At 42.1% G+C, this 72,089-nt stretch overlaps 1 protein-coding gene across 3 annotated transcripts; it reads left to right on the forward strand.

The window, feature by feature from the left end:
- The first annotated feature begins 13,068 nt into the window (after window positions 1-13,068).
- ETS2 (ETS proto-oncogene 2, transcription factor) lies at window positions 13,069-28,135 on the forward strand. Of its 3 annotated transcripts, none has more exons than XM_083438883.1 (10): window positions 13,069-13,432; window positions 18,766-18,837; window positions 21,042-21,162; window positions 22,344-22,463; window positions 22,738-22,938; window positions 23,140-23,223; window positions 23,728-23,970; window positions 24,961-25,228; window positions 25,845-25,959; window positions 26,598-28,135. In XM_083438883.1, the coding sequence occupies exons 2-10, from the start codon at window positions 18,766-18,768 to the stop codon at window positions 26,811-26,813; spliced, it is 1,440 nt and encodes a 479-aa protein (XP_083295009.1). In that variant the 5' UTR covers window positions 13,069-13,432; the 3' UTR covers window positions 26,814-28,135. The 3 variants fall into 3 exon arrangements, with proteins under 3 accessions (XP_083295009.1, XP_083295010.1, XP_083295011.1); XM_083438884.1 differs by having other exon boundaries at window positions 24,961-25,224; window positions 25,841-25,959; XM_083438885.1 differs by lacking the exon at window positions 13,069-13,432 and adding an exon at window positions 13,709-14,854 and having other exon boundaries at window positions 18,735-18,837; window positions 24,961-25,224; window positions 25,841-25,959.
- The last annotated feature ends 43,954 nt before the right edge of the window (window positions 28,136-72,089 follow it).

A 72,089-nucleotide genomic window follows, 5' to 3' on the forward strand; every position in this document is an offset into this window, starting at 1 on the left:
TTAAACTGCAAAATTATTTCTCAGTTGGTTAAAAATAGTGGACAATGGGTGTAGTACGCAGTAGTTAGACTATGTCCAGTTTTTACTGAGCATTTGTTTCCATTCAATGACAATGAGCATTTATCTTCATCCGCTTGAGGGTGTTCATGCATCTTCCCGTTAATTGTTAATTAATCCCACACTTTTCAGTGCATCACTTTGTGAACCACAAAAAGTCTATCTATGTATATTTTAAATTAGATTTGTTGAACTTGGGCAACAGAGTGCTTTAATCCACTTTAATTGCAAACACCTAAATTCCCAATATGTGCTTGAATCTCTCCCATGAATAGCTGACAGCCTGGACATCTAGAAGCACCCCAACATGGCCTCTCCTCTAGAAAATATTGAGAAACAATTCATCTGTGGGTCTGAAGATGCACTAGCTAGATATCTTCACAACTCATGGCCTATTGGCAAAAGCTAAAAAAAATTGTGAGCCTTTACTTACCAAACACATCTTTATAAATTCTTGTAAAGAACTGTTGGGGATTGGTGCTTTATGGGTATTTATTATTATTTTATGCTATGATGATGATTTTGATGATGATGATAATAATAATAATAATGATAATAATAATACCGTATTGGCCTGAATATAAGACGCACCCACAAATAAGCCGCACCTTTAAAATTCAAGACTTCCCAATCAACTGTAACCTTGGAACTTAAATTTGCCAGTGTGTGATTGAAGCCCACTTGAAAACAGTGACCATCTGGCAGGAGGACAACTTGAATAAAATATTGTGGGGACCCAGGTAAGCCCTGCCCCACACGGCGCAGTGCACACACACCATTTGAATGTGAATGCCCATTAACTGGAGGGGGCAGTCCTCTCAAATATTTTAATGTTGGGAGGGCGAAGCCCCCATAGCTGCTAGGATTTTAGGATTTTCTCCCCAGAACAATAAAATAAACACCTACCCACCCACCTACCTACCTCTCTTTCTTTATATAGAAACTGAAATTCTTAACTGTTCCCTGAACCTGAGTGTTTAGAGCTTTCAGGTGAGTGGGGAATCAAAAGGATAAGATCTCAAACTCTAGTAACAATTGATGTTACTGTCAAAGATTATATGCTGAATATCCTGGTACAGTAAATTGCTCAGACCACATTCCTGCTCCCGATTACAACTCCATCTAATTGCTGTCAGTGTGGTTTCTATGCTTAGGATGACAGAACGGTGAGTTTCCAACGAGTAGGTGTCAAATTCCCTCACATCTCACTTGCAAGTTTTATTATCTGTAATAAATAGGGAGTGAGTAAAGCCTACAGGGAAGAATAAAAAACGTGAGTTGTCTTGCCACGTTGTATCATGTTCATAAGCTGATGATCTAAGGCCAACAGCTAACAGACAACACGATAGTGAAGAACAGTTACGTCCTCGGTTTTCAAGGAGCAAGATTAGCAGATTATTATTATTATTTTAAATGAGGTGAAATACATGGAGTATTCTGCTAAATTTGGGAAATCATTCCCATTGAGACATTAAGTGCTCTTTCATAATGAGCATTTCCCCTTATGAGCGAAAATTGCAACGGCTTCGCTTCTGTGAATATTTTTTACTGGCGCACTGGATTGATTGAGTTTTTAAAGACGCAGGATCTAGATCAAAGATGGTCGAACTTTCCTCACCCCCATCCTCTGCAGCTTCACATGACAACTGGAATGCTAATTGAGAGCGTCTCCTAGAAACACCTTTTAAAAACCCATTTTTTAAGTGTCTGGCTTAAAATTAATCTCATTTTTCCAGTATGTGCATTCTCACATTCCCATCTGAAAATGGGCGTTTGGTAGTACAGAGCACTGCACACAGTTTAGGCAATGCCGCTTTTCCTTTTGCATATGTTGAACTTCATGATCTCTTCCCCCAAGACAAACTGCTGGCATCCTGCGTTAGAATCCCCAGGTGGTGGAGGTGGCGGTGGTGGAGGCAATTCTGTTGCTGCAGGGCAGATCTTGCAGATCCCCACTCAGTCACACACACACCCCTAAAGGGTTGGGGGGGTGTCAGATGCAGCTAAGCAGGGTTTTGACAAGATAGGAGTTGAAGAGAGGGAGAGTCTGCAGACCAGCCAAGCACCAAATAGGCATATAAATTCCTGCATACTCTGAGCTTAATCTGCCATGGTAGACTGACAGGGGTTGGGGTCAGGCAGGCAGGACAGAAAGTGAATTGAGAACTACTGGTAGATCTCTGATATGCAATAGGATTCTGATTCTCACTTGTTTATCAACAACAAAAAGGACATGCACACACACCTATAATTTAGGCAACTGAGTCGAAGAAAGCTCGGGGCAAAATCAGTGTCAGTGTGTGTGTGTGTGTCTGTGTGTGTGGTGTCTGTGAATTCAGTGATGGTACTGAAAAAAATACAATTCATCCTAAGGACACTTCCAGCCTGCTACTACTTTTGGGTGTGATTCAATCACATGCTGGCAAATTGAGGGTCCACTGTTACAGTTAATTTGGAGGTCTTGCGCAACAAACACACTCTTGCAGCAGACTGAACTTTGGGTGGGTGATCAAGAAAGGGACAGGGAAATGCACAGGGGAGTCTGGGCTAACACATTCATTCATTCATTTTAATCTGCCCTTCATTCCAAAAGAGCCCAGAGCGGCACTTCGCGTGCTTTGACACAATGTGCTCTGACCTAAGGTTACCAGATTTTTTTCAATGAATCCGGGTCCTACATACATACATACATACTACACGTTCAGGATGTTGATGCTACAGTGATGGCGGGGGCAGAAGGAAGGGAGGTTTCACACTGCCTTTCGGAGCAGCCCCATCCCAACTCCTACTTGCGTGTAAGCAGGAGAGGGTGGGGATCCCTCAGCTGGGAAGGGAGGCTTCCTGTTGCCTATCTGAGAGATCCCTGCCCCCTCCTGCATGCACGCAAGCTCTGATACAGCGTGAAGCCTCCCTTCACAGCTGAGAAATCCCCACACCACTCCTGCTTGCACGCAAGTTCAATGCTTGCTCCCATAGGCAACATGAAGCCTCCCTTCACAGCTTAGTTGCTGGGGTCAGGGAAGCTGGAGGCAGCCCGGAAGCTGCATCTTAGAGCCCCTGCACCACCATCATATGGGGACTTCCAAGCAGCTTCTGAAGCAGGCCAGAGCCAACCTCTCTGGGCTGTTGAGACTGCTGCTGCTGCTGTGTTTCCCAGGGACATTAGATGAAATCTGCAGACATTCTGGGGATGGAATTTGTCTGGGGACTTATTCACAAATCCGGGACTGTCCCCGGGAAATGGGGACATCTGGTAATCCTACTCTAACCTCCCTGAAAGCAAATTGGAATGAATGCTCATTAAATAGCAAATGTTATCTAACCTCCCTGCAAACAGATCATGAGGAATACTCAATAAACAGGTCATATGGTAGTGTTCTAAGAGTATGTTGCCCCTGCCCTGTCGCTATTTTGCACTTGGCTCCATTTGATGGACTTCACGCATCATAGACCCCACAAGCCCATCCTGGCAGTAGACCCTTCTCAAGATCACCCTGACATATCACAAAGGTAGGTAAGTTCACAACGCAATCTGGATATTACTGACCATTGATGCTTTTTGGTTCATTCAACACCCCAGCTTGTTCCGTTCTACAAAATCCAAACAAAAACAATTGTACTCTGTCGATCAGTCGCTTTTATATTTCTTACATCAATGTTTTTCAAGAAGTTATTGCAACAACTAATTCTGGATAATTGGCTTAATTATTCAGCTCCTTTGTAACTGCCAGCCTTTCAGCATGCTGTAGGTGGCTTTAATGGATGTTAATGAGGCACACGTCACATTCAGAGGTGTATAATCTTTGTGAATGATAGCCAGGTGAGTAACAAGAGGAATTTAGAGCACTTCAGACAAATTCAGATTTAATTCTCAATTAAATGAAGTGTGCATCTCAATTTTAAGTAGAGCACAGCAATCATTTCTATAAATACTAGCAGTGTGTGAAGAGGAGGTAATGACTGGTAGTTATATCCCAGTAATTAGGGGTGACTGACATTGTTTACTATGTAGACTAGCTGTTGGTATTGACATCTTGCATGACCTATTCATCAAATCACTTGGTCTACATTGCCAAACACAATCTTTGAGGATAATCTTCTCTCCAGTACCCAATGGAAGGAGCATTGGAAGCCACTTTGATCGACATTGAGCAAGTTGCTTTAGTCTCACATTGCAAAACAACTGGAACACAATCTGAATTATCATTGGTTTTAATTATTATTTTAAATGTTTTAAATAGTGGTTTTTAATTTTTACTGATAATTTTGTTCTTTTATTCTTTCTGTAAACAGCTATGAGGGTTTTATTACAATCAAGTGGTATATAAATCTTCTGTAAAAAAATAAATAAGAAGCATTGGTAGGTGTGCACAAGAAAAAAAAATGTTTTAGTGGGTTGTTCCTTGATTTACTTTTTGAGTAACAGTTTTTAAAGGAGACATTTCTGACAGCAGTATTATTACAAAAAGCCAATGGCAAAATGGAAGCGATATAATCGGAATTCCTTTGGGAAATTAAAGGTGACTGGACTTGATCGACTGGATACTCAGCTTTGTCAGTGTTCAGGCATCAACATACACTACTCATCTCCAAGCTGATACCCTGCAGGTGTTTTGGACAATGACTGTCATTAACCCCAGCCAACATAGCTATGCTTGGCTGGGGCTATGGGAGTCATAGTCCAAAACATCTGGAAGGGACCTGGTTGGGGAAGGTTGGCATGCATTGTGAAATGTAACTTATGACAGAAATGGAATAAATCAAGCCAAGATCAAGGGTGGTTCTCTAAACTGTCTATGCACATATATTCGGAACATTCCCCATTGCATTTCTCTACTAGTTGCTACTTTAAATTATTTGCTGGCCACCAAAAACCCCACAAACGAGCTTTTTCCAACCTCTTTTAGTAGGGTTGTCTCATATATTTTCAGCAGTTCACCCAACTGCATAAGTCTTCCCAACCAACCCTGAGAGTGGGCTCATGCAGGTGATTTAATCATACCTGATGCAGCAAGGAAATCCAGAGTTCTTGGCTGTGGCAAGTTCTGCAACCTCAAAGGCCTTCTGTGTAGCAATTTTTCAAATTGCTGTGACCAAGGTTTGCAGATCTTAACTCACACAATCCCTGACATGGGATTAGTTACCCCTGGCTGAAAGCCAATGAGGGAGAAGACAAGTGCCTGATGAACATGGGCACTTTGATGCTCATTTACCTGTCTGCACATTCCTACCTCTTTTCTTCAACTAGTAAGTCAGCTTTATCTATGTGCACTGTTCCCCTTACAGTGAGTACTTCTTCTGGTGATGCATTTTATAAATAAATAATACATTTATAAAATCATTCAGTTATACACTGTGGGGAAATGTTGACGTGACCCATTTGAAAAACAATGATGTAGGGTGAGATCTACTGTGAATTCCCTATGGCAATGACCTGCAGCTGTTTTGTCCTATAGTTATACTGCTATTAAGTGCAATGAGCTTGGTCCAGATTACTGAGTTTACCTACCCATGTTTTTCTGTAAACAATTGCCAGGTGTACAGTTCTGGAGTGTGCCACTTCACCTAGGACATTACACACCCTAAGTGACAGCCAACTCCTCATATTCTCCATCACGACAATATTACAAACTGCAGACTTTTCTCCTATACCATGGAATATCTCCCAGCACACAGTTATTCTGGCTGAATGTCTTAACACAGTGGCTGGGGAACTTCAGGCCCTGGTGGGTGTGGGCTGCGGCTCTCCAGGCCTGCCTACTTGGCCCTTGGAACCCTTTTATAAGCTGTGCCTTCTGCCTAGCCTCACCCCCTTTTCTCAGGTGATTCTGCACACTGGCCCTGCTTCACACCTGCCACGAATATTTTCACAGGGCTGGGATGTTTGCTCTTGAACTCTGAGAATGTTTACTGCTTGCTTCTGCGCATGCAGAACCCATCTTATTGAACAATGGTAATCTGAATGACCCAGGCTCACAATTAATGTGTTAATTTAGGAATATTTGTTTTGTTATGTGTAAATTATTGTCCAAATGTATACAAAGGACATTAATTATATATTTTTCTTTTTTGTATTCTTTCTTCTTTCATGAATTAAATATTTTTTTTTAAAAAAGTCCACATTTTGCACTTTTGACCAAAGGAATATACTCTACACTGATCGAGCAACCTTAAGTAACAGCTGCAGTGGTAACATGACTAAGCACTGACTTACAAGAAGCAAAATTGTTCAGATTGCATGTCATGTAATAACAAAATTCAGTTTCCCACTTCTTTTCCCATGCAGCTACTATGCAAGGCAAATATGGGTCAATTGCAAAATCATAACCCATTCGAAATTCACAGCATTTTTTTTAAAAAAAATCCACTTTGCTATTTACGATCATATGTATTATGCAACACAGAGCACAGGGTACATCATGATCTTCTTTCAAACTTCCCTAAATAATTTCAGCATGTGTTCCGATCAAACAAATAGTGGTCTATGTGCAAATGTGGCCTCCGATTAAAAAAAACTCATCCATGGCTCTCAGAAGACAGTGGAGAGATCTCCTGCATCTACTGACTAGAGCTGTGTATACAATACGGTATACACGCCAATCTAGAGATGCACTACTAAACTTGTAGAGGTGCTCCCCTTCAGAACATGCTCCCTTCTATCTCATCCCTGTAATGGAAGCTTGTCAGTTTTTTGTTTTTAAGTTTACTACAAACCCCCACCAACTCATTTAACTTATCAGGAGGCAGTTTTGCCTGCCAGGTTTGATACTTAAAGTATTCAGTACAAATTCAGTGTAGCTCTGTAGGAAAACCATTATCAATACTGTATATATCAAGCAAGCATATTGTTCCACTTATTAGTTAAAAGTATCCTTCTATAAATCTCTGAGATGCCAGTGGTTTATATCCATGTTCCCTTAGTAGCCTATGTCCCAGTAAAATGTGGCTTTGTTTACAGTTAAAAAATGATAGGAAACAGTGGTACAAACCAGCACAAAGAGATAATTGGAAAATTTTCAGCTTATGCAATTTCATTTCAAAATTGGCTTGTACAAAAGCAACAATCCCTTGATAAGCAATAAATTTGTGAACCCCTCTTTACTTTATGCATGTATTTCTTAAAATCCAAACAGGTTCCCCAAGATCAGTTCATGATTCAAGCCTGGAGTGCCCCAGCGCATTTTTACACAAACATTAAAACAGACGGAGTCAAGGATACTGATATCCATGGAAGTACATGGTGCCCACTTCCAGTGACATCTATCAATTTTTATTTCATTTTTATAACATACCACATAAACCACACTGCAGAGAGAAGCCATAGAATAAGGGACTCCAAAATGCTTACAGAAAATTACAGGCTCAGGCATGTCAAACTTCATGCCAAGAATGAGTGGAGAATTCCATTCCACTGCCGTTTATAGTAAACTATAACGCAGCAACACTTCCATAGCTTCCTCTCAATTGGCGTTCACAGATTTAGGCATTTGGCAATAATGTGAAAACTATCGTGAAAAAGAGCTTACTTTAAAAATAAAATAAAAAATCCCAGCCACAGAGATTTCACAGTAGTACAGCTCTCAATGGGTTTCACAACAGTATTGATGGTGTTGCCATTGTTCAGTGACACGTGCAGCACTACACACACACACACACACACACACACACGGCTCTATTTTTGTCCGAAGAACAGTAAGTCATGCCCAGGCCATGGCAAAAAAACCTATAACACATCTAAAGCACATTTAAAGCACATTCTTCCTACCCACTCCCCCAAAAAGGAATCATGGGAACTGTAGTTTCCCCCTAACAGAGCTGCGATTCCCAACACCCTTAACAAACTACAGTTCCCAGGATTATTTGGTGAAAGGGGTCAGCTTTAAGTGTATAAAGCCTTCTTGTAAGTCCAGCTTTTCACTGTTTTGGTCCTTGGATCTGTAACGGAGGAAGCACTGAGGATTGCAGCTCTCGTGCACTTTAAGTTTGAAAATTGAAACCTTGACATAGATTTCATTGGCCCATCTTAAAATCACACACACATATATAATATACACATATCGTGAAAAGCTGCAGAACTGAAGCAAGCCTCTCATTTATCAGACAGTTATTTCAGAAGGGGGAGGAAAATGTTTAAACATTTTTTTCACGGCATCGCTTACAAGAGAGAGAGAGAAAAATAATTGACAAAGAACAAAGAACCCCTATTCTGCCATCTTATCCTTTTTGACAGCTGCTTCCTCAATATAAAGGGCAGTATAATTGTTCTCATCAGTCTTATAATTAAAATCACTATCCAGCTGACATACAATTTGCAGAGGCTTCCCTTATGAGTTTAACAGATGTTGCCTTATTAGATCATGCCTCTGCTGCATTAAGAAGTGCTATCATCATAATCAGTGCTTTTGTGCGCCTCCCTTAATGTTTGTTGTCATAATCTTCTTGATTGTACACATTTGAGAACAGAAATCAGATATCAGGTCTCAAGGGGGTTATCCACAGTTTAAAGTGCCTCTCCCATCTTTGTTTATCCTTTGTGAGGTGGCCTTGCAAGCTTTTATTCAAAAGCTATCCTGTATTATTCAACCCACAGCAGTGGCGTAGCGTAGGGGGTGCAGGGGGGCCCGGCCGCACCGGGCGCAACATCTGGGGGTTAGGGTTAGGGGGCGCAAATCCACGGGTTAGGGGGTGCAAATTACTTGCCTTGCCCCGGGTGCTGACAACCCATGCTACACCACTGACCCACAGGCACCAGCTCCATCCAGGGCCTCCATCTGCCCAAGGGATGGATGCAGGGAGAACAGCCTTGCAGATGTGGGGAAACCCACTCTTGTCCCTTCCTAACCCGCTATGTTTAAAACAGGGAAGGGCAATCTGGGGGGGGGGGGGGAGGTGGCAAAGAGAGGTTGAGAAAAGGGGTGTTGGGCCCACTTTCTGCTCCACCCACTACCATTTTCAACTCTTCCCACCACCAGCATGTTGGCCCTGACAGATCATGTTCAAAGGAATGTGGAGAAGGTTCCAGAAAGGAAAAAGGTTCTCCCTATCTGTTTTTTAAAGCTGGGTAAGGCAAACTGCAGCACCTAAGAAAGGGAGCACAGCCAGGGTGGGGCTTGCATAAGAGTGAAAACTGACCATGTTCAACAGAAAATCTGGAGAAGTCCATTTTCAGTTTCACTGTTGAAATTTAAATGAAACATCTAAATACTGAATACAGTGGTACTTTGGGTTACATACGCTTCAGGTTACATTTGCTTCAGGTTACAGACTCCGCTAACCCAGAAATGTTACCTCAGGTTAAGAACTTTGCTTCAGGAATGAGAACAGAAATTGTGCTCTGGCGGCGCGGCGGCAGCAGGAGACCCCATTAGCTAAAGTGGTGCTTCAGGTTAAGAACAGTTTCAGGTTAAGTATGGACCTCCGGAACGAATTAAGTACTTAACCTGAGGTACCACTGTACTGTCAGGAGTGTAAACAACAAAGGGTCTTCCAACTTTTGTCTGTTCGTTTCAGTCGAGCATGTGCAATTCCTCTCTTTGTGGGTTGAATACAGTACTGAGGTTAGGCTCATAATACGGGGGCAGCCTGTTTAGGGTTTATGTGGGTGTGCTCTCACTCATCATCATCAGTGATGTCTCAAACACAAGTCCAATAGGTCCTTGTATCACTCACACAACCACTCCCAAAACACTACTTCCAAATACAACTTTGCCTGCTGGTGGGAGATCATTACTTTACTACGCTTGCAACAGTACACTGCAATCCATGTGCTGAGAAGCTGCAATATCCCTGAAACCCAAGTGCTTCCTAGTTTGAAAGAAGTTATTTCCACACAACAAAAAAGCACAGCTACAACTGGACATTGATGTCACAATAGTTGGGCCCAAAGTAAAAGGCAGGGACCGCCCTGAGACCTCTGAGTATAGGGCTGTATATAGATTCAATTAATAATAATAATAATAATGTTCAATATTCAAGTATTAGGTTTTTTTAAAAAAATAAGAAGCATGAGCTTGCAATGGTATATCTCATCTAAAGTACAATGATTGCACATTCACACTTGATTTAAAATATAAGTGCTTTGTTAAGCTATGTTTAACTATGCACTGTCCTGAATCTTCCAACACAGCCCCAAATTCAAGATTGGGGGGGGGGGTGTCCCCTCCTATTTTCTTTCTCCACACCACACGCCATCTTATATTCCTCTGCTATGTCCCCCACCATTTCATTCTGAATTAAAAAGCTCCAAATGTTGTGAACATCCCTCATAGAACAGGGGCTCCTTGATCATTTTGGTTGCCCTTTCCTGTCCCACAATCTCCTTTTTGAGGTGAGGCAACCAGAACAATACATAGCTTATCAACTGTGGAATAGATTGGCATAATGGCATTGTGATATTGGTCGTTTTATTTTACATCGTTTATCAGGACAGCGCAGTTCTGCCTCACATCTTTCAATAATAGCCAACTAGGTCTACCCCAAATGTTGCAGTCCTGAAATATTTAACTGAAAAATCATGGGAATGTTTAAAGTTACTTTCTGCACTACTGGCCATGGGGGATACCCTACATTCGGTTTATCACCTCCTCTACTGTCATAAAGGGTAAAGCTTAATTTTTTAAAATGACCATGGAATGTTTTATGTTTCCAGCAGCTGTGTGGCATTAACATAACACCTATTAAAATAAGGCCTGAAATAGAATAATGAGAGCTGGTGTCCTCCTGGGGACTGTTTGGTATATTAAGGAGGAAGTTGAGTAGAAATAAACCCTTTGGCCCTTGAGAAAGAACTAGTGGTGTTTTATTGCAACAGGATGGCTGCAATACTCTTACCATATTAGCTGTATCACAATATGAATGACTGCTTAAGTACACATTTAATTTTAGCTTATTCTGCATCCTTCAAAAGAGCATAAAACCAAATAAAGCACACTTTAGGAAAGGGATATTAATTTATTACAAAAGATGTTTAGGAGTCATCTCACTGCCCATAGGCATTCAAGGTAATGTGGAAAATGACAGCCAGAAATGATTTCACATTACATTAAAATACAAAATAAAATGCTAGAAACATACCAAACAACAGCAAAAATATAAATTTAAACAGTACAAAAGCCCCTAATAAAATGTCTATTTTGGGCAGCAATCCTGTTACTACTAACCTCGGAGCAAGCATCAAAGAAATCTCCAAGACTTACGTCTTATTAGACATGTATAGGATAGCACCCCCAAACTGTTGAGCCCTAGTTTATTCAAATCTAACAGAGTAAAGACAATAATAAAATCAGCACTTAAAGGAAGACCAAATAAAAACAAATACCAGCATCCATTAAAGCATAACAGTAAACAGTACAATAATCTGATCAATGAAACAAAACAAAGAACACGAAAGGGTTAAAGGAAATATTTATTCATTCCTGCCACCATTCATCATGATAGCTTCCAGAGAATGCAACCTTAAAGAGACCAAAGCATTATCATATCATAAATACTTCTTCAAGAGATACTGTTCTTTCAAATACAGTGGTACCTCGCAAGACGAAAGAGTTTTTTGTTTTTTGAGTTGCTTCGCAAGACGAATTTCCCTATGGGCTTGCTTCGCAAGACGAAAACGTCTTGCGCCTTTTTCTTAAAACCATCAATGCATTCCTATGGGAAACCGTCAATGCACAGTGGTGCTTCGCAAGGCGAAAAAATTCACAAGACGAAAAAATTCGCAGAACGAATTAATTTCATCTTGCGAGGCACCACTGTAAAGAAGCTGAGCCTGCAATCCTATTCTTGCTTACTTAGGGGTAACTCCCACTGAATAATACAGTGGGATTTACTTCCAAGAAAACAAGCAAAATAATTAGAACTAGGAGGGATAGTCCACGCATACATACCTGGGACTAAGGCCCACTGGGCACACTGAGACGTAACATGTACAAGAGTGGACTGAAAAGCAACAAGTTTGAAATTATAACTGCCAACATTGAATGCCTGTATACATATCTATGGCGCAACCACACTAGCAGTATTGCATACACTTCTGGTCAGCACATCACTTGGATATTGTAGAGTTGGGCAATGTTCAGAAAAGGGTAGCCAAAATCATCATGGGGCTTTAGCAACTTCCCTATGAGGAGTAGCCACAACATTTGGGGCTTTTTAGTTTAAAAAAAAAAGGTAGAAGAGGTGATAGAGGTGTATTCATTTATACATTTTTTGTGTGGACCAATTTATATATTTTTTTTCTGTGGAGCACCTCCCAGGGTATTCTGGTGGTTCCCTCACTGCCAGAAGTGAAGTTACAGGGAACCAGGCAAAAGGCCTTCTTGGCGGTAGGGCTCTCCCATCAGACTCAGGGAGACAAAGAACTACACAATTTTTAGAAGACATCTGAAAGCAGCCCTGTATGAGGAAGTTTTTAACGCTTGACATTTTATTACGTTTTTATATTCAGATGGAAGCTGCGCAGAGTGGCTGGGGAAACCCAGGCAGATGGGCGGGGTATAAATAATAAAATCATTATTAATAATAAGAATTATAAGAATTATTATAATATTTATTTATACCCTGCTTTTTCCCCTGACAGTTTACAGATAAACTTAAGAATTATGGGTTTTCTTCCTGAGCATGACAACAATAAGCTCCGGGCAAGCTCATTTCCTATTTGGGGGCTTCCACGGGCATCTGGTTAGCCATTGCGAGAAACGGGATGCTGGACCAAGATAGGCCATTGGTCTGATCCAAAAAGGCTCTCGTCATTGCGCTCCCGAAGTGCTCGGAAAGCTTCAGTTTCTGAGAGCTAAGTGGATCAAGGGCTTTGGTCTTCCTTCGCCTTGTTCTGCCAAGTAGGTTTCTTCTGAGCCTCGCCATCTCCTCCCCCTCTAGGCTTCCCGGCGTCTCCGTCGAGGGGACAGAAGCAGCTGGGGCTGCTCTCCTGCTTACAGCGGGGCAGCACAGCAGCAGCAGCAGCAGAGCGGAGGGGCGGCTCTTCCTGCTCGCGCTCCGCCTCCCTCCCTCGGCGCCGCCCTCGCCCCGTCAAGAAGCCAGGCGTGCCCAACCCGCGCCAGCGCAACGCAGTCACTCCAGGGCCACCAGCAGCGCCGGCGGGAAGCCACCTCGAGCTCCCTCACACACACGCAAACACGTCCTTCGGCGGCCTGGGAGTTTGCTCGAGAGCCTCTTCGCCCCTTTCACTCGGCCGCGGCTGCTGGTGCTTTGCCGGGAGAGTCGTCTCTTCCTCCTCCTCCACCTCCGGAGCCGTGTTGGGATAACGTCGCCGTGTGCTTTGTGCGCGCTCCTTCGGCTGCCGCGCAAGGATATTTTTTGGGAGTGTCCACAAGCGGAGGCGCCTTTTGGACGGAGCGGAGTGCGGATCCTCTTCGGCCAGGTGAGGGACCTCGAGCGAGGCCGCCGGGCGCGGCGCGGGAAACACAAGCCGGGAGACGGAGGGAGGGAGAGCGAGGGAACCTGGGCTCGCGGAGGCTGGCGCGCGCGCGCGCGCTTCTCTGGGCTGGAGGGAGGTGCCTTCGGGCAGGCGGGCTCAGGTAACTGGCGACGGGGCGCAGGTGGGCGAGAGAGAATTGGCTGTGGGGGTGGAGAGAGAAGACGGAGAGCGCCGTGCCATTTCCCCCAGCCTTTCTGGCCAGGGATTTGTCGTGCTCTATGGGCCAGAGGCGCTAATCGGCGTTTGTGGTGGTAGAGCATCTCGCCAAGCCGGATACGGGTCGTCTTCTGCTCGGTGTGTTTCTCTCTCTCTCTCGGTGGTCGTTTTCCTTTTTGTGTGGCTTGCAGCGCGGGCTCTCGTCGTAGGGATGCCGGGCACATCCCGGCGGAGGGAGGGAGCAGGCGTTGCTTTGCTTAGCGAGTAACAGGTCTTTCCGCTTTTCCGGAAGCTGCTTTGGAGTTCTTTCTGAACTGGGCTCTTGGGATTTCGGCCATCAGTTCTGCCTTGAAAAGGCTTGTGCTGGTGGGAAATAACTGCTTCGGAATTAAAGGAGAAATTCTCCCCGGCCCGGCAAAGCAGTTGTTTTGGCCTTATCTCGGTTTTACTGGAGCAGCTCTTCTAAAAATGCGTTGGTGTAATTTATTTTTGTTTGGATTTGTGAATGGGGTCCGTGAACTAGAATAATTCAGATCTAACTTTGCAAGTCAGTTGATCTCCATGTGATTAGAAGAAAGAGGAGAGGCGTATATAAGATGAATGATAGGAGTTTGAAAAACAAACTTTTTAAAAACCCCACTTTTAGTGTGTTCTTGTTGCTCACTCTGGTAAATATTAACTCTGGTAAATATTTGGACTGTTAAGATCAAGTATTTGTAGTTTGGTCACTATTCCTTTTTTTCATAAAGTGTTGCATGCAGAAGGCTTTTACCGCATTAAGTCTTCATTTCCGATACAGTATAAATGAATCTTGTAATGCTATTGATCCACGTGCTAATGGCACTTAATGGATGTTTCTTTGGATATGAGTAGGATCAGAGAAGGGAATTGTTGCCCTTAAAAATTATGTCTGTATGTGTCGTCCCCCCACCCCAAACAGCTAAATGTCTTGCTTCATTTTTGTGGACCTTTTTTGAGAGTGAATAGGTTGTTTGTGTGGCATATTCACATTAATAATGGTTCACTGTTGATTAGGCTTTTAAACTTTCTTGTAAGAAATTAACTTGTTTATAATGTTGCATTGAAAAGGACAAGGGGATAAAATCATTAGTGATCTTTTATAGTTAGCATTTTTAGTATTTTAACGTTTTGGTTACTAAATGTTGATCATGAATGCATTAACTGCTTCTGGCAATCACCTACACATAAGTAAGTTTTTAGTTACCTGCTAGCTTGATCATGTGTTTATAAAGCAAATGGAAAAGTAAGGCCTAGTTTTATCCACAAAAAGCATATGCCTCAAGACTTGTTTTTTGGTATACTATGATTTGCTAGAGAGTAACAACAAGCAACAGGCTGTTTATCTCGTCACCTATTCCCCTTCCCCCTTTATAAATAATGTACCCAGAAGATATACCTATGCATACTTGTACAATTGAGCACCACGTGTTACATATGGCTTTTCTTAAACATGCTACAGTCATGGCAGTATGTATGTAACTGAAACTTCTCCAGAAAATGAATGAATGCAGGAAAATCTTGCTTAAACATCAGTAACATTTATTTATATTTTACTGAAAGAAATATCAGCTAATTAGTTGGGCAAGGGCTTTTTATATTCGTCGTTTATGTAGAAGATGCTTATTTACAGGAACCCATTTAGCTCAGGAGATTTTGGTCAATAATACCCAGTTTTAATATAAAATGCAGTTGTAGCCAGTGCTGAACCTCAGGAAACTAGCCTCTGCCTCCATAAACAAAGCTGTTTGAAAAGAAAGCTTCTCTTGAAGCTAAGAAAGCATTGCTTGTTGGAATTTGATTTTTGAAAGAACTGTGTCAGTGGAGCTATCAGAAAAAGATGTATTTTCGACTAGGATGAGAGAGAGCCCATGTATGTTTGAAAACACACAGAGACCAGAGGTTCACCCAGTATAATTAATATATAAAGTATTTCATACTTACCACATAAATTCTTTCAAGTTTAAATAGCTCATTATATAAACCTGAGGTTTTAAAATTCTGTATCAATACAGATTTCTATATGAGCAGACAACTACAACTGACACTAAATTAAAATGGATTTCCACTTTAATGGTCAGGGATTTTAAAGACTTGACATAAGGGAGAAGAAGCTGGGCCATGTTCTTACCTTTTCATGCCAGGTGTGGAATGATTAAGGGGGAAAAAACCCTACATTAAAATTAACAGCATTTTGATCTTTTGGCTGATAACCTCCTTACGCAAAGTACATGAGGTGGATACACAGATGCATTCCTGGAAACTGATAACCAGTCTGAAAGATAAGGGTTAAACCAACTCTGTGCCAAAGCATTACTATAAAACATTTGTGTTCAATTGTGACGAACTGAACAACGCCCCATAAGCTTGCTTTTATAGCCTTCTCTTTGATCCTCTCTTGTTGAGTTAATGTACTCAGGTCTTATCACAGTTCCATCAACAGTAGTTTTAAGAGTTTTAGTCAGAGACCTCACATTATACTGTTCCTGGCACTATTAAATATAAAGTACGTTATCATTTCCCCTCACTGTAGTGCAGTTTGCTCTTGGTCTCCTTAAATCCTTTATCCCAACAAAAATCAAATAGCGTGTGCATCAGTTATGTGTGGGAGCTGAATAAAGAAGCGAATTGGAGTGAAGTCTTGTTAAAACATGATGTAGGCAATTGCCGCCCCGCCCCCCAGTTTAGAACAGGGCTTGCACAGAGTGTCACTTTATTTTCTAGGTTTTTAAACACAGAATTACTATGTCATTGTATATCTAGTTATCCTAAGTCTGTGGGCTTTGCAATAAGTGGTGCTGTCCAGCATGTTGCCTGCAGAGCACGGAAGACTCTGGGTTGTTCTTTGTTAAGCCCAGCAATAGATGTATTTAAAAAAAATAATAATGAAAGCTAAGGTGTTAAAAAAAAAAAAAACTTCATCGTTCTGCTTTAACACAAACAAACCCAGAGCTCTTCAGAACACCACAGGAGTGTTCTATAAAAGCATCACGATTTAAAGTCTGTATTGGAGTGGCCTATCAGAGGACACAGGCAAGGTCTGAAAGATCTATTGAAGGGCACCAGAAACTAGGCCCTATGTGAAACTGCAGAGTTTTTAAAACTTTAGAATCAAGAATACACATGACCCAACCACTTCTTAACTGTTTTAAGGTAATAAAGAGCAAGAGAGAAACCCCTGCTCTGCTTTCATAAGAGATTATGGAAGAAAATGAATGCCTTTTACTTTCCTCACAAAAAGCCCCCCCGGATCTATTTGTCTGCAATTTGGCAAGCTTAATCCACTCTGGAGGAGCTCCTGTACCTGTAAATCTCATCCACGTTGGCTAAAATGAGAAAAGTTTAAAGCTATTTTTAGGTTCTCCATTATAGTGAATGGGGAAATAGAGGAGATATCTACAGTGGTGTGCACAGTTTGCCTGTGGAAACCCCTAGTAAAATATATTTATGGTGCGAAAAGTTGATCATTAGGTAGTGCTGGGGAAGAACAGCCCAAGGGCAAGGCTCACATTTTCTCTAGAGTCTAGAGCCAAAAGTGGGGGGGGGGGGGCACAGACAACACCACTGCCCAAGGCTGAGCTTGAAACATGGGTAGTTAGTCAGGGCGGCCTACATACATTTAGTAGGACTAAGAATTAATGGAGGCTAATAAGAATTGGCTCTGGTTTTATTTCACTTCAGGCCTGTAGGTTGTATAGGCCTGATTGGATAATTGGAGCAAGTGAGTACAAAATTGGTGTTTGAGTTGGTAGGAAACTAGAGTGTACCTTTTCTAAGGCTAACAAAAATATGGAACTAGGTCTGATAAAATATATCTGTTCTAAAGTAATTGTTTTAATGAAGAGTGATGACCCTAAAGACACTTACATGGAAGTAAATTCCACTAATAGCTGGGAGATTCTCTAACCAAATGGATGCGATTAGGATGAGGTGTTGCTTGCTGTGTCATTACTCTCTAACAATTCTTTAGTTTTCAAATGACTATCAGTATTAAGTTCCAACAATATTCTTTTTATATGATCTCATACTGTGAACAAAAAAAGGAGGGGAGATTTTAGAAAAAATTGAAAAAATTATTAAAACCTTTTTTCTTGTTTGATCTATGTGTACGCTTAATTTTATGGATTTTTGGGAAAGCTCACTTAAGGCCATGCATACTTAAGTATTCAGCTGTTCATGATGAGTGGATGATGAATAATACCATCTTTAGATATCAATAGCATTTTATAGTGTTTCAGTAATAATTTATAATTCAGACAGTCTATACTTTTGCCAGAAGCTGAAGCGAGTCATTCTGCATACAGAGAGATTTCATCAATAGAAATGAAGTAGAGCAAAAATGAAATACTGTGTTCACAACAATGTTGTGACATAGGTTTGGCTGAGATGCTGTTGACTTAACCAAGACCACCCATTGTGTTCATGGCTGTCTGGTGATTTGAACTTGTATTTCACAGTGCCATACCAAAGTCCAGCCACTGAGCCAAACTGCCTCCCTATTTCATAATCCTTATTATAAGTTAAATACTAGGTAGCATCAACGTAACCTTTATAGTGTACATGTCAAGATGCTGTTGTAGTGATTGGTATTTGAGTGTTTGATGCCTAGTCTTCTCCCATAGTGAGTACTTTGATGGTTGCACCCAATTGTGTATAATGATCTTTAAAAATAAAAAAAAAGTTCTGTGTTGGTAGAACATTATGTTGTAACTTGTAAGTTAAAATAGCCAAGTCTGACATACTGATTGTTGGAGTTTTGGATTGGTCAGTGGCACACCCTCCACCCACCAAGCCATATCACATACAGCTTGGCAAATTATCCTCTTTCAAAATATGTCTGTGAGGTGGGGTGATGTTTGAAAGCTAGGTATGTAACTCTTTGGAGTTGGGACATTAAAGTTTAATCTAGCGCGGCTAGAACGTTTTTAAATGATAACTCTTGATTTGCTTCTCCTATGCTCTCCTGAATGAAGGAAATTGGTGACATTCATGTATGACCTTTGTAAACTGCAGCAGATAGAATGTTCATGCATGAGCCAAAAGCATTCCCCCCCCCCCCGTCAACAAATAGCTCTCATATATATTTTATTTTCTCATTTTAGATGAGTGACTTTGGAATCAAGAACATGGATCAGGTAGCACCTGTGTGCAATGCATATAGAGGACTGCTCAAGGTGAGTTGTGAAAAACAAACATTTTCAGTAACACTTTAATTTTGCATGCATGAAACTATTTTTACATGCTATAAACAATATACTTCTATTCCAGCTAAAAACTAACATTTTCAGTAACAGTCCAGTGAAGACTATTAGTTTAATTCGATGTTGTGTCATTTGCATATAGGCTTTCTATATTTGAAAAGAGAATAACAGAAACTGTTTTCTTATTTGCTATGCAATTTGAAAGCCAAATCCTGCCTCGTGATCTCACCAAGACAGGTGTATAAAATAAATGCACTGCTGAGATAGCCAAAAGCTTAATGTGCTGGTGTCAAGTAGTGTTTTTATGTACAGTTGATTGAATTTTTAAACTACAGGACAATTAGGGTGTAAATACAAAGTCCCCTATGAGAAGTGCTTTGTCTGCTGTTTTTGGCTTACTGTGACATCAACAACTTATGTCTCTTTAAAAATTCCACTATTGATTTCTTTCAATACTGCCTGACATTCAAACCTTTGAGGGAATCAGAGACAGAATAATTTAGCAAAATGAAGCTATGTCTTAATTTAGCAATAAACTGTTCAAGGTTGTATTTTTACTTAGTTAAGACAAAAGAATATAAATGTAGGCCTTATGGAAGATGCTTGCTAACCTTTTCTTGGCTGTTAGGCCAGTCACAAACAATATTGAAGGCATATTGGTTGACTTACGTTGGCCTTCTGGGCACAGTTCCAACATTGTACAACTGTTCCTCATTTGTTCAGGATTTTTATGTGTCTATGCTTTTAACGTGCTCGTTGTGCTGTTTAGTTTCATATTCAAAACATTTTTTTCAGTACAGCATGCCTTTTACTCACTCTTAATTCTGCTGCATTTTTTCCAGTGACTCAGTACAAGGGTCACTTGTTTACACAAAACACAGGAGTTTCCAGATTATTTTGAAAGTGTTGACTCAGATCTTTTATCAGTTAACATTGAAAGAATTTATGTTGTTAGAAGGCTAGACAGCTGGCTTATTATTAATCATTTCATTTGTACAGCAACTTGCTCAAGTTAAGTTCTTAAAGCTGAATTTTCTTATTGGAGTAATGTCTATATGAACAGTTTCTTTGTTCTAGACTGAATCACATTGACTAAATAAGTGTTGGGCTAAAACCAGCCAATAGAGGCACACATCTGAGAGATGTACTTTGTGCTGGTTTTTCCACCCTGTGATATGCTTTTTTGAATTTAAAGGGGGAAATCAGTAGCAATGTATTAGAGAAGTTGCCCAAAACTGGCACCCAAACTTCATAGATATGCTGCTTCCCTGACCATTTGAATACAAATATATTAATAAAAGCAGTAGAAAGTCAAACACATTGTTCTTGGAAGTCTATCTTAACACCTCAACAAGCTAACCATTTTAATGATGTGAAAACATTTCAGTGAATGGCTATGTTTGTGAGTTAATAGGTGAAAAAAAATAGTGGAATGTATCAAAACTTTTATTTCAGACTTGCTTTACAATGGCAGCTACAAAGATGGTAGTGTTGTATTCTCGTGTGTGTGTGTGATTTTTATTTTATCAAATAGGTGCTTATACATATTATACACAATTATACAAGAAAGGTTAGTGTGCAGTTTCTGTATACTGTATATCAGTATGCAGTATGCAGTTAGTGTGCATTTCATAAAACTATTCCGGTGAATAGGAAGTTACTTAGGAAAGTAAATAATTATAAAACCTCAAACCTCAGATTACTGTTCAGATTTCATGTGTGTCTCCCATTGTTTTCTAGAGTCTAGACCATACCTATTCCCCCCTTAATAGAATTTATAGTGCTATGTAGTCATTCAAACGCGAACAGTGCTTCATAAAATAAAGCAAATCCTTTAAAATAATACCTAAATCTTTGTTAATTCAAATTTCAGATTGTGCTTTTAAAATGTTGCAAGGATATGCTCCATGACATTATGAATCTGAAGATGCTTTTGTAACTTCCTATTTGAACTACTGCTACAGCTTTTAGTAAATCGGGAAATCCAGCGTCAGTCCTTCGTATGTACTTAGTCAGTTTCAAGGGAAATGATACTGACTAAGAAATGGCTGCTTAACATAGAATGGAGCTGTTAAGATTCCTGGAACAATGAGTTACATAACCATATCACATTTGTTCTATAAACTTGTGCGTGTACTAAAATATCCAAACTGAACTTCTTGTATTTTCTTTTTCAGCGGCAGCCTGCATTTGATAGCTTTGAAGGTGCAAATTCTTTGTTTACTGGATACTTTCCCTCATTAAATGAAGATCAGACAGTCCAGGAAGTGCCAACAGGCCTTGATTCTATTTCTTATGGTAAATACCAGTTTAATAAATGTAACACCACTGTCATGCTAGTTAATAGAATGGAATACTCTAAACAGGATGTGGTCCAAAGTCACCTGTATGTAGATTTAGAGAAGGCACAATCTGTGGGCATCTCCTCTTATTCATAATAGGATAGCTTTGAAGCAAAGTCATTGCTCATGTGTAGCTCCTATTAATTTGAGTATAGTGGAACCTCGACTTACATACGCCTCGTCTCGCTGACTATCCAAGTTGCATCCATGGCAAACCCAGAAGTAAACACAAGGTTTGCCGCGATTTGCACATAAGCAGAAGCGCGCTACCGCCAAATGCGCACACACGGTGCCTCTTCTAGCACACTGTTTTGACCAGCGGACAGACCTCCAGAACGGATTATGTCTGTAAGTAGAGGTTCCACTGTAGTGCTTATGTAGGAAATGTCTTGGTAGAGTTGGGCAGAGGTATACCCCTCGTAATATAAATTTAAAATTCTCAGTCCAGATTGTGCATGTGGCTCCATTAGCTTGAGTAGCAAAGTACAAAGATGTGCATAGTTTTTGGAATTAATGGTGAAGCCATTACAAGTAAAGGAGCACTGTGACTGCTTTCTTGGTCCTAGGCTTGAAACTGATCAGGATGCAAAGTTCATTTAGTTCTTCTGGTAATGAAAGTAGTATTTTACTCTGAAAGTCACACTGGCAGGTAGCCTATCAGTAAATGAATTCAGATAGTTCGTCAGAGCCCCAGTTGCAGCAACACTGTTCTTGCCATAATAGTGCTGTACACCTGACGAAATAGTCAATAGAACATAGATAAGCGAAGTATTGTGGTTTTGAAATGATTATAACTCTGTATACCAAGGACAAACTCTTTCTTACAAAAAGCGAGTTAAAATCATTGATATCAATGCTGGTGATCCTGTCCTGAAGGAATGCAGAGCTAAATAACAAGTTCGGAATAATTACTATGTTTATGCAAACAATTCTAATCATGGTTACTTTATGTTCTTTTCTAGTGTTGAAATGTTGCTAGTCTCTTCTAATGCTATGTCACTGGCAACTTCTGTAAAGAATACAGTTGGGTCCAAAATCTATATTAATAACAAAGCATTGCTGCAGTTGAGAAAGAAGAAACTTAAACATATCCCCCCTTTCCCTTTTCTAAATTATTGCAACTCTTCTGCCTTTCAGAATCAAACAGCTGTGAATTGCCTCTCTTAACCCCATGCAGTAAGGCTGTGATGAGTCAGGCCTTAAAAGCAACTTTCAGTGGTTTCACAAAGGAACAGCGCAGACTGGGTATTCCAAATAGTAAGTGCTTTATTTCTAATGCAAAAGACTACACTGATTAGCCTTAGAAAGGTAGCTTTATTATAATACCAGTAAACAAAATGAGAGTTTCTGAGTGTTTGCAAATGATCTTTTGAGGATTGTAGCCTGAGCTTGGTGTAGGTTTAGTTTACTGGATGCTTCTCAAAAGAATATGTGGAGAGGCGTTAGTAAAAGAGGCAGCAGCCAGTAGGCATAAGTGTGTGTCCTGCAGAGAGTTTCCTTAATGTTAATTTGTTTGTCTTGCTCCTTGCAGATCCGTGGTTATGGTCACATCATCAGGTGTGCCAGTGGCTTATCTGGGCCACCAATGAATTTAGTTTGGTAAATGTGAACTTTGAGAGGTTTGCCATGGATGGGCAAGAGTTGTGCAGACTGGGAAAGGAGCGCTTCTTGGAATTGGCACCTGATTATGTGGGTGATATTCTCTGGGAACATCTGGATCAAATGATAAAAGGTAAATAAGTCTAACCAGAGTAGTGACATAAGCCAGGAAACATATGACAAGTTTTGTTTGGGGGCAGTGGATGGTAAACTTGCAAAAGTAAATGCTAATCCTTTTGTTAAGTGTTATACAAATGTCACATGTTGCCTTTTAACAGATGAAAGCAAATTCCCCTGTCCAAAATGTATAAACAAATACTTTTTCTATTTCCAGACAGTGAAGAAAAGCCACAAGATCAGTATATGGAAAACGCCCATCTCACTTCATCCATGCACTGGGTCAACAACAACACATTAGGTAAGTATCTTTAATTAGGCTAATTACAGTAGTTAAGGAAAGCTGGAAAGACTGAATTTCCTTTTGATGTCAGTAGATACCCAATTTCATATCTGTGCTGTACAGAGTATACACCCTGGATGAAATTGCATATGCATATTCAGCAATCTACAGAAAGTTGCTTTATATACCTTTTACTTTCAGAAGGGTGAGGGAGGTAGTCAGGTTATTGGGGGGGTATGTTTTTTTGCTAGGAACTGGTGATAAATGGAATGGATATGCTTCAAAATGCTGATCTGTTAGGACTAGAAACTTAAAGGAAAAACCCCAATATATTTGCCTGGGGAGAGGTGAGAAGGTTATAGGTGCAAGGGGAGATTGAGTTGACTAATTGTCATGTTTGGCATTTGACATTGTGTTAACAAGTGTTAGGGCCATACATGTATTGCTCTACTTGACCTCTGATACTGTTCTAGGGGAGTCTGCAATGAGTATTATAAAAACAAATGTGCATTTCCCCCCCAGGTATTAGCATAGAACAAGCACAGTATTGTGCTCAGGTACCCAGCTATCCAAAAGCCCTCAGCTATCCAAAATCCAGCCTTTTGGATGACCTATGTATGACATCTGTTGGACCAAATGTAGTTAACCTAAAACAAGAATATCAGATGTTTCCTAAAGCACAGTTAGAAACTGTCAATGTGAACTACTGCTCCATGAACCAGGACTTCGCAAGAAACAACTTGAACTTGATGTTGGATAACTCTGGTAAGATTGCACTTCCCTATGATCCCTTGTTGTTCATAATGCTTACAGTATAGAAGATTCCGAGAAATAAACATTAATATAATACAGTTCCTAACATGTGCTCTAGCAATTATGTATTTAAAAAACCCCAAGCTTATTGTTTCTGAGTTAGCAACCCAACTTACCTCTTTATTACTCAACCACAAATCATTATTTTGAGATGCTGAGAACTCATAGTGCCTTTTGATAGGTCAACGGAGTACAGTACAATTTGTCAAAGAAAAAAACCCTGTCTTGTTAAGCTGTTGGCAACTAAGCTATAAATTTCATAAGCTTGCTTACTTAATTATTTCTGTGCTGCCCTTCACCTGAAGATCACAGGGCGATTTACAATATATAAACAAAAATGCATGCCATAGTAACAAAGAAAAAGGGCCTCATATGATGATTGCAGGGGCCAGGTTGTTTCATATGAGGAGAAGCGTCCTTGAGGTGTTGCAGTTACTTTCAGGTGATGTGCTGATCTATTAAGTAAAACCCTTGGACTCAAAGTAGTATTTTTACTGACCACAACTGGGCAAAATTGACGGACCTAAACATAATCTGAATTACGATGAATTGCAACCTCTGTAATTTGAGTTCTTAACTGGTGGAGTGGGGGCAGACTAACTGTTAAAAAGAAAAGAGATGAAACTAAGCTGCATTCTCATTGGCTTGCTGCACTGAATTAAGGACTCAGCTAGACTGGCAAAGGAAAATGCAATTGATATGCGTTGTATATGTGATATAACATTGTGCCACCTGTTTTCCCTGTTTAAATTTACAACGCATTTAACTGAAACGCTTCTTTGATGTGTCTTGATCCAGCCTAAGATTGCAGTTTTGAGCCTGTACTCTCAGCCTCATCCATTCAAACCCGGGTGTTCCTATCATTTCCATTTTTTCAGCTGCGATACTAATACAAAGAAAAACTTGAGTGAACCCAAACTTGTGACTTTTCCACACTTTCAGGTAAACCTAAAGAGCATGACTCAAGTGACAGTGGCACAGAAAGTTATGAAGGCTCAGATTCATTGCTGCAGTCTTGGAACAGCCAGTCCTCGTTGGTGGATGTCCAGCGTGTGCCATCTTATGAGAGTTTTGATGATGACTGCAGCCAGTCCTTGTGTCTGAACAAACCCACAATGTCCTTTAAAGACTACATTCAAGAAAGGAGTGACCCTGTGGAGCAAGGGAAACCAGTTATACCAGCAGCAATTCTAGCTGGGTTTACAGGCAAGTACTACAATATTTTCCTTGACCTTTTTTGTTTTTTGCCTCTGGGGCTTTTCTGCCCCTTCACCGATTGCATAATGCCCCGTGAGGGTGCGTTTTTATTTAGGTGAAATGACAACAGAGGTAGCCATTACAAATGTAACTGGAGCAATATCGGACTACCGTCAAAGATTAATTAAAGCCACTATTTGTACACTTTTCTGTGTGTATGAAAGCTAAATGAAAGCAGAATTCAACAATTCTTTTGTGCCCAGCGCAAGTTCTTTTCTGAAATCCATGTTTCAGATGAAATTCAATTGTTGGGGTGGATTTCAGAGTGAAACATAAGGGATACTGCAAAGTATAGCCGACAGTTTGGAGAGCAGGAAGCTTCCTTCAAGTTGTTGCCATGAATTTTTTAAGATTGGGAATCCAGATGTACTGTAAGAAAATCCTGTTAACTACAGGTGTATATTTTATTTTTTCTGATTCAACTTCTGGTGTCATATTTACCTTTACCCAGGAAGACTTTAGTTATACTAAGCAATTATACTAAAATCCTGTGTGCTAGTCTCTTTAACACATTATTTTATGTATGACAGTATACAATAATTTTATCTTATCTTGGTATTAACAGGTAGTGGACCGATACAATTGTGGCAGTTCCTGTTAGAGCTTCTGACTGACAAATCGTGTCAGTCATTCATTAGCTGGACTGGAGATGGATGGGAGTTTAAATTAACAGATCCAGATGAGGTTAGTAGTTCAGTTGTCATGAATAGAAATTGTTTGGCGCCTACTCTTAGGTGGAGCTATGATGAAGGACAGCCTGTGCTCTGCACCTTAATATAAGCAGTATTAACTAGATGTATAAAACTTGTTTCCCATGTATAGTTTGTTGGCCAGCTTGCTTTTTTTAAAAAAAGACATACGGTAACTCTGAACCAGGATAGGAACATTATATGAGAATGAGAGAAGGAATGAATTCTATTAGGTATCAAGTGGTTGCTTCATGATTTAAATTCTTTCAGTTATAAAAATGCTGCAGCAAAGTTAATTTGTTGAAGCTTTTCACTTCAGATATACTCATAATTCTCATAATTCAAGCGTGACTTGGAAGTATTTCATTATTTAAAACCTCCTTTTTTTGCAACTCTCTAGATGCCCTAGATGTCTTTAGCTATTCATTAAGCTTTTAAGGATTAGGCATTTCATTCTACCTTTCCCTTTTGAACGTTGTTCCTAGTATGCTCCAGTTAACTAGGCCTTGTGGATGTGCTAGTGTTTAAAGAACATGGCATTTGGAATAATCTAAATGACTCCATTCCTAAAATCCAGATTTCCAGCGGTTGCCTTGAATATTAATAACTCTTACCACATTTTTCTCCTTTAAGGTCGCACGGCGATGGGGCAGAAGGAAAAACAAGCCCAAAATGAACTATGAGAAGCTGAGCCGCGGCCTCCGCTATTACTATGACAAGAACATCATACACAAGACTTCAGGGAAGCGCTACGTATACCGTTTTGTATGTGACCTACATAACCTGTTGGGCTATACAGCAGAGGAGCTGCATGCAATGCTAGGAGTGCAGCCAGACACAGAAGACTGAGCGTTGCAATTTTCTGTAGCATTGATGGAAGAATGCAACAACGCATGAACTGTGAACTGGGACCTCCTGCACCAGTCATTAGTTTTACCTTCTGGCTGTTTGGAGTGGGGCACTGTAAAAGACCTTAAAAAGAAGTGATTTTGTGAACCAGGTGAAGTCCAAGGAAAGAGAAATGGCCGTATTTGGGGACACCATGGCTTCAGATATTGATGTGTCCAACCTTTTGAGCAGCAGCGAGTGAGGTCAACACAGTTCCCAGCTGTAACTTGGAAGATACGAAAGTACTCCAGGGTTTAGAGTTCTGGTTATTTATACCACCATATAATTAAGGGTGTTACCCATACCAAAGGCTGATAGCCACCAGAATTTCTAGCTTGAACAAACCCTAAAATAACAACCTTGCAGATGTTATATGTCATGACGTGTGATTTAAGAGAGGGAAGGTTAGGCATCCTTTATTTAAGTCTGGGTACTGAGTTGAATTTGCATTGGGCGTTCTTGCCAAAGCAGCGCAAATAAACTGTAGTCTCAGAGCCAGGTGGAGCAGTGGCAGAGAGTCCTCACAAAGAGGGAGGAAATATGTACCATTTCAAAGTCTGTAATTTGTGTTTGTATATAAGCACGTTCATAATGATTCTCTGGCAATTTAATGCTCCTATTTAACATATTGAATATTGTAATTTAAGCTCATATAAGTATCTGAAAGAGGAGGAAAGTTAAGGTTTCATTTCAGAACAGCAGCACTTAAGCATCGTGGAACAAGTATTTAATCTACTGAAGGAGTTGATAAATCACATAGGCACATGCTGAGTGCCTTTTTTGTGCAAGGAGAATAATTCATGGCTGGCTGAAAAACACTTTGAGCATTTTTTTTGCAAGAGACTAATAATATAGCCTGGGGCATAAAAGGCCCAATTTGCCTTTTATTCTAACTGAAATTGAAAATGTTAATATTGTTTTCAAATATATTTATTAATGGCATATCTCTTTTATGCATGTCCTTTTGGAAACAATTTATATGTATAGTCCTTACTTTTTTTCTTCAGTTGGCCATTCCCCAACCTTTGCCCTCACCCTTCATGAACTATCCTGATTAAAATATGAATTCTATTTTTGGAAATAATTCTGACTCCTTTTAAGCAGTTAGGAGAAAGTTATATGTAGCAGCTATTTTTACTGCCAAAAACAAAAACACTTCACTGGAAAAAAATGGTTTGTAAATGAAAAATATTGTAAAAGAAAAGTATTTTTTATCTTGAGATTGATGTAAATTTAAATGTACAGTCTGATGTTTAAAATGTTATTAAAACCTCTTGAACGAATATTAGCAGTTGTGTTTATACGCTTATGAATTCTTAACAGTAATTTTGAAACTTACCAGCAATGCAATAAGTACATAAGTGTCTAATAAGTCCTGGGGGTTGACACAGGGGGCAATACTCTCCATCATATCAGTGTCCATCAAGATTTGAATGCAAACGTATTGCGGAGAAGCAGCTCCATCTCCTGCAAGGTTGACAGTCTTTCAGCAGAAGTAATAAATACCCATATGCATACATTACTTAGCTAGATCTCATGTCTCTATCAAATTGAATGGCGTGAATTGTGTATGCGCCAACAAGACATGCTCCTGAAGAACACGATCACAATAGCTGATAAAACTGCATATACTCTAGTGCTTGCCTTCAATGGTGGAACTTTTCAAGTTCTTGATTTGGACTCCAAAAACCACACACACCCTGGAGTGGTTTTCTAATTAGTATGGGGTTTTTAAAATACTGTGAAATTCTGCTGTGAGTCATGTAAAACAGGCCCAAATGGAGGCATTTGCTACAAATGTACATGCAAACACAGCTGGAAAATATTTGGGATCTTTTCTGTGTGTGTAAATACAATCCTGTTTACAGATGCATCCAATATCTCTACTTCCCACAAGAAGAGCTTTCCAACACTCCCTCTTAAAGGGTGACTTTAAGGGATAACTTAATACGGTGCTAATTTTGTTAGTGTTTACAACAGGCGGCTACAGAAAACAAGCATCCCCCCCCAAACCTGACCCAATCAGATGCCCTGGAGGTCGCATCTTTGTCTGGATTGATGCTTTCATCTTTCCATGGATATACAGGCCTACTGCTTAGTAGCTAGTTCTGCCCCCCATCGCCCCAACTCACATGCCGGGCATGTGACTGGCATAATACTGGAGGGGGAGATGTACATCCTCATAAATTGAAAGAATGCAGATTGTAATTCAGTGCATGTGTTACTTTTATGAAGGAGTCTTGTCTTTCATTGGTGAAATGAAAGCATGTGAAATGTGATGCAGAGTACACAACCTCAAAGCCTAAACAATTTGCCTCTTGCAAATTCAGCTTCTTTAAGTGCAGAGATCTTAAAGAGGCTTTCTGTTATGTGGGATGGTGGTCTTAAAGATATGCCTTAATTCACAACTTCAGTCCCTTAGACTTTTTCTTCTGTGAATCATTCCCATTTTATTGTTTTATAATTTAAATGGATTTCTTACTTCACCACAAGATCCTGGCCAGGTGTGTGGGTGCTTAAAACCATAGAAACATGCAATGTTACAATCCAATGAAACAATTTAAAACAAACTGAAGAATAGAGGGGGTCAGCTTCACTGTCAACTTTATGCAAGAGAGTCTTCCATCATAATAGTTTTGCCAAAAAGATTCCTTCTCACCCGCTTTGGATTCTTGGTACTACTAATCTTAGGCAAGATGGCTTGTTGGGAGGAAAGGACCTTGTCGATGAGCAAGTTGTTCCATGTCTGAGTCCATATCCTCACCAAGGCGGCTGATAGCAACACTGTTAACCAAGGAAGATGTGGGTTACCTAGACAGTCATTTATGGAGAGAAGGGGAGCATCTAAAACCTTATAACAACTCTGCAACTGTCCCTGATCCAACAAAGTCATACTGACAAACTTCAAATGTAACAGAAGGGGAACTTGCTGCAGAAGGGGAAAGCTTTTCATTAATTCACTTCCCCAAATCTGTCACAAAAATAGTGAAGCCAACTAGCTGAGATCTCAGCAGCTTCTACTGAAGTCAGTTTCTCTCTGAGGAAAGCTGGAAATGTCCTGAGAGGTAGAGTACAGAACTGCTTGGATTATTTTGAATTGGTGGCGGACTGTGGTGTGAAGCAGGTTGCCCTGTGTTTCCTTTTTTCCAGAAGGCTGCATGTGACTATGGACATACAACCTTTCCTGACAGTTACTCATCATCACCAGTGACATCACAGGCAGTGTCCACTAGGTTCCCATGACAGCAAACATGCACCCATGCATTGCAATGGCAGAAGTGGGGCAGCTGCCGTTCTCCGACACAGAGGAAACAAAACTTTCCACTTTGCCAAGCTGACTAAAAATAAATCTAGGAACTGGAAATCAAACCGCCAGTCAAGTCATGGGCGATTACTGTGTGAACATGTATGCCTACAAAGTTATGAAACATGTTCTGAATTACGTGGCAAATGTGCTAACCTTGTGGTAAATTTGGTGTCCTAAACATTGCTGTATTTCTATTGAAGGACAGACAAGGCAATGATTGCAAAGCCCCGTAATCATTTACAGGAAAGCAGAAAAGAGATGTTACATCATAGCACTAAAAAAAAAAAGTCCTGACTACTGTATTAGTCTTCTAAAGAGTGATGAGCTGGGTGTTTTGATTAACCATTTGTTAACTAATCAAAGTCTCGTGTGGTTAAGCTGCAGCCTTTAATTTACCCACCCAAACTATTCACAGATGCTCTGGAGAGCAAAAGATTTCAGGTAATCTCTTAGGCTCACATAATCGTGGTTATGACTCAAAATCAGAGATTGCTTTGAGCTCAGCTTTGGGAGTGGCTTTCCTAGCAGTGTTCAGCACACAAGAATAGGGGAGCCCATATGAGTAGGCGCAGAGAACCATCCCCTCACAAGTGGATAACCAGAACCAGCCCTCTCCTGCCTTGATTGAGGAAGAAAGGATTTCCAGATCAGGTAGTGCGAATTCAAAGCAGACTTAAGCCCCTCCACCTCTCTTTCCAGAAATACAGCACCGCATAGTTTGTTTTTCCAAAACAGTCACGTTCATTCCTGGCAATCCATGTGCACTGATGACTTTGGCCTGTATGGAGCCATCTTGTGCCCCCGGCACACATAATGTTGACAGTAAGACCTGTCTAACAGCATGCACAAGAGAAATCAGTCTTTGTTGCACCCTTCCGGTTCAGGACCTTCAAAGCACAGAGGCATGATGATATGCCATTACAACCAGATGCCAACAACAACAGCAGAGATGGTGAAACTTTGTGAGCCTGAGGGTCACATTCTCTACTGGGCAGCTTTCTGAAGGTACAGTGCTACCTCTGGTTACAAACTTAATTCATTCCGGAGATCCGTTCTTAACCCGAAACCGTTCTTAACCTGAAGTACCACTTTAGCTAATGGGGCCTCCCACTGCCACTGCACCGCTGCCACTCGACTTCCGCTCACATGCCGGGGCAAAGTTCACTACCAGGAGCACCTACTTCCGGGCTAGTGGAGCTCGTTACCTGAAGCGTTCATAAGGAGGGCGGTACATAACCCAAGGTTCCACTGTATTTTGCCAGTGGCAAAAGTGGGAGATGCAAGAAATGTAAATTTTACCTTCATATAAGCTAATTTCAACACACACTTGCACATCCCTCTCCATCCTCCAACCATGCAAGCAAGAGGTATTATTAGAGTACAAGGTCACATTGCAGCCAAAAAGAAAGACTCAGGATGCAAAAAATGGGTAGTGATGGCTGTGTCCTGGTGAGAGGATTTGTGGCCCAGTTCTGAGAGCTAGATGAAGACGCCTGTAGTGCAATATTCATATTTTCCCCAGGGCCTGAGGTTTCTTACTCCTGCATTACAAGGGGAAAGGGAGAAAGGCGTTGCTTTGTTTTACAAAATGGGATTTTTAAGTTTCCTGCATCCATAAGTGGTCAGATTTAGTCTTCATTATCTGAGCACTTCAGACAAGTTTTGTGTTTGTTTGTTTTTTGAAAGAAAAAAAAAGGTGGGTAATTTTGCTTGCAAATTTACAACTCTACACTAATTCATGCTGGAGGCATTTTCCAGAAAGTCAGCTGTTCTTTGGCTGCACAGGATCTAGCACATTTCCCATTTTGAGCCAGATAAAGTACAACTTTTTATCTGCCCGCTGGGGCCATTGCAATGTGCGTGCTGTCTGAGATGCCGTTCCGCAACAAGCACATGATGGCTCATGTCTTTGCACGATCGTAACACATAGCTTGCAAAAGGGGGACTTGGATCATCTCAAAGCAGAGCGTGGAAAATCCCCCATTCTGCCCGCTTGCTGCAGTGAGGTTTTGAAGTTTTTCATTTCTTTGAGATGATAGCTGTACTTCTGCTGAGGTGAAGAATGAAGCCTAAAGGAGTTGGCAATGGTGTCTCATTAATCATAGGACAAATCAGGAGGAGGCATTCTGAATTTCTGCCTGAGGTTAGGACTGTCCTTTAACTTTAGAATGTGCAGTTTTCAACTAGCTCATTCAAAGTTCAGCTAACCTAAGATACCGGTTAAGAATTTAACAGAAAGTGAGTTTTTGCAGACAAATAGTTCTTGGAGGGAATGGGAAAATGAATGTGTGTGTGTGTGTGTGTGTGTGTGTGTGTGTGTGTGTGTGTCTGCCAAATGAGGATACCACTCCATGCATTTGATGGAATGGATTCTAGAACATAAAAGCTCACCCTACAACAAACATGGCACCCTTAAGGTGCTACAAGACTCTTTCTTTTTCCATCTTAAAATAACATATTGCAGAACAGGCTTTCTCTTCTCTTCATTTTCTGCCTCCCTGCTTCCTCTACCCCTGAGGCTTACATGGAGGACTGGTGGTGCCATGGAGAAAGATAGACAAGAATTCCCTCACTTAGATTTTGATATGAACTAAAGAGAAAATTCAGGGTTTATAAAATTCATATATTTTATGACCCCTGAAAAAAAATTTCTGAACCTGACTCAGAAGAACATTGGCAGTATCACCAAGAAAGGACTTGAAACGATACAAGCAACAACAAAAATGTATTCAAACTTATGCAGCACATTGTTTGATCTTGAAATCATTTATCATATGCAAAGGCATCCTCTATCTTATAAACTCCATCTCTACTACTATTATTATTAGTTTTATTTCTATGCAGTTTTTTCTAATAATTTTCCATGTTTATTATTTGCTGATATTAACACAGTTTCTAATGAATCAGGTAAGATAATTATGAGTATAATCACATCTAATGAAATGTCTCATATTTCTCCCCATTTATTTTCAACTTTTCATTATGCAGACACCAACTCCGCCTGCAAAAAATATATATGATGAGGCAGTGACAATACGAAAGTGTTTCTGTGAGCTTCAGAATTAAAAACAATGTCCAACTTATACTGCACACATACATTATACAAGTGTGTGTGTGCATCAGCCTTAAGGCAATACATGACCTTCTAAATTCCCTATTAAGTAACAGTTTAAGTATTTATTGAGGTTCTATTTCTGTTTGTTCACTTGCAAGGCAAATATTTAGACCTAAGGTAATAATAATTGGATGTTTCCTTGTGTGCTAGCCACCAGTCTCTTAATGGTGTGTTTAGATAGAGAAGCAGACTGTTTATAAAGGAACCTCTGTTGCCCAGACAGTTTGGTGAAGACAATACACACACAAAAAAGTCCTATCAGTTACCTGAAGACTCTGACTAAACAGGGTTTGCACCGCCTCTGCTCTTCAAGAACCACAGCTCTTCACTAACAGGACCATATGTAATTCTCAAGCATCAGCTGGGATGGAAATTTCCAGAGCACCATTTAGGAGGTCTGTACGGAACAAAACCCTGTTTGCTTTCTAGTATTTCCTGCAAACTTCTGCATTCCCACGTCTCTTGCATGGGTGTAGCTCCCCGCCTCAAGTAGTAAATCAATTAAAAATACTTAACTAACTGAGGTTCTGCCCCCCCCCCCCCCGCAATATAAAGCCCTCCCCTAACATAAATCCTGGCTATGCCCATGTTCTCCTGGTTCTTGGGGTTTTGTAAGAGAAGGATGACAACTTCACCTCTTCGCAACTACATCTTTCTCTCAGTAAACAATTGCTCCCTGTGTTCTGAAGTAGTGCTCCGTCTCTGGGTCCTTACAACTGTGCAGTACAAGAAGTAGCAGCTTAGACCAGGGGTCTCCAAACTAAGGCCCGCAGGCCAGATAAGGCCTGAGGGACTTGTTTATCTGACCCGTGGTGACCCCCACCGCCCGCTCTTACCGGCACTGTGCGGCTGCCCACTTCCGGGTTGGAGGAGCACCGGAAATAGCTTGTGCGCATGTGCAAGCGTTATTTGCACATGCACAAGCATTATTTCTGGTGTACATCTGGGTCAGAGGAGGCCCGTGCACATGTGCAGAAGCTGTTTCCGGTGCTTCTCCAACCCAGAAGTGTGCCAGAAATGGCCTTTGTCTACAGCAGTTTCAGGAGGAGAGAGAAAAGGAGATGCTATACCGTTCAAGGAAGAATTGCCGAGCTACAAGATAGTGGAGGAGGAAGGGGAGGTGAGAGAGCAGCTAGCAGAGACCTCCCTGGGCAGTATGAGGGAACCTCCATCTCCACGGGTATGTCGGTCCCTCCACACCCTAGAACAAAGAAGCGTGGGATCCTGAGACTTCCTGTTGGCACTCAGAATGTTGTCGGGGATGGAAGATGCCTGGTTCAGAGTAGCCAACTCTCTTTGTGTGGAGCCATGGATTCTTGTCTTGCAACCAGATGACTGAATAAAAAGGACTATAAAATACAAACTGTTTGTTATTCTTGCCTTTGATGCTACCAGAGGGGGAGAGGACTCTCCACGCCTGGCAATACTCATATCCAGCATCAAGAACGCAAGGAGGGTGCAAAGCAGCGTTGGTGTTGGCTGAGGCTGAGGAGGGAGTGTGGTCTGGGGAGAGTAATGGGGGCTACTAAGAGAGGCCCAGAGGGCTGTACATGGACTCTGTGCCTGAGGCTGCTCATCTCTAACCAGATACAAATCAGAGGAGAAAGATGGGGGCTTGAAAGTGGCTGCAGCTCCACCTTGTTTGTTCATGGAGCGATGCACCTGCTCTGGCTCTTTTCTTCCCCCATCCCTTGTGAAGGTGGCAACCTTTTTATCCCATTCTCCCTCCAGGAGCACAGAGCAATACACTCAGGGTCAGGCTTCTGTTGAGCACCTAAGTGCAGTTTTTGGAGTGGGCTCAGAAAATGTGGTTGCCAGCCCTGCTGAATCAAATCACAGGGCACAACAACCTATTTGTATGATTTAACCTCCTTGCAATCTTCATTCTGCACACGGAAGGAACCATCCTGCTGCCTGGGGCCATGGGTTTTTTCTTCTCTGCTGAGTCATTCTGTGCCTTTACTCGCATTATTAGGTAAAACTCTGATCAAGTTTAGCAGTGCAGAGTCCCCGAGAAATACAGCCAGCTCCACTAACTGTGGATGAGGTCAGCTGCTTGCTGGATCCAGCTGGTATTTTGCTAGTAAAGACCATACAACCTGATTCACTGTTCTGTTGTGCTGACATCACACCACCTCGCGTGTGATGGACCAGTGACTCAGGTTCTCAGTCCTCACTCACTTAAACTTACAAATTGGGACAAAGGGTTTTTTAAAGGGTGATGAGCTATTGGGGGGAATTGGCTCAGAGCAGGGGATGTGTCCAGCATAGTAGAAAATAACACCAGATCTATCCTACAAGCTTCCTCCCTACAAAGAGTCAGTGAGTGCACTGCGAGACTCATAACAAAACCACAGACCTCTGCAATCAGGCTGATGCAAGGTCAGAAGACATTACATGAAACAGTAGCAATGGAGACAAAACAAAATAACGGCGTATCTAGACAGGCAGTTACTCACACAAATCTGATATCGCTGCCTAGTTACCAACAGGCTCGAAATGGATTGGTTTTATAGGTTATTGTATGGCTTTTATTCTATGCATTCCTCTCTTTTTTCTGATGTTATATTATGCTTCATGCTCTTAGCATTCTGGGAAGATTCCTTGGGTGGCAAATAACTCATGAATTGAAATAATAATTGTGTGCAAGGAAGGAGGGTATATCACAGTGCATTCTGATGGAGTTATGGGAGAAATGGTGGGGAGAGCTTGGTGAAATCCACAAGTCTGACCACCACCACCACCCACCCACCCCGCAAAGAGCACCCGATTCCCTCCAGTTTTAACCCTGCCTGAATGATGATTCCCTAGAATCATCTGTAAGAAACAGAGGTTCTGTGGCAGACTCATGAAGGGGTTCTCCAGAAGACAACACAAACATGGAAGGCTAAATGTTTGGTCTCAAACTCAAGCAAGGTTCACAGAGATCCACTGTGGCATAGTGGTTAGAGTGTCAGACTGGGATCTGAGATACCAGGGCTCAAATCCCCACTCAGTCATAGAGTTCATTGGCTGACCTTCAGCCAGTCACTCACTCTCAACCTGATCCTACCTCACAGGGTTGTTGTGAGGATAACACTGGGAGAGGGAGTACTATGTATGTCACCTTGACCTCCTTGGGGGAAATGGGTGAGATATAAAGGTAAAAATAGAACTATTTTATTTTATTTTATTTTATTGCAAGAAACAGTTCCTAGCAGGCCTGTGCTTTCATCCTCTAAACTCTGACTCAGATGTCATTAACCATTGGTACCTACCCACCCCCCAGGAATGAGTGAAAGGTTATTTAATGTCCTGCCTTTCCTTAATCCAGGGGTCAGCAAACTTTTTCAGCAGGGGGCCGGTCCACTGTCCCTCAGACTTTGTGGGGGGCCAGACTATATTTTGGAAAAAAATAATGAAAGAATTCCTATGCCCCACAAATAACCCAGAGATGCATTTTAAATAAAAGCACACATTCTACTCATGTAAAAACACCACGCAGGCTCCACAAATAACCCAGAGATGCATTTTAAATAAAAGGACACATTCTACTCATGTAAAAACACGCTGATTCCTGGACTGTCCATAAGCCAGATTTAGAAGGCGATTGGGCTGCATCCGGCCCACAGGCCTTAGTTTGTCTACTCATGCCTTAATCCCTCCAGCAGACCCAAGAGAATGCATATGAATAGTTTAAGCCACTTTTTACAAGTTTCACCTGAGTCTGAGGACCTGCAGAACCTTAACTGAACTGATGTACAGGGCAGGGGTGGGGGAGTGGCAGAGCTTTCTACACTAGCAGTTTAACACTGCTCTTTGGCGAGGCTTTTTTCTCCAGGATACATTTCATCAGACTGTGCTAGTTTCATTATTGGAGGAGGACGGGGGAGCAGGGGAGGGAGTCATGTCTCCTTCAAAATGGATTTTGCTTGTAAAGGCTTGCTGCTTTTCTCTGTGCCCCTGCGATTTCTAGCAAGTTAAGAACAGGCTGAATGTTTGAGGAGATATCAATGTTCAGGCAAGACTGAGCTTGCTTTCCCTGCTCATTTTAAAAACAGTCATTTTATGAAAGCGGCTTCTTTAAGTCATCTTAAAGCACCATGCACTATAAACTGTCCCCACTCCCAATATTTATTGGCAGGGCTCTGCACAGCCCTCACCAGCTGCCCTGCCCTGCCCTGCTTAGATTTGAGGGTCAAAGCTCTCTTCTTCCTAGCAGGTATGTCCATCTGGTTGGCTGGTGTGGGGAAAAGGATTATATTCCCTGCCACACAATGCTTTCACTGGTTTCCAGCATATGACTGCAACATAGCACTCCCTGGTGCTCCTGTTATGATGATCTAGCTGTGCACTGCACTTAGGAATGCACTGAGTACACACACTGCACTCAAATAAAACTCTATTGGCCACTTTTGTTACAGAAAAGGCACTTGGGAGTTGCTTGCCTAGGGCAGGGAAGAATGTGTGTCGGTGGCTGTCAGTGGGGCGGCGACATTTCCCTGACCTCCTGTTGCCAGTATTTGCTATGAGGGAGTTGTGATCATGGCCTGCACAGTGTAAACAGCTGGTGTGCGTGTGCTTCACCCTTGCTCTGTCTGCCACTGCTCAGCTGCATTTCATCCCCTCCACAGCAGCCCAGAGTGACTGGGGTGGGGTACAAGTAATAAAATTATAATTATTATTATTGCTTCACTGTCTCCCCATCCCAGAGTTCCAGACATGTGTTTGTACTTGCCAAAAAAGGGGGGGCATCTGGAATCTTGGGGCTGAGGAAGGAGCATTGGGAAAGCAAGGGACATGGGAAAGGTTAAGCACGTTCCCTCTGTGTCTATGCCAAATCGCCTCCTCCAAAAGTAGTAAGTCTGTAAGTAAAAATAAACAAAAACCATCATATTTTGTCACTGTAGGCTCACATTTCGCTAGGCCTTCAGCAGATGTAGCACATGACACTTTGCTGCCTGAAGCAAAGAACAAGATTGGCACCTCCTGCCCCCACTGTTCCACTTACAGAAGACAAACAGGAGCAGCCCTTAAATCTTACTTCCATGCTGGTGACAGGACAGTGTCCTCTGCTGCCCCTGAGGACAGGTTGCTAGCTTAAGGGGTGGGGGTGGTATGACAGGCCATGTAACATGCTCAGAGCTCTGCCCTTCAACAGAGAGGAATAATGAGGAAAAACACATTTGGTGGCTGCCTCCATCTGTCTAATAGTAGTGCCGGCTCTGGCCTCCAGAGAGGAAAATATCCTTCAAAAGGAAGAGCCAGGGCTAGTGATTAATATTCCACTGAAGCACAGCCACTGATAAAAGTCACTCAGTTTGCTGGAGGAGACAGAGATGATAAGGCTCAAATTTGCAAAAGGATGCTTAAATTGTCACTGGCCAGCCCTGTATGTTAGCTTGACAAAGAGGATTATTAGGTAAAGTATTATAGTGGGACTGAAGAAACCATGGTGGATGGTTGTTTTCCCCCCAGCTCAGTGAAAAGAAAGCGAACCCTTCATGAGACAAGAGTGGCATATCATCTGACCAGTGTAGGATCAGCTGATTTGTGCTGATCTCTTAACTCGGCTTCATCAACTCCAACCTCGCCTTGTACTCAATTCTAGTAGAGTCACTGCAGCCACACCTTGTGTGGACTCCTCCCAGGTTGCCCTACATGGACTATGGGAGGCACATTAACAAGAATGAGGCCAAGCCTCCCCTGTGCAGTTATTACTGGAAGCTCACTCATTAGAAAAGATAATACGGTAAGCAAAGTAGGCTGAGAACTTGCCAGGAGGGCAGCTGAAGGGGTGAAGTGATGTAAGGCAAGGAACAGACAAGATAGCATCAGGAATTAATACATCCCAGAAGGTAGCAATTATCAGAACAGTGACGGCTAGCATGCAGGCAGTCTAAATCAGGCTGTGCCAGCTTTTTACAAGTCAACCTCCTATATTCATGTTGTTTTTTATTTATAAATCTTGTCATTCAAAAAAAGAAAAGTCAGGTCTGGACGGCATGAAACATAGAACACAATGTCTTGTCTTCATCCTTTGAACAATAGCCTGTGAATCGGAATTCAATTCCTTGGCGCAGCACATATTTATATGAATAAAAGTCCTCCTTAATATGGCAGGCTGCTGGGTACATTGAGCTCTCTGTGCAAAGCTGCCTCTTGACCATTGAGCAAGAGCTCCTCTTGTCTCTAAGATCTTTTTAGAAGCCAGGTGGCAAGTTATGAAGCCAGCACATATAAGGCCAGTGCTGCACACAGAAGGGACAGACAGAGGTGACTGGGGAGAAGGATGGACTGACTGTTTTCATAGCTCATCTGCACTTCTTAGTCAATAACTGATGAGCAGCTGCAAACACAGCAGGTTTTGTCATTTCAGATATGTGTGAGAGGACCTCAAAACTTTCTCTGGAGGTGCTGGTGGTCAGGAAGCAGACACATTCTGAAGGTTAAGAAGAAAATAGCAATAAAGCTTGGTAGGCAATAAACGCTAAATTGTTCCTTTTAAAATAAGAAAAGGCAGAAAGGAGCGGGGGACCCGCCACGCTGGTAGAAGGCTAATTTCTTTCATCTTGGCAGGGCTAATTCCTTCTGTGGGTGCAGCTGCCTTGGCAGCCAGCCCAGCAGCGTAGGTGTTGTTCTCTAACCGAAAGTTCAGAGCTGCTGCATGAGCCCATATCACCTTCAGAGAGAACTTTGTCCTTTAAGCCCACAATGAGTTGCTTCAATATAACAGGCAGAAATGTTCTCCATTAGCCTGGCATTATGATATATATATTGGGGTGTGGGTGTGAGTGTTACACACACACATATAAATGAAGTTTCCCATTTGGGAGGTGCCATCGGAGGGGTCCCTCCCAGTCCCGTGATTCTTGGTTGTAAAACTGAGCATTGGTCAGGAGAGGGTTAAGGGAACAAGCTGGAATGCTGGTGACTTATCTGGATGACTCTGCCAGAGCAGACTTTGTGAATGGGATGTTTCTGAATGGATGGTCTACACTGGAAGGAGAGAACTGACTGGGAATCAGGGCTCAGCTTTTACACACACACACACACACACACACACACACGGATGTGGGTGAGGGTGAAAGAAGAATATTCAATCTCCTCTTGAAGGGCAGGCACATGCAGAGATCTGACTTGCTCCCTGTGAGAATCTTTCCTGTGCTGAACTCCAAAGGACAATAGCAGGGCACGATCTGTTGGAGTTTTAGCGCTGTGAGTGCTTCCACCTTATGCACAACCTGAATATATGTGTAAACAAGTCTTATATCACAAAACTTATGTGCTGGCACTAACTCTGACCAGTGGGCAACTGTGGTGCATGTAACAACACACTGTGTTTATTAGTACCTCAAAGGCCTACAAAATCATTTTAAGAGAGATTTAATTTTCCTTTTTTTAAAAAAAAATCTAGCAACTGCTTTAAAAAATAAAAAATAAAATGGAGCCCACAATATACAGGCATCTGTTCTGTTTTATCTTTCAAAGTGGGTGATGCTTACTGTGTTCAAGGCTGACAACACAACACCATGGAACATAAAAAGCTTTTCACAAGACTTCAGTTTCCTGCTGGGCCTGGAAATCTGCATGACTGTGATCAAACCACAGTGTGTGCTGTTTGGGGATACCAAAAACCTACCAGTGTTGGTGCCAACAAGGAGCTAGCCCCTTTGCAGAACATAAAAGTGGCACAACCCCCATATTTTAAGCTGGGGGAGGGAATGATTCTCATGCTGGGGCTGCTGAATAAAATTTCAACATGGCTGTCCTTAGTAGAGGGCGAATGACTCACAATGTTCATAACCTTGATGGTGTGCAGAATACCCAATATTAGCATAAGTACAGGAATAGTGCTTTTATTGCTTTTACAAGGAGTAGGGTTACCCAGTTACGTGGACTGGTTGGATGCAGAGGAACGGTGAGAGGCACCAGCTGGGAAACCCACAAAGGAAGAAGGCTCAGAGCCCAGGGATTGGTGTGGAACAACAATGAATGGTCAGAGGGAGAAGACTAGGAAGAGGAGTTGCTGGAAGCTGAAGAGGTAATGGGGTTTCGTGAGCTGGGAGAGTCTGTAGCAGAGAGAAGTCCAGAAGCTGAAGCTGAAGCAGAAGAGGATGGCAGAGAAGACTCAGGCAGAGATGTCTCAGGCTGGTGAAGAAGCACAAGGGTCTCCTCCTTCTGCTGCAACAAACTTTCCTCCCCCCGGTCTTCCAGGACCAGGAGAGGCATGAAGTGGTAGGAGCAAAGGCAGGCATGCTAGTATAGTCTCAGATTGATTGGGGAAAGCCCTGGAGAGGAGGACACTTAGACAGCTGTGGGGACCTTCAGATTCTGCAACTGCTTATAGGGGAAAGACGTACCAAAGAAGAGTTGGTGTGCTCATTAGGCTTGGCACTCCTGTGCAGATACTATTTCTTTTTCTAATAAAGAGTTTTCATTTACTCAATGTTATTTATTGCTGGCTCACTTCTGACACCCAGAAACATTTTTAATATTAAAGTTAATCCTATCCCTAACCTGCAGTGACTACCGAAGTCCTCTCCCTCCCCACGCACCCTTCTTCACTCCCACAAGTTTCCTGGTTAAACTTGCAGTTGGGCTTGGATAACCAACACTGGAGGTAAGCAAGCAAGCTGGATGTAGGGTTGGAGGGGAAATTCAATTCAGTTTGAAAATGAATCTGTCAAATCCACACTTTCTGAAACAATTGTTTGTTTTGCAAATTTCTGCAGAAATGTGGATAACGGAATTTAGGGCTACAAAAATGAGAATTTAGGGCTAGAAAAATGAGAAACAGAGAGAACAGAAACTGACAGATCCTTTCAACCATAGCTGACCCCTGATTTGAGGAACTCAGCTTTTTCCGGAGTTCAGAAATTATCTGTGAGTTTTTGTAGGAATATATCTTCAGATAACGTTTCACCCACAGAATCTACCATATTTTTTGCCCCTTAGGACACACCGGCCCATAAGACGCACCTAGTTTTTTGGGGGGGAAATCAAGAAAAAAAAAATTTATTCCCCCCCCCCCAGGTTTGCGCAGCTATCCCCAAGCTAGAAGAGGGAGATGGAGCGCTCCGTCTCCCTCTTCTGCCTTCAGGGACAGCCTCTCTAGCCTCCATGGGGCAGCAGCTTGCCCCGCTGTCCCCCGGGCTTGTGGGGCTGGCGATCAGGTCTGGGAATAGCGGGGTGGCGGCGCTCTGCCTCCCCGCTATCCCCCGAGATTGTGGGGCTGGCGATGGGGAGAAGCAAGCTTGCTTCTCCCCCCCCCCCCCGCCAGCCTCCAGACCAGGTCCAGGAATAGCGGGGTGGTGGCGCTGCGCCTCCCCACTGTCCCCCGAGCTTGTGGGCTGCAGGCCTCTGCCCGCAAGCCTTGCGAGTCCGCGGGACCTCCCGCCCGGCTTGCAAGGCTTGCGGATAGCTTCCTGAAGCCTGGAGAGCGAGAGGGGTCGGTGCGTACCGACCTCTCTTGCTCTCCAGGCTTCAGCGAAAGCCTGCATTCGCCCCATAGGACGCACACACATTTCCCCTTCATTTTTGGAGGAGGAAAAGTGCATCCTATAGGGTGAAAAATACGGTAACTGCAATGGAAAATTCTTAAACATAATAAGTCAAATCACCCAGTTGGCCAAAGGTTTCATCATTTGTAAACTGACACATCCTAGATCAGCAAAGTATTGCCAAGTTTTTTGAAATCCCAAAAACGAACTGGAGTTTTTTACAAACACAAAACCATAAATGCCACTTTCTTTTGCAGAGTAAAGAGTGCTTTGAGTTAGCTGAAGCTGTTAATAAGTCATTCCTACTTAATAAACCTTTTAATGTGCTTCTGACTGGCTAGAGGCAAAACTGACTCTTTTTATGCCTGCACATCCAACAGTTAATCCTTAGTGACTCTTTACCTTAACCATTGCCCTTTAGTGGCTGTCTGGTATGTGAATTTGCATAATAGTGTACTACCTGCTATAGCATTGTAAACATACCCTTCTTTGATTATGAAAAGTGACTTTTTGTTTAGGGCTTAGTGTGTGGCCTTACCAGGGATAGGCCATCAAGCTATCCCTTGAGTTAAGCGCTGGCTGTGAATGTCTTTTCTGGACTGTAGTTTTGAGGAGGAGGGGAAAGTGTGCTCCCTTAAAGCAAGGCTCTCATTATACTTTGCATGGTTATCAAGACACTGAAGGTAGACTGGCACTAGTTTTGCCATAGTGCTGAATGGGTAGAAGTGTCTGCTGATCCAGAGCTAATTGCTTGTACAGTGGTACCTCGGGTTACATAAGCTTCAGGTTACATACGCTTCAGGTTACAGACTCCGCTAACCCAGAAATAGTGCTTCACGTTAAGAACTTTGCTTCAGGATAAGAACAGAAATCGGGCTCCGGCGGCGCGGTGGCAGCAGGAGGCCCCATTAGCTAAAGTGGTGCTTCAGGTTAAGAACAGTTTCAGGTTAAGAACAGACCTCCGGAACGAATTAAGTACTTAACCCGAGGTACCACTGTACATAGCCAGAGGTAAAGGGTTGCTTTCACTGTACCAGATTTAGCTAAACACACAAGCTGTGTACACACCAGATATTTAAAGCGCTTTACCTCCTCTCCCCCCAAAAAGAATCACGGGGACTATAGTTTTCCCCTCACAGAGCTACAATTTCCAGCACCCTGAATAAACTAAAGTCCCCAGAATTCTTTGGGAGAGGAATGTGTTTTAAATATATGGTGTGTATAATCTGAAAGCACACTATATATATTTTTTGTTCCAAGTCCCAGAGAAAATCAGTTTGCAGAGAATGTAAAGAGTTACCCAAATCTGAATTAAAATGGCCTGATCACTGAAAACCATTCCTATATGTTCACAATAATTCATGCAATTTGGAAAGTGCTTGAACAGAAGAATTTGGCATGGAGACGTCTAAAAATAAACCTCACAGATAAAGCCTCCAGGCAGTGCAGTGGATGAAGAGGTTTCAACCTTTTATTTTTAAATTTTTAGATGAGCAAAACATGGCTTTGGATTATTACATGTAAATCTGTGATATTTCATTTTACTATTATGAATAGTTTGTTTCAACTACACATTTACTGTAATTTTCATGACTGAAGGCATTTGTGCATTCTTGCTTTTGATCTCTCTAAGGCTGATGCAGTTGTTAACTTATTTATCCTTTAAGGCTAGCATGTGGTAATCCACAAAATTCATCATTCATAATAAAATTGGCTTCAGTCTTAAACAGTTTCTTTGATGCCTTAAAGGCAGAACAATCAGCCATCTGGGCCATTTACTCCTTGAAGCAGCACATAAGCCCTAGACAAGCCAGGTTGCTGGCTGGTTTATACCAGTTTAAAACAACCAGTTTGAAATCAAGTAACTCGTTTTAAGCCAGTTTTAAAGCAATATGCAGGAGACTGGTGAAAAGTCAACATCTGGTTTCTTCTTTTGCAAAAGGGCTTCAATTCTGCTGTGTTGTTGGACTCCAACTCCCATCAGCCCCATCCACCAAAGCTGGGGAATTCTGCCTTTTTGTGGTTGTCATATAACCTCCTTGCAAACAGAACAAATGCTCAATAAAGATGAGGCATGGCCCTAACCTCTGTGTAAGTTTTTTGCAAGCAAATCAGGATGAATGGACAAGAAACACCTCTGAAAGAACACAAAAGATAGGCGTACTCAGCAGGCCTACCCATAAACTACATTGATTGAAAGTTATTTGGCATCACAGGCAAACAGGCCTGTCCCAAGGTATTTGCTGTCTAAGGAGAAGGACAATATGGTTTCTCCCTCTTTTCACTGTACAAAAGTTGACCAGATTGATAGTTGAATTGTTCTTTGACAGAGACAATGGAACAGCATCCTCTGCAGCACATGTGGGCAGCCGGCTAGATTAGTGGACACACAGCAGTCTGTATGGCACAGTGAGAGCCAATCCCTGACTTTCAGCATCTGCCGCCTGAGGCACCTGCCTCTGCTTAAAAGTAGGACTGGCCCTGCAGGCAAACCTTCCCTAGCCAGTAACTGTAGCAGATAAAGTTTCCAGTGCCCAAGCCAATTAAACTGAAAGAACTGAGCCAAAGGCAGTTTGCACATTACTAAGGGCAAATCCAACTGGAATGCAAGTAATGTTGCTGCAGATCAAGTGGAGATGGAGACGCATTATATATACTGAAAAGTGAATGCAAGGGCATACCTTCAGTAAAATATAACATCCTAGGCATGTGTTGACAGCATCTGGGCCTCCCTTCCCATTATAGTTTCAAATTAAAGTGAACCAGATGGTTGGACTTCAGCCTGCATAGCTGTAAAGTAATCAATAACATCAATGTAGGCTGAGTTTCAATGAAACAGGCTCAACGCTAGTGGGATGGCACAGAAGCTGAAAGTGCATTTTCTGAGGCAACCACAGCGGGTGCTACATTCCCCTCCAGGCTGCTGCTGCAGAGTTCAGAATAAGCGCTGATTGAACGCTAACACCACATTGATGAAGGCCTCTTTGCAGGCCTAATCAGCCTGCCTCTTGCCCAAGCCCTGACCCACAATTCATATGTTCTTTCAGCTCAATTTCCACCCAGTGAACGCCCTAGTGAACTGACAGTGGCGTGCCCAGTAAATCCCATAAATGGGCATATTGCACAACGAATTTCCTAAATACTTCATATTCACTATTGTTTCAGCAATGATTATGGCAACTCAGCAGTGAAAAGCCAGCCATTTCTACTCCCATTTTATAGAAGAAAACTGGGTCTGAAAGACTGGTTTGTCTAAGGCCACCCAGTGGAGTTGCCGAGCCCTCAGCCAAAGATGGTGCCTGGCCTTTTATAACAGGGGTAGGGGGGTTATCTTGAGGGCCACATTTTGTTGTTGTGTTTTATCTTCTGGGAATGAATGCTGTCAGTGGGCACGCACTCTCTCTCTCTCACACACACCTTCATACATGAATGCACATATTCATACACACAACCCTCTCACAAATCTGTTTTCAGGCATAGCACACACACCCTTTACCCAATCAGTCAGTCAGCCATCTATCCAGATCTATCCAGATTCTTGTTCTCATCCTCACAGCAATTAGGTTTGAAAAAAGCATTGAAGCTAATTACTGGAGCGGAGTGGGTGGGGAGATTCCGCAAAGAGCTGGAGAGGAGGGCAGGGAAAGACACTAGCAGAACAGCAAGGCAATAAGTTTGTTTATTGGTTGCATTTACACCCCACCTTTTTCCTCCAAGCAGTTCAAGGTGGTGTGCATAGTCCTCCCCCTCTTCATTTTTTCCTCACAACTCCTCTGTGAGGTAAGTCAGGCTGAGAGGCAGTGACTGGTCCAAGGGTCACCCAGTGAGCTTCGTGGCTCAGCAGGGATTTGAACCCAGGTCTCCTTGAGTTCTGGTCCAAAACTCTAACCATTACACCACACTTGTGGTTCTGTGAGGTGTAAACTACAGTTCCCAGGATTCTTTGGGGGAAGGCATTGCTTTAAACGTATGGTATGTAAGTATCCAGAGACATCACAAAACTACTACGCTGTCTTGTCCACAGGAAATGAAGGCAGCAACCTGAAAGGTCTTTACCAGGGAGTAAGCCCTACTGAACACCATGGAACTCACTTATGCGTAAACATGTACAGGATAACACTGTAAACCCTGGAGCATAGCCCTGAGGCTTCTCAGTGCTCAGGCCAGGCAGGTGGTGAAATGCTTAACTCCCAGTTTGGATGGATTTAAATAATATTTTAGATATTCTAAGCCAAGTTGCTCTCATCCCCTTTATAGTAAATCACCCCATGCCTCTGTGGGGTGGGTTTTTCCTTTCATTCATTACCAGGAGAAGTTTGCTCATGCACTTCTTAGACACTCAAGAGAGAAGCTGTCACTGTAATTCATGGTAGCAAATTGCACTGTCCCTTAAAAATGCTTCTCTTTCCTTATCCTGAAACTCCTGCACGTGTTTGGAGTTTATCTCACTCTGCTTAAACCATGAGTCAATACATTAGCAAGGATAGTGGAGATTCATATGTCCTCTGATGTTTCATTGGCACAGGGAAAAGTTATATCCCATTGGTATAGTAATAACTGTTGCCAGTAATGTGTCTACAACAAGCATCCTTTTTTTTTTCTTTTTTCTTTGGTCTTGGGCGGGAATGAGGCAGAATCAGGGCAGCCCTATCATTAGGTAAAGTGAGGTGGCAGGTGCTGGGGTGGATGGAGAGGCAGCAGCGACAGTCATATTATTTCCGAGTCCCAGTGTCATTTCCTTTTGTCAGGGGACAGTGCTGTATATGCCATGTGACCTGCCTTGAACTAACATGATTCCTGGCCACAGTTGGGGTGGAGGATGCTCTCCCATCACCAGCATCCAAGTAAGATCCCCTTGCCAGTCAGATTCTGTACTTGAAATGGAGAGACCTTTGCTTCAGACAGCGAAATGTCTTGGACTTGTCTCGAGAAGGGCAAGATTTCCATTCTGTATCTCCCTTCTGTGCTTCCTATTTTCTGGTGTTCCGACAGCAGAAAATAATGAAGGAGGCAGTAGGAGATGCTGTGGAGGAATGGATGCCACCATCCATCTGATACCCATCTGGTCATGTCATTTCTACTTCCTGGGATATAGAGGGAGAGCTACAGAGCTACAATTCCCTAAGTTCCCCAAGAATATGGATTGAGTGTTAAACCACTCCGACAGTTGTAGCTCTGTGAGGGGGACAGAGGACTATAGCTCCCAGGATTCTTTGGGGGAGAATCATAGAATCAAAGGATTGCAGAGGTGGAAGGGAGCCTGAGGATCCTCTAGTGCAGTGCAGGAATATGCAACTATCCCATACAGGGATCAAACTTGCAACCTTGGCATCATCAGCACCACACTCTATTCCTATGAAACACCAGAGGACGTATGAATCTCCACTATCCTTGCTAATGTATTGACTCATGGTTTAAGCAGAGTGAGATAAACTCCAAACACGTGCAGGAGTTTCAGGATAAGGAAAGAGAAGCATTTTTAAGGGACAGTGCAATTTGCTACCATGAATTACAGTGACAGCTTCTCTCTTGAGTGTCTAAGAAGTGCATGAGCAAACTTCTCCTGGTAATGAATGAAAGGAAAAACCCACCCCACCCCACAGAGGCATGGGGTGATTTACTATAAAGGGGATGAGAGCAACTTGGCTTAGAATATCTAAAATATTATTTAAACCCAGAGTAGCCGGAGCAACCCAGTCAAATGGGTGGGGTACAAATACATACATACATACATACATACATACATACATACATACTGTACATACATACATAATTGTTATTGTTGTTGTTAGCCATAACTCATTAAAAAGGCATAATAGTGCTTTATATGTATGGTGCAGATCAGGCTAAATTTGATAAGTTGTGAATTCACATTGAGAAAGAACCTGGCTTCCTTTCTCTGTGGGGGCAGGAACAAAGTATACCCTTCAAAGTAGCCCCTGAAAATAAAGTCATCTTTATAATAGTCATTCAAAAGCCTTGCAAACATAAATTGGGAAAGTCAGGCTAGAAGGTGGGTGAGATTGAACATTTCTGCTACCACACTCTCAAAACAATGCACTTTGTGTTAGCTGGCAAAGGCCACATATAAACCTGAGCTACTTTAGAGAGCCACAGGAACAGAAACGATGGAAAGTTTTTGAAAGTTAATAATCTCTCACAACTAATCTGTTAAAGGGATTTCATCATTTGTGTTTGCAGTTAGGAAGATTTTACACACAGATAATGGCTGGTTCTCTCTTTCATATGCTCCTCCTTTGAGGTGCCTGATCAGAACTATCTTGAAATTTACACTGATACCAGCTATGCTGGAAATGACATAGCAATCACCACATAGCTGGACTGCAAGAGTTTCCTCCTTTTTAATCTCCCATTCATGTCTGTTATCTCCATTTCAAAAGTACTGTACTTCAACCTGCTGTGGAGTCATCAGGAAGGCAAGTGCATAATCAGAGCTCTAAAACACTTACAGGAGGCTCCCTGCTGCTGACCTTTAGCCCTCAAAGGGAGACTTTGAAAAAGAAGAAGGTTAGTAAGGAGGAGGTGAGCATGGCAGTGCCTTCTGCTTCACCCTTGCGCAATGAAGACTGCTCCTGTGAATGGGCTGGACCAACGGGGTTCTTAGGTGTTGCCCAGTTCAGTCAATCAAGACAGTAAGGAACACATGGAAGGGGTGGAATGTGACCATGTGTAACCTGTTGCATGGAGATAAGGGACTCATCCAGACTTCCATTTGTGCCATGATTTGTAGGCATGGGTCTGAGCAGTGTTTTGTTGTTTTGTCCCACTGCTTTCCATGGGAAAATCTGCTGTGTACCGCTGAATCAGAACAAACGGCATCTGTGAAAAACCAGATTGCCATTTGTTCCAATTCAGCAGAAACTCTGGGTTTTACTGGGGAAACTGGAGGGACCAAAAAAACCAACACACCCCACTCAGACCTGGGTCTTGATATCACAGACCTGGGCCTACAAATCACAGCACAAACAGGAGTTTGATAATCCCAAGAAAAGTTCCTCCAGGTGAGCTATTTATGGAACATTCATGCTGATTTGCTTGCACAAAGCTTACATGGAAGTTAGACTGTGTCCCACTTTTAAAGAGCCTGCATACCATTTTAATGTATGGATTACTTCAAAAATGATAAGGTATAACAAAAACTAATCTGTATAAGACTGTGTCCCTCAGAGTTTGTGGCCCCCTGAGCCTAAGGTGGCTGCCTCACTGGACTAATGATAGCACTGGCCTTGAATGAATGCAGAGCATAATTCTCCGAGAAAAGGTTTGGCAACCCTCATAGAACTCCATGGGTTTGACAGCTTTTCAGAAGCACCTTCATTTTGAGAGCACTTTCATTCTGAGGAAGCATTTCAGAAGCTTTCATTCTGAAGACTGTAGTATACCATGCAGAAATTCAACATGTGATGCTTTCTGCCCTGCTGCAGAAGTTATATGTGTCCATTTAATTTATTTCTGTCATGCAACTATTACCAGAATCGGAGCTCAGCTAGAGAGGAAAAAAGTAGGGGAGGCAGCCTTAAGTTGTGAGAGGAAAAGAACAGCATATTTCTAACTTCCTAGGTTTGGTCCTCACAGACCTTCCCTGCTAAACAAGTCCTTTTGCTTAATGAAGGTGAGCCCAGGGTTGCCTCAGTCACCAAGCAGGTGGAGCCTGCCTGCCATTGGTAACGTCACCTTCATGGAAGTGGCCTTGCTTGTGAAACGTATGCTAATGAACGGTGTGGCTCAGCATTTAATCACTGTGCATTTTCGTGTAGTAAGAACTAGTCCTCATTTCTTCTCAGAGAGGAAAGCTGTGAGAAAGATGGAGAGTGTTCAAGTTTATCTTTGAGCATTTTCTGCCTCAAAACTGTATTTTGAAGGATATCAGGCTAGCTCTTCTTGGTAAGAGTCACTTGAGGCAGAACCAATCCCTCTCAGCTTTCCCCAGACTGGCAATGTAGTGAACATTAGTTTGAGAGACTGCCAGCCCCACTGTAAAAAACAAGGCACAGAGTTTCTCAGGAAATGGTGGTAACTCTTGACCTTTCTGTGTAAAACATAAGGAAACGGTCTTGCAAGAAAAGAGCTTAATCTCAGAGCTGATCTATGCAACATCACTGATAACAGTGGTGGTAACACAAAAGTTGTTACTTTATTGGCTGATCAGTGCAGTATGCATCTCTATACTAAACACATTTCTATGCTCAAAGTGTTTGGAATCCTAGTGAGGTGAAAGGTGGTATATATAGAGAAAAAACACTTGTTGAATGTGAAGTCAACAAAGAACTCCAACTGTGATAGTCAGCAGGTCACAGGAATGAGGTTTGGTGGCACATCCTTCAATGGAGGGCTTTATATATCTTAGTTCTGAAGCAACCAATGGTTGTCTTTTCATTCATCTCTTTAACTTGACTGATGCCACACACCTCTCTCCACAGGTACTATTTTATTAAAATTTCAAGAATTGGTACATGCAGAGCAGCACACCTTTATTTGAATAAGGCTATGAATGCCAGTCTCCAAGTAGCATTGTCAGTCAAAATTAATATGCAAAGTTGACAAATCAGTACCAACTTTAGGAACCAGTTCAATAAAGACATACTATTAAACAATATCCATTGGGGGAGGTAGCTGGTTAGTCTGTTACAGCAAAAACAAGGGGAACTTCCAGACTGTCACTATTTCGGAGTGGGAATCAGTGACATGCTGACAAATTCAGCTCGTGCAATTAAAGCAGATTTCGAGCTCTTTCACAACAAATTTGCTTTGCTTAAAGATTGGACTTTAGTGGGGAGAGTGATGGGAAAAGGCATTGGGAAGTGTGGGATATCACTTGCTTTGATGAAACATCATCTAACCTCCCCGCAAACAACACAGAATGAATGCTCATTAAATAGCCAATGTCATCTAATCTCCCTACAAAAAGATCAGGATGAATGCTTAGTTAAGAGGTTGTCCAGTTTAAGTGAAAGAATATTGTGGCATCTTCAAGGCTAACATATATATATTATGGCATACATTTTTGTAGACTAGATTCCACTACATTCATATGCTTCTGATGAGAGTGTGCTAAACAGTTTGGAATTACCATTCCCACTGTAGCACTGGAATTGCTTGAATGAAAACCTGTAGCTTCTGCCCAGTATAGTCAGAAACTGGCAGGAAGCTCTGTTTATCTCTGTTCTAGTGCTTCTGAAGCACATGTGGGAACAACTGGAGCCCTTCTCATTGGTGCTCTATTCCTGCATCTCCCAAATTGCAATACCTTCCTTCCATTCCTGTTTCAGATTGCAGTTCTGGAAGTCCAGTCATTAGGAAAATGTCTAGGATTGGGGTAGAAAGGCCAGGTCCTGCTATAACCACAATGTTTTCAATAATGTTGCATCTTAATAATCAATGGGAGTGTTGTAAACCATCTCATTCCAGTGTTGTCATCATCATCAGGGGTGGTAGTTCTTTATTATGATGTCATCCACTTTGCATTAATTCTTCACGTGCTTAACCGGGATTATTCATAGACTTAATTGTACTCAGTTGGCAACTCCCATAAGTATTCTTTACAAAAATACAAGTCAGTGACAGCTCCTAGGATATGCAGCAAAGGTATAAACAAACACTGGAACTGTGGCAGCCACCTTCTTTAATGGGCGTGTGGCAAGCAGAAATTCAACAGATGCAGCTTCCCCACATCACTGCACTATGACTATGAGCCTTCCAACCACCCTCATCTCCTGGGTGGCACAAAGCTAGGTATCATTTACAACTGGAGCTCACAGGAGCTTGGAAGCCACCCTATCCCCAGCTGAATCAGATGGTAGCATGGTGAGAGTCCCGCTCCAAGGAGGGGCAATCTCAGGTGACTGTGCCCACATCAAATTCAGATTATGCCACTAATTTGAGGCAGAACATTTCCATTGTTGGATACTTGCTCCAACCCCAGCCTGCTTCAAACACTCAACCCCCAACTTCAACCAATAACAACATGGGACAGTCCCTTGGTTGTCACGGTGGCCATGAAGTCCTAAACCATTTTTGAGACAGTTGCCTTGGCATGGGTGTCCCCCACCACCATCAGCTTGGCAATGGGACCCCCAACACCAGAGACCACTGTGTCTGAAATCACCCATGTCGGCTGAGGTAAAGAGAGAGAGTTCACTAGCAGGATTGTCAATGCACCAACAGAACCCTCAGACTGCCGAAAGTGCTGGGATTCTGCCCAACAGTTAACTTGGAAATTAGATGGTGCTGTTGCAGGGAATGAGACCCTGGTCATGTGGAAACCTAATCCATCATTCTGAGGAAGTGAGGAGTAAAGTAGAAGGGGTGGGCCCATCGTTCATGTGATGAATTGGTATCATTTCCTTCCGAAAACACACCTCCCAAGACGTGGATGACTTATTGGAGTAGGAGACTCTATAATTACAGAAAGAGGCAGAATCATTCATGCTGCTTATTCATTTTACTGCCATTCTACATTGGTCACACCCACACTATACATTTAAAGCACATTCTCCCCGCCACCAGAGAATCCTGGGAACTGTAGTTTATCCCTCACAGGCGTACAATTCGCAGCACCCTTAATTTCCAGCACCCTTCACAGGGTTCTTTAGGGGCATAATTTAAGTAACCTTAAATTATGGTGTTTATTGTTATAAATTTGGTTGACTTATATATTATTGTGAGGCATTGTGTAGTGACATTTTGCTGTTGGGCATTTATCTATTTAACAGCCTAGGAGAGAGCGCAGCCTTCTCTTGCTCCCCCTTTGCTGGTGCTGCAGACATAATTCCGGAAGCCACTGTTTGGTCCTGCACTCTGGTGGGAGTCAGTTGGCTCACACCACAACTTGGAACCCCAAAAAAGTCCCTTTTTTGTTCCCATGCTCTGGTGGGGCCAGAGCACAGGAGTCAAAATAGGACTTTCCAGACTGGGATCAGAAGCTGGGGCAGCTTCTGTCAATCCAGTGTGTCCCACTTAAAATGAGACACTTGGAGGTTATGTGCTGGACAGCAGAGGCATGTGAGCCCCTCTTCCCAGGAGGGGATGGTGAGCAGAGACAAAGGCCAGGTTTAGGATTTCAGTGTTTGATGATGTAAGCTGGAAGGGGATTTCCAGGTGGGCAGGGGCTGAATGAAAAATTGTGGCGTTTTAAAGAGAGATGTGAAAATGAGCCATGTGTGCTGACTGGGAGAGCCTGCACCAAGAGACCAGGAGCATAACTGGTTGCTGCTTTCAAGTTAAGCTTGTTGAAACTATGAGAAGGGCAACGAGAGTTACTCTTGCAGTGTAATGTTCTGCAACCCCTCCATTGAAGGCTTCAGGTGTAGGCAAGCATTCCCCAGAACTTGAACCTCTGGGTTTAACTGTTGTTTAACTGTGTCTGGGGAATGCTTGCCTAAACTGGTGTGTCTTTAGAAGCTGGCATTATGCCAGTACTGATGGAGCTTCTCATATTTCAGCAGAGAGGGCATTTTACAACACTGGCACCACCAGAGAAAAAACGGCCACTTCTGTGTTACCACAACCCAATACTCATCAGGCTGGGGCAAAATTAATCAGGTTCCCTTGGCTGATCATAATGCCCTTACTGGGCATTGGAGGGGATGGCAGCTTTACAGGTAAGCTGATCCAAAGTTATTTAGGGATTTGTTGCAGAAGCTTAAACCTGGCTTGATAGTTAGTGCCAATATATAGACATATATTTTCCCCAACGTGTACTTTGGCATGGAAAAGATAGTATCACAGTTTCACACCCTGGTCTTAAAAGCAGACCTTCCCTCAAAAAGCTTCTGTGTCAAGGCAAAGGAGGAGGCCCTCACTTGGTTTTTCAACTCTTAGCCCACTCAAGCCAGAAGAGCTCCTTGATTTTAATGGCATTTATCCAACAGTTTGAGATGGCATGTTTACAAAAATAAAGCTTCAGACATTTCTCTGCAGGCTCAATTAAAAGAATCCAAACAACATCATTGGCCAAATGTCCAGATTTATTTCCTCTGTAAGCCTTAGTTCTGCATAAGCAGAAGAGAGGCATAAAAGTATTCCAGTTCCTGAATATTTGCATCAAAGGAAGGAGAAATTTAGTCATTATACCGTTCATCTTTTTTTCTCTCTTGTAGCAGCAGGAACAGATTAACAAAAAAGCCATAGTCTAATGAAAAAAAGTTTATTTTGGGTGGGGGGGAGTAAGGAAAACAAGGTCCCATATGTTTACCATAAAAATAACATGGACTCCACCTTAGGGTATATAAAAATACAGGCTCCATATTGTATGTTTTGGCATTAGTTTAAAATGCCTTTGTAAACATATCCTATTAAGCGTTTGACTGCAGCTTTTATCATTTACTGAAGAAACATATGAAAATTCTAGAATGTATTTATCCTCAAAGTAGTCATTTTGACACAGCTTAGTAAGAGTAGTGTGTTTCCACAGTCAGAATGGCTGCTCAGTTGCAATATATTATTGCTAAGTCCTATTCAAAGACATCAGTGAAATTGCCTTTAAAGTATGTCCAAGGATGCTGGTTCATTTCTTAGAAAAACAGTGTCAGAGGTTTTCCCATTTTCATTTCATTTTTAAATAAAGTTTGTACAAAACCTTGAATTGAATGTGTATAGTAGCAAAATGAAAGTTATTAATGCTGCATATAAAAAAATAAAAATAGTCCCAAAAATGTTATTTTTTTTTTTAAAAAGATTTGCCTACTAAGGAAGATTAATTTAAAACAAAAGTGTAAGTTTGTTAGTTTTGCTAACATATTTAAAATATAGCGAAGGAACAAAGTATTAAATTATTTTAGAAGTGTCCAAAGATTCATATGGAACCCAAATAATGAGCCAAGGTGAGGTGCCTCAGAAGGATTTGGGGTTTCTACAAAGTGAGGTTAGATCTATTCCAGGCAGACATGAGGCAAAACCTGAGTGCTCTGTGGCATCAGAGAATCAGACCAGAAAAGTGTCCATGAAAAGTGAAACTGTGTCTGTAAGCTTAACCATTAACGCCAAGGTTCAGGAAGGGGAAGGGGACGCAGCAGCTTTGAAAAATTGGAAATTTCAGCTATATTTTAAGAAACATGGCAGGATCAGAAGGGGGGCTTATTTGTGACTAGTGGGCAGGGTCATCGTCAGGGGTGGAGTGGAGTACAGGGAGTCCACACGTACACTGTCCCATGGCATCAGGGGTCCCAGACTCTTAGCTTCCATTTTTTTAAAGAAAATAAATGAATCAGACATTTTGGAAGAACGTTAGAGCACAAACGATGGAGGGAACACTAATGCTACGGATGCTTAATCACTGTTGCTAAGCAATCTGTGGAAGGGATGCCAACCACCCCCAGCTGGTGCTCAGGAGGGACCCTCACAGAGCTTCAGAAAAAGCCAGATACGCTAAATGGAGAAGGATATAGGGGGATACTGTATATGTTAAAGCACTTTCCTTGTGTTCACATTATTTCATTCACTCCACAGGTGTGCTGCCTTTACATTATAAAACACAATTGACCATCTTTGATCTTTTTCAGTCAGAAGTAACTCCTTTGAAACAAATGTGGTTGGTACAGAAGACCTAGCTGATACTATGCAGTGGTACCTCGGGTTACAGACACTTCAGGTTACAGACTCCACTAACCCAGAAATAGTACCTCGGGTTAAGAACTTTGCTTCAGGATGAGAACAAAAATCGCACGGCAGCAGAGAGAGGCTCCATTTGCTAAAGTGGTACCTCAGGTTAAGAACAGTTTCAGGTTAAGAACGCACCTCCAGAACGAATTAAGTTCTTAACCCGAGGTACCACTGTAGTTGGATTTTTTTGTGTTTTCATATTGGTGCGATAATCAGATAGATATTAATAGGAAGAGAGTAGCTATTGACAGACTTAAAAGTTCTGTTTAGAAGGGTCTAACCATGTCACAGAAAGATTACAGGGAAAAGAGATAAAGCAATAAAATCAACAGATCAGAAAGTTTAACTTACTTTAGATATTGGTTAGATGCACATCATTTAAAATTATCTATAAAATGGGGGATCTTTGTAAACCTGTGTGGAGGCTTATTGAGCACAGCTATGATGTCCTGGCTGCTTGCCATGACATCATACGTGTTACTTGATCTCAGTTGGTTGAAAAATGGAATATTTCTTAGGTTTGCCCCATAATCCCACACAATGTCTCATGTGCAGCAACTGCAGAAATTGACTGTTTCAGACAGGATGCACACCGCATGTTCGCCAACATTACATCTTCAGTAACAGGTGTGGGCAGACAGAAGTAGTGTTGGGTAGCTTCCATATTGGTCTGTAATATATGAATAAAATCTTGTCTATCTCTTCAATTGATTCAAATCCAATGCAGTTGACAAAGGATGTTCTCTTTTACTTAGTGAAATTAGACATATAGTATGATGGTGGTGTATTTATTATTTTTTCTCCCTTTCATCTATTTATTTCTCCTTTGATGGTTTGGCTGCCATTTTTTTCGTGTTTAGCTTGGGATTTAATTTTGTAATATCACAAGTTATCCTGTAGTCAGTGAGTATGTATACATGCTGAGATATGGCAAGCTCTTCAATAAATCAAATGGAATCTATAAATAGGTATCTAGAGCACAGGCAGAGACAGTGATGAAACCAACATTAAGATAATATAAAATCAACCCAATCACTTTCAAGAATCTCTTTGCAGATTCTCAGAGAGATAATAGCATACGGTCACCAGCAAATTTCAAGAGTACTCCAGTTTTGCGGCAGAAATGGTTGACTTACAATGAAGCTTCATGTGCTAATAACAAGAACTGCTAAATTATTGTGACTCTAGTAAGAGAAGCTATAATGAGAAACAAGGACTGCTATAATGTACACAGTCAAATCATCTGTGAGAGACCACAATTACGCCTCTGTGTTTCCTAGAAATAACTTGTCCAGTCATGTCTACACAGCTAACTGGAAGGTTTTAATTAGATGCAAATTCCAAAATGTAAAGAAAATACCTGAGGCAGGGACTCTGTTTTCATTAATGGCTCAATTGGTAATATACTAACCCTCGCTGAAATATAGTAACAATATTGAAGAGCTGGGTTTCTTTTAGATACAGAGTGGCAATTTCTCAAGAGCACAGTCTCCACATGGCATCCAAGATCTGCCTCCATTTACACTCATGTTGCTAGGAGCAGCTCAGCATCATTAAAACCTATTGCACTTTCCACTGAATCGATCAGGAGCATGAATATGTCTCTTTTCTCTCCTTGCAAAAATCTGATCTGGAAACGCATATTGTTCAGTCTTTCATCCTAGCCACGAGTAAGCCTTTTGCTATTGGAGTGTCCATTTATGGTGCATTTGTACCTGTTAGTACCCCTAATCTAGACCAGCCTCCCCCAACTTAATGATCTCCTTATGTCTTGTATTGCAATTCCCATCTTTCCCAACCTCCCATTATCCCCACAGCTGACTGGGGAAGATGGCCTTTGAGGTCCAAAACTTATTGAGGGCACTAGATTGTGCAAGGCTGACCTGGACACCATTTCTCTCTGCTCCGTTCTTTCAGCAGGAGCCAAATCTATATATTTCATGAACTCACCTCACGTTTCACTACCTCACTGGTAGTGGATCCATTTTACCTCAGATATCTAAACAACAACTGCTCATGCACACTCCTACTGAGCCCACTGCTATTGATTAGCGCAGCCAACTCTCAGTCTTACACTATGCTCCAGCTCATTCCATTTTTCTCTTTTTCTTTTCATGGAAAGTGGTCATGCCAGCATGAAGTTGAGGGGTATGGTGGTGATTGTTCCTGTGTATTTCCTATCAAGTATAGAGACCACAGCACTTCCTGAATCGCCGCATATTTCAAATTAATTCCAGGCAGGGGGTGAGATTTCATAGTCACCACTTAGGATGTTGCATATTGTCGGAATCCAACACAGAATCGTGGAATTACAGAGTTTTAGAGTTGGAAGATGCCTCAGATATAATCTAGTCCCAGGTTCTCTAGCTTCATCTCGTTAACTGCAGAATCCCTGACAAATTGACATTCAGCTACTACTTAAAACACCTCCAGCGAAGAAGAACCTCCCACTTCTCGAGATAGGCTGTTCAGCTGTCCATCACCAGCTACCAGAAAAGGGATCACAGCCTGGTGGTGAAGCATCTCCTGTTTACACAGAAGGTCCCATTTTCACTCTCCGGACATCTCCAGGTAGGGCTAGGAATGTCCCCTGGAGAGCCTCTGCCAGTCAGTGGAGACAATACTGGGTAGGTGGACTAATAGCCTGGCTCAGTATAAGGCAGCTTCCTAGGACCCTAAGTACCATTAGGAAGTGTCTCATAATGTTTACCACAATCATCACTTGCATGGCTCTCCAAGCTAGGGCGCCAAACCGATGACAACAACTCTGCTCTAGAAACTACGTTCTAGGTTAATTTTCAAAATACTGTACATGCAGACAATATTATCATTCACCTTGGAAAGTAAAAGCTTTATTGGAATAATTCAGTTTCACAGTGTATTCCTTAAACTGTATTAGTCACACACCAAATATCACATTTCAAGTTCTTCCTCCTCTTGTTTGTTTTAAGTATAAACAGAGAAAGTACATTTCCCAGTAAACAACTTCTTGAGGCCTGGCGGTGCTTTGTTTGATTTACCTGATAAGCCCAGGTCTGTAGTTTCATACCCTATTACTCACAAGAAAGGGTTTTAAATAAACTAAAATAGATACCTGGGACCCTGAGTCACTGCCAAGCAGGAATGGGCCTGACCTGCAGATGGGAGACTTTCAGAAACACCCCGGTGCTTGTGAGTCAACTACACATGACATCACAGAGCTAACATCCATGGGGAACTGAGATGGCTGGGATGTATTTTGGTTAACAAGTAACTTCACTACAGGTAAGAGTGAAACTCCCTGCTCAGAAATATCAAGAGGGAACAGATTTCCTGGGACATACTCCAAACTTGGAGGCCCTCAGGCAAGAGACCCTCAATGGCCCACTTCTCAGTATGCTCCTCCTCACTATGGCTGCCACCAGCTTCTGTTCTTCCCCCTCACAATTGCTGACACCCACTCACCCATCCAGGTGAGAACCAGAAAGGAAGTGGCTAGGGCTCCTCCTAACCACTACAATTGTTCAGGTATTCATTCCCCCTGGGCCAGTAGGAGTCGACAGGTGAGCAAGGAGCAGCAATGGGGAAGAGGAAGAGAAGGGCAAAGGGCTCCTCAGTGGGGTACAAGCCCTAGAAGGAGCCTAACTATGTTAAAAACCCTGATAGTGGCTTTGTATTTCAAATGCAGGTGAGGGTGAAATGCTTGAATGCTCCTTGCAAACAGAAAACTAGCAGACTAGGGAAAAGGCTCGGCTAGAAAGAACTCTCCTCCTCAACATACTAGCTTTGTAGGTGAGGGACTTCCATATGTTGTTGGACTCCAGCTCCCATCAGCCCCAACAAGCATGGCCAATGGTCATGGGCGATGGAAGTCATAGTTTAGCAACATCTGGAGGCCCACACCTTTCTCATCCATGATGTCGGAGGAGAGTCTGTCATGCAACCATGAAGCAGCAGAGTTTCATGACGGATGCCGTGGTATCACTTGTTATCTACCCACTTTAGTGATTCTAAGAGCTAGCATTCCCTTCTGAACATTGCCCCACCACTAGGGGTTTATTTACATAGTGTGTGTTTTTGTATGGTGGGCTGTTGGACTAGGGTGGACAGCTCTGGCTCCTTAGTTTCCCTATCTTATTAATTTTGTTCCTTTGTAGTATAGAAAGAAAAGCCGTTGGTGGGGAAAGAGAGTACAGAAGCCTTGTCCTATACAGAGTCTGACCACTCTCTTACTAACTGTAGCCCAAGCGTGACTGAAGCTGAGGACAGTTCCTGCCTACTGAGTCACAAATGCCACACTACACTGATGGATGGTGTCACCCGAGCAGTTTTCGTTTGCTTTCCTTGGGCTACCCTCTCTTTCTGTGTTCTGAATGCAGTTCCTGAAATGGAAAGCCCTCATGAGCAATAGCTATAACATCCCATGGTCTAAGATTGTTACCTCTTCTGGAATCTACCTGCCCTCAGATCTCAGATGACACTGAGCACCCTTGACAAACTAGAGCTTCTATGATTATTTGGGAGAAGAACGTTTTAAATATATGGTGTAGATGTGAAGGCTATCTACTGTAACCTCCTCACAGCCAAATCAGAATGAATGCTTATTAAACAGCCAATATAATATAATCTCCCTGTAAATACATCAGGATGAACAAGTCATCTGGAAGCAGATCATGCCTACAGAACCTATATATGTACACCTTACATGCAGAAAGGCTCTGTGCACAACATACAACCTCCCATTCATCACACAACACTTTTAGGGTGAACTGGGTCTCTGAGTGATCAGGAACTCAGATGAAGAGCTTTGCCTGGCTGATACTGTATGGCGGGAGGGACAGGATTGTCGTGTTCCTCTGCCTTGCCATTTCATTCCCACTCTAGACGAATGTAAAAAATCAGGGCCAACTGAGGAATGACTGGGGATGGGGAGGAATCTGCTTCAGTTCACACTTAAAGGGAAACTTACCTACTTTGCACTTCCTGAAACATTATGTGAACCCAAACAAAGCCATCCTTCAAAATTTGAATTTCTCTAAAAATTACTGTGCAGTCTCTAGCCCAGTAATATGTACAAAAACGCATGTTCGCAGCCTTGCAGGACATCTTCTGCAAAGGAAAAGGCTAAGTAGTAAACCCTACACAAATCCACAGTGGAGTCTCTAAGAGAGGTTGGGTTGAATGCTTCTTTGCAGCAACTCCTGCAGCCAAGCTGGTGCCAAGCACATTGCTCTGCTTTCCTTTGGACCACTGCAGCAGGGCTGAGAGGGGGGTCTGGTCATCTGGGCAGCCCAGGACCTCCATGCACACTGCCAAGGCTTGCACCCCAGGCAGGTCACTTCGGTGCTGCTAACACAGCATAAACAAGCTGGGAGGAAGCAGTTCCAAGTTACCGATCTCTGCAACCGCAACAGGCGCTGTGATTCTCCAGCAGTTTGTCTTCACCCCCTAAGGCGCACTCCATTGTCTCTCAAGACAGACGTATGCCAACAAAGGATAAAGTGTACATAAAAATGCATACATTGGTGGAAATAACATTAAAATGCATTATATTAGGGGAAATATAAATATTAAAGGAAGTTGCTAGCAAAAGGGTGCGAATTAGGGGGAATTGTGTACAAAAATGTGTATATTAGAAATCTGCAGATTTTCCTAAGGATTTCTTTTTAAAAACTGATGGGAAAATGTGGAGATCAGAATTTAAGAGTAGAAAAATGAGAAACTGAAATTGACAGAGTCACCCATCCCTACGAATGACACAAAAACAGTCATATTTTGCTAGCAACTGCCATAGCCCTTTAACCCAGGCCATCTGTCATCCAGCTCAGTTTAAAGCCTGCCAGCCTAGAACAGTGTGTCTCCTTGCAGCATCTTTGATGTTCTCTCCAGGTTTTTAAAGCATTCTGTCCAACGTCAGTAGCTTCCGGTATTGAACCAAATTGCTTCTTCAGGGGCATAATCCTGCCAACACTTGAGATATAAAGCCTCTTACACCAGACCTCTTTCTATAGCACAATCGCCAATGAGAAAAAGCAATCATTAACTCAGCAGTAAACATGGCACAGATTTTTCACCCCTAAAAAAAATTGGTTGATTGCCCATTTCCTGGAATCTGAGAGCACCCAAGATGAAGTCATCTTATTAACTGTTATTACTGGTCAACTATTCTAGGTGGCACCTCTTCATGAACCTATTAAGGGAAATGAACTGAGTCCAGCCCCAACAGGGTGGATCCCATCTGACTAGGGATGGCATGCTGGGTGATTAATTTGGCTACAATCAAGACTGAAGAATGGTGTAGTCAGCTCAGAGCCTCCAACAGACTCATTTGGGGTCGGGAAAATGTCAACAAGCATTCACCACCTTCTTTCCAGCACTTGCTAAAATGTTTCTGTCTACCTAGTCTACCTAGGCATGTAAAGCTGGTGTGTGTTTTAATCTGTACTTTTAGCTTATGGAATCATAGAATTGTAGAGTTGGAGGGAACCCCAACGGTCATCTTGTCCAATCCCCTGCAATGCAGGAATCTCAGCTTATAATGTATACTTTTAACCATTGATTTTAGGAAAATGGAATAGGTACTGCATGTAATCAAAAAAGTGGCAGGTGCCAGAATTTTTCCTCCTTTTCCCAGAAGTCCTACCTACTAATATAAATTTTACACGGCTTGATATAAAAGTAATATTTTTAAATTATTATTATTACCATTACTATTATTATACAAAATGTTTTAGGGTGTTATGTACATGACTGACTACTTGCTGAAAATATGATGGCATAGGTTTTGAGTTTCCCCAAACCCTCCTACACCGCCATCAAGAAGCAGAGGTTTTCCGTTTAATTGGCTCTTTAATTGGCTTTAAAGTACCGATGTGTGATGGAAAAGGGCTACAGCAACATGCTGCCAAATATACCAGCTACATAGATCAAAGTTTTGAATTGAGATAAGATTTTCTTCAGAGTGAGAGTCAGTTGGAGAGAGAGAAGCCCATGGTTTGTTTATATATATTTATGATTCACAATCCTCTCTAGAATTTACAAGTGGGGAAGGAACGTTGGAGTAATATTGAAAAAGCAAAAATGGAAACTGCGTGTGATCTGAAATGAATAAAGGAGGGGGAAGGGAAGCTCAAGTATGACTGTGTTGGAAAGACAGAATAATTCCCCTCACCTCGTTTAAGAACAACGGACAAGGAAAAAGAGACGGAGATTAGTTTGTGCTACTGACTGAATGTAATTGAAGATAAAGTTTAATTGGGCCATAAATCTCTTGCTGGAAGGAAAAGAATTTGGGGGCTTCTTTTGATAAGAACGCTGCAGAGATTCTGAGAGTTGGAAAGGAGTATTAAATCTTCAGTATGTTTGAAAACTGTCCACCTAGGATGAGGGGGAAATGGCGAAGATCTGCAACATGTTTTACTAGTGAGACAGAATAGTTTCTAGTAGACTGTCGCCTGTTCTGAGACATTGAAGCAAGGGACAGAGAGATAAGACCTCTGAAAAACTTCAAGATTCAGTTGCGTCCCAAGCCAGGATGGGAGAAAACAGCTGAGGAGTGAAAGAGACAACACCATATATGGACAAAAGGAATCTCCATGGATATAACAGTTTTCACATGCAGGACAGAATAAAAATAATAGTTCGAGTTCCTCACTTGAAGCTTTATAAATTTATATATTATAACATCACTAATGGAAATCATTAATTATGTACCTGATGACTAAGAGATTATTATCATAACTGAAATGTAAATGACATTACTTAAGATTATGGAACACAATGATATAAGATCGAAAATGCACCCAAATCATCATGCAGAGAGCCTCTTTAACTAAAATGTATTAATTGGAAGTTGATTGGCACTTGGATAATTGTATAATTTGGGAATTAATTGTTATTGTTATAATTTGGCAATTATTGGGGGTATATTGGAAAACTAATGAAAAAAATTTTTTTTTTTAAAAAAAAGGTTTTGAGTTTCCCCAGCCTAAGGTGTGGGTGCTAATGCTAAACATTTCAGGTAGGATGTACATGGATGTAGGGAGCGCCCTTCTGTTGATGTAGTTCCTTCAATGTCTAGCCTAGTCTTTGAATTTCTTCCAGTGTTCTTAGTCCTTTCAAGTCATGATAGAAGCCTCAAACAACATTTCTCCTGCCCACTGATTCAGCCAGTGATGAAGTACTTTCAGTATATGTCTGGGGCTCACTAGCTGTCTTCTGTTGTTGCAGATATTCACAGCTAAACAAACAGAAACAGCTCTGCTTCTTTGCTTTTTCTCTAGTAACCCAGAAAACACTTGTGCCTTTCTGTAAACCTTCTTTCCCCCCCAAAAAAATCAATTTTAAAAATTTAAAAATCCTTTTATCAATCAAAACAGTAGCACTAAGTTCTTGCTTTCCCAAGAACAGGATTTCCATCACCCATGTCCTAAGAATCTTGTCGGCACGTCTTGTTTCTGTCCTGGGCCCCCACCTCCTCCTCAAAAAGGAAGGCCAGGTTCCATAACTCCTTTGTTTATATTATCATCACTTTTCTAGGGTTTCAAAATCTTGTGACATTTGTAGAAGCAGCATCATTTGATTAGAACAAGCAGCCTTTATTTGAGTTGCCTGGCAGCTCAAAAAGCCTTTTCTCCAGGAAATGGCAGAGAGTTCGAGTCTGACAACCACTCGCAATAGGAGTGGTCTCAGAGATCATGCTAAACCTTTGTTGGATAACTGTGTGTGTGTGTACATCAAAATAAATAAATAAATACATTATTTGGGATTCCAGGGGCAAAGCATCCCCTTGTCCCCCTCCTCACAGACACAGTTTTGTACATGCAAATAAATCAGCTGCAAATCACATTGCCCAGGGCCAAAGACTTCACTATACTTGTGTGGTTAAGAACCACACCTAGTGTTTTTATTTGTTAAAATAAATGATACTAAGATGAGGAGTGATTGGGATTGGGACCACAGTGTGTGGGAAGGGGAGGTATTATTCTCCCTCCCCCAGGCATGATCCTGATGAAAATGCCCCCCTCTGGCAATAATTAGTATTAGAAAAGTGCTCCCATTACTGCCAGTGGAAGGTTGCCCCCCCCCATTATGGACTAGAGCTGTGCTGAAAACTGAAAAATTATTTTGTGATCATTTCCTGGTTGGATGAAGGCAGAATGAAATTCTCCTGAAAAATCACAGGTGGGGAAGATGAAGCGTTCCAGCATTTTTGGGTGGGGGATGTTATTTACCTTATTTAACCTTACAAGGTGGCCAAGAGTTTTCTTTTATTCCCTTTCTTTTTGCAGCTTAAAAGCAGGAATCCTGGAGTGTTCGCGGTAGCACAAGGCTCCCCCTGCAGCTGTCTGCAAGCTGCACATTCCTGGCAATAGCCAGTACAGTAAACAGAAAATCTCTCCCCAAAAGAAGTTTCAGAGAAACTTCTCCCCTACCCCCAAGAAAGCAGCAGAAGTCACAAATCACATTGTTTTAGGGCACATGGAATAAATACAGACCTAAATCTCTTCCTAAAGCCAAACAGAGTCCTTGCTGGCACAGGGGCAAAAGCAATTCAACGGGTGCTCTTGGCTTGGCACTGATCTTAACCTTAATACATCTGGAATTATTTTGCATATGAGACAGTCACACTCAAGGAAATATTCCAATGGTACTTAGCAAGCACTGGCATTTCAATTGAAGGACTATTGAGCACATGGAAAGTATCACTGTCAACTACGTGGAAAGCTTGTTGATGCTACGTATAATGCCATTATTTCCCTTCAAAACAAATTGGCTAGGAAAGATTCAGGGTGTTTGTAACTCTGTTGACTGGGTGTTTCAGCATTTCTTGGTGAAGATGAGAAGATTCATCTTCAGAAAACTTTCATTGCCTATAGCCCTGCTGATGCTGCTGGACTCCAACTGCCATCAGCCTCACCCAGCTTGGATTGAAGTATTCATGATAGGAGGCAAAGCCCATCAACATTTGGGTCCCCACTCTCGCCTTAAAAGGATTGCTTGTATGGACTCAAGTTAAGCTGAAATGGAACTCAGTGATGTAACTTTGGCTCAATGCGCATACATTTATCTTTGACAATTACCCAACTGACTGATGATGTCTTCTTGAGATGATGGCCAACAGGGGTTTGATGTGTCCCTTCCTCCCCCCATTCACCCTGAGGATATGACAGTGCTAGAGTTCTGAAGTGCACATCCATTCCCTAGAGACTAAACTTCAGGAAGCTCTGGGAAGAGAGCTGAACCCTGAAGCATGATGACACTAGCATTAGTCATTTATCTATTTGTAGTTGCATAAACCGTTTCACAACAACAAGTTACCAAAGCGGCACACAATAAAATAAACAATGCAAAAGATAACAAAGTTAGTATACTATTTGCTTCATCTATTTCAACAATTTGTGGACCAGTTTATCACAGATCTCTCTGGTGTACAAGAGACCCAATACCATACCATACCATACCATACCATACCATACCATACCATACCAACTAAGAATGAGTTAAAAACTGTAAAATCAGAGTTCAATTAAAGAGCCTACTGGGGGGGGGGGGAGTTGTCAATAAGCACAATAGGTTCAGTGGGGAGGTGGCCTGTCTGAGCATAACTGGAAGGGAGTTTCACAAAACTTAACCCACAACACTGAACCCACAGCTTCTTGTGGATACAAGTCATGCATCTGAGCCATGGAGAACCACTAACAGTGCCCCTCTCCAAATCCTCCATGATTGGGCAGCGATATAAGGGATCAGGCAGTCCCTGAGGTATCCTGGACTCAAGATGTTAAGGTCTTGTAAATTAATACAAGAACTTTGCACCTGGTTTGGAAGTGCATGAGAAGCCAGTGAAGGCCAGTGTTATGTGCTGGCAATTCAAAAGGCAATAAAACTATTTGTATAATTGAACACTTAACATTCCAAAAAATGACCGGGTCACACTTTGGGGAAAGCCTTTTTCAACGGAAACATATTTTAACATCATCACTATCTTTTATTTGTGCTCAAAGTGCCTCACAACATATCAGTTGGACAAGTAATAATTCAATATGTATATATTAGAAAATTAGAAATAATACCATCCATAAAAACTCCTCAGTAACAACATAGGGTTCTCAAGAGGCAAAAATAGGAATAAAATAGGGACTGTGATTTAGCAGAATGAGGAACAAAAGACAGGGACTGACCCTGATACACACGGACAGTTGAAATGTATGACATCTCATTGAACATGGAACTCAAGCATCCAGACGCATGCTTACATGCACTGAAATGAGCATGCCCATTTTTCTTCGGACAGCACAGCTGTTTTCTAAAGGCAACTGTGATTCCAAGGGACAAATGTTTGTATCTATGAGTTAGGCCTAAAGTACACACTTAGTCCCCTGTTTGGTGCTTGCTGGTGCTGCCTCCAGAAGTGAGGCTACTCTAAGCAACTGTGCCACACCTTGCCTTGGATCCACCCACCAAAACGCCTCTTCCCTGGCCCATCCCAGGTTTAACTGCTATGGCTACCTCCAAAGGATTCAGAAAATGGTATTTTTGCTATGGTTGATCAGACTTGTTTTATCTGAACTACGTCAACTGAAACGCAGCTACAGTTTCCAGAATTCCTTTGTTGGAAGCAATGGCAGCTGAACAGGTTTGAAAATTGTTTAATGTGCAGCATTGGTTGGTCGATTCAGTTATGTCCCTGCATTGCTGCTGATGCCAGCTGCTTGGGCAAGAGGACATGCAGATGTTTTGGAAAGACAAGGGCTGAGAATTCACCTCAGGGAGGTGATAAAATGGAGAGTAGTAGAGTCAGTGTGAATTCAGGAATTTACATAGTAGCTTGACAGTCTGCCAGTGAAGTGGTTGACAGGAAACCTGTTCAGAAGATAAGCACAATCACAATACCTCTTCTTGCATGTCCCTGCAGGCAGTGGGAAAGTTTTTTTCTGAGCAACTTTCCAGAGGGCACATGACAAGGATAGACAGTACCAGAGGCAAATGCAGGTAGGGTGGTGGTGGGTATCATTCTTACCTTTGCACAGTGAACTACATTCCACTTTCTACAGACACACACACCTTCATCCGGGGCAACACAAGGCATTGCCATGTGTTCAAGGACACATACTGGTTAAGCAATAGCAGAAGCTTGTTGCCTGGGAGGAGTCCCAAAAGCTGGCCAGAGAGGGCTGGAGTCATGCATTCTGCCCCAGACCTGAGGTGCCCCACCCCTGCACCATTGCCAGTTCACAATGTGTTTGCTGAGAACAGGGCAGGAGGAGACAGTAGATTATTTGCAACAGCTCTCCTGCATCTTTAGTATTCTCCTCCACATTGCGTTAAGCGCTGCTCCCACTGAAACGCTAAAATAAATTACAAACTATTTAACTAGACACTTTCATTTATGGTCTTTTAAAATAAAACATGCAAAGTATTTGGCTCACATTAATATGGACAGCCATATGGATCTCATGAGGTCAGTCAATAAAACCTGCCATTTTTAGTACAGGGGAAGTGGATGATGTTTCCTGATTCACACACTAGGGCAATTTTAGGTGTGTTTACTCAGAGGTGAGTCCCACTGAGTTCACTGGGTCTTACTTCTGAGTAAGCATGCACATGACTGCAGAGAAACAGTGGCAGCTTTCTTTAGTTGTTAGAAAGGTCACTTTTACACAGTCCTACAAAGATATCTGGTGCGACTGCATTGTGGTCTTCCCCAGCATCCAGAATCATGATAAATGTGGCAAATGAAAATATGGAAAGAAAGGAGAGACATAAGCAATGGTGACAGGTGCCCTATGGAACTAGCAGGATAGAAGGCTGGGAGGCCAACAGTAGGTGGAGCAGAGCCAATGAGAGGTGAAGCCAACTAATTCTAGCTTACTCCCCATTCTCCAACAGAGTTCTATAAGGGTCACACTGAGATGGAGGAGGAGGAAGCTGACAGGCATGTGCCACCCCCTGGACTGGTTGTAAGCAGGAAGGCAGGCAGATGAGGGCTGTCTGAGGGCAGACTGGAGCTTGTGGGGCAGTGCTTCATTCATTCTCATAGACCAGCCTCCACTGGAAACCAGTTAGATCTCCACTACTGTTGCACAGAATTTGGGGGACATGCAATTTTGATAGATTTGGTGCACTGAATTTAATTTCTTCTCCATCCCTAGTCTCAAGCTGATGTAAGCTTCCCCTTGGCTCTTCAAATAGTCACTAATCAGATGATAGAACAGGTAGCAGCATTGACTTAAAAAAACAAAAACAAAATTTAAATATATTATAAAAATCCTTTTCAACCTCCATTGTCATCAGCCTGCAGTGGATTTCTTGACTGGCTCAGAAAACCAACATTGACAGCCTTGAGTGATCGTGGATGAGTAAGAAGCAAGAAGGTTGTTGGTAGAATGATGTGGCAAGTATTCTCCACTCACAATTCTGCCCAAGTTATTTATTTATTTAAATTTATATATATTATTTATACATATTGTCCTTCATCCCAAGATCTCAGGGTAGTTCACGATACAAGGTGAAAGCACAAAAAGAAAACAACAAAACAATAACCCCTGCACCCACAAATACATTTAAAAAGGCTATAGAATATTATTCAGCCAAAGGCCTGGTTGAAGAGGAATATTTTCACCTGGCGCCTAAAGATATATAAGGAAGTTATGTATTTTAAAGTCCCAGGAGTATTAATGCATAGCTCTCCCAGTGACATCTATGGGACTTAATAGTGCTTAACACTGACTGGATGGTGCCCAAATAGGTCCTGAGGGAAAGTCCTCTTCTAAGTCAATGGACAAAATCTGTTTAAGTCTTTGGGTACATTTGGATTCTGAGCAAGTGTCAGTTCTCTCCCCCATCTCTCACCACCACCCAAGAGGCAGAAAGGTTCACACAAACACTTTTTCAAACATTCTGGGTTAAAGGCAGATCTAGTAGAATGAATCTAAGTCTTGAAAACACATAAAGCTGAAAGACAAAGTGGGAACGAGCACCACTCTTCCAGCTTCTTCCTTCAAGTCTACATATTTTTCAAGGAAGGAAAACGATAGTCACCTTCACCACCTCATAACTAAGGTGGTCGCGTGTTGGGTAGCTAAGAGGCTTTACGGCAGCCAAGGGAAGACCTCAAGAGCACCATGGCACCCACAGGCACCGCACTGGTGTTAAGTGGTTGCAATATAGAATTTTTGAGCCAAAAGAAAAATATGAGGAGGGAGAGGTTGCTTGTTTAAGGAAGAAAAAACTCAAATACAACCATTTCACCTAACTTCAGTCAAAAACATATTTGCGTCAACTGTTCATCGGCCTGTGGTAATACTATTGCCATTCAGGTTATACAAATCACACACCCATAAGTACGATGAAATAACAAGAGGGGTTTTGCTCTGTGTGATTAAAAAAAAAAGTCCCTCTTGTGTGAAGCAAGAAACCTCTGCTTCAATGGGCCAGCCTGTGGCAGCGGCAATGGCGGTGGGCAAGTTGCCGAAAAGGGAAGAGTACACATTCATCTTTCTACATTGACTGTTGTACGGCATCGCTCAGTTCCAGGAATTGTAGATTGTAAAAATGATATGTGCTTTGTGGTTTGGCACTTAGACAGAGCTTCAGCTCAGGCACCGCGATGAGCTGCCAACATCTGCAAATTATTACGTGTTAAGAAAAAAAAGGGCCTCGGGCTACAGCGCTGACGTCATTAACTGGTTGCACCTACTGCTGACTAACAGGGTGGAAATTTAAACTTGGAGCACAGCCAAGGCAGGTCACCGAGTTTGCTACTCAAGAAACTTCCCTTATAGTAATTCTGTGCTACGCAACAAGGTGCAGCTAAATGAAATGAGCGGTGAATGCTCTTCAGAGCGTCATGCCAGTACCTAGAATTCAGAGTGTATTTAGAGACAGAGAAAGAGGTCATATCCACACCGTACATGGAATGCACTCTTACAGCTCATTAAAGGCCATGGCTTCCCCCCAAATAATTCTGGGAACTGTAGTTTTTAAGGGTGCTGGGAATTATTAGAAGGCCTTCAACAAAGTACTGTTCCCAGGATTCTTTGGGGGAAGTCATGACTCTGAAAGTGGTGTCACAGTACTTTTAAATATGTGGTGGGAATGTGACCAGATTGTTTATGGTGGCAGTTTCTGTACACACTTACCAGGGAGTAAGTCCCATTGAGGACTATGGAACATACTTCTGAGTAAATTTGCATAGTTTTGGATCGAGGGGTGCATTCGGAAATTCAAGAAACTGTCATGGGCACTACAAAATACCTGTTTCACAGAAGGGAAAGCAGGCTATGGTCAGTAACACTCCACCATCAGCAGGCAAAACACCTACGCACCCCCCAAAATAATTAAAACATAAGACCAAAAGAGCAGGAAGTACCCCCAAACAACAACTAAAACATACATGCACAGTCCTCTTAAAAAAAATATTTGGGAGGAGCAGAGTGACCGAGGGTGCCATGTTGGAGACCCCATATTAAGCAAAAAATACTAGGCTTTATGCAACTATGTTAATCAGTGTGGAGTGCTACTGATTTTTTCACTAAAGGCAAAAACAGTCCAGGAGATAGAAGTATTAAGGAACTGCACAGAAGTTGAACTTTCTTCCTCCTTTACATAGCTGGCAGTAATGTGTGTTCAGCCAACTAGATGCCCAAACGGTTTGCCACACTATTGTGCAAGTGAAGCAAGTCTCATGACTGGCAAGCCCAAGGCAGATGTTTGTATAAGTGTTCCCTTTG

This window comes from Podarcis tiliguerta (assembly GCF_965153285.1).
Source record: "Podarcis tiliguerta genome assembly, chromosome: 4".
Classification (NCBI taxonomy): Eukaryota; Metazoa; Chordata; class Lepidosauria; order Squamata; family Lacertidae; genus Podarcis; species Podarcis tiliguerta.

Coding starts and splice junctions, on each gene's coding strand:
- ETS2 (XM_083438883.1), top strand. CDS start 18,766: ATGAGTGACTTTGGAATCAAGAACATGGATCAGGTAGCACCTGTGTGC. Junction 22,464..22,737: donor CAGACTGGGTATTCCAAATA/GTAAGTGCTTTA, acceptor TGCTCCTTGCAG/ATCCGTGGTTATGGTCACAT. Junction 25,960..26,597: donor AATTAACAGATCCAGATGAG/GTTAGTAGTTCA, acceptor TTCTCCTTTAAG/GTCGCACGGCGATGGGGCAG.